We start from the raw sequence: 69875 nt of genomic DNA, 5'->3' as shown, positions 1-69875 counted from the left end.
TGTGTCCCAGCATGGACAATGAGCAGCGTTGTTCAGAAGAGAGGCAGAGGTGGCACCTCAAAGCCCTGGAAATCACCAAGCTGCAGGGAGGATTTATGGAGGTTGTGTTAAAGGGTTTTATTGGGTTTCCTGGGCTTTCCCACGGCAGCTCAATGGGAATACTGACAGTTCTCCCTTGTTACCTTCCCCTAAGGTCACTTCCATATCTACAGCCTGTGCTACACTTACCACCAGGATTGGGTTGCGTGCTAAATTTAGTGAACCTTTTTACAGCTTAGTGTGTGTATGTAAAACCAGATTTATTTTTTTTTTAAGCAGCTTTTAAGGGGTTTAGAGCCTGGCTCAAGGTGTACAACAAAGCCAGGCTTTCTCTGCACAGGTGGCAGTACAGCAGGCCAGGTGTGGGAGGAACAGGTACACTCCTTCTCCTCCCTGGTGTGCTTCAAGCACACGGATCCGGCGAGGTGTGGAGCGCCGTGGGTGGGAGGGGAGGGCTGTGGAGGCACAATTACAACTTGCATAACATGGTCTGCAGTCTGAGGCATGTGAGAAGTGCCAGCAAAGGGGTTGGGTTTCAGAAGTTTTAAAGGCTTGTGAAAATTCTTGGTCGGATGTTTCCATTACGAGCCTGTCTTTTCAGACCCCCACCCTCTATCTCCCAAGTTTCTGCCTTTTTTTTCCGTACTGTTTACGTGCCAAAAGAAGAACTTCTTGGCTTCAGGTCTGGTGTACCTATTTCTAAGTGGATTTCTTAATCCCTGCTCCCCATTACAGGCTACTGGAGTAGTAGTTTGAGTTGTAACTTAAGTTGGAGGCAAGAAAGTTTAGATCTGTGTGGTTGCAGTGAAGTGTTTGTTCAATCCTTGCATGCCAAAGAGTAGCAGATTGTGGGACAGCAAAGCAAAGGGAGTGAGAACCCAGAGAAGTGTGAGAGAAATGACCTCAATTACTTTGAGTTTCTGTTGCTGAGCATTTTTAGGCCTTTTAACAACCTGGCATGTTCTCGAGCTCAGATCAGCACCGTGCTGATCTGTAAAGCTCAGTGTGTTGGGGCAGGGGTGTGTACATGTGTTAGGAGGCCGTTTTTGGGGGAGAGCTCTGGGATGATGGGTTATTGACTTGAACTCAAAACTCTTCAAATATGCATTTTCAGTCCCTTTAGGAAGCTGCTATAAGCCTGGTCCTTATGGTCACAACTGGAAAGGACCAGGAAACCCTTAGAGATGCACTTTGAACACATCTTTTGGGGAAGGTTCTTGTGTGATGTCATCTAACTCCCAATATTGTGCAGTATCTGAGGTTACAGCATGGATTGTGCTGGACTGTCAATTGGATTGTGGAACTGGGACCAGTAAGGAGTGTTGCAGTGTCTGCTGGGCTGCTGCTGCTCAGAGAAGTGGCGACCCTCAGTGTCACTCACCTGGGAAATCAACAGCCACATGAGGAAGGTGGTAAAAGAAAAACCCTTCATCACATGGCCCAGGTGTAGTTCAAGTATTAAGCAAGTTTGTGGAGGAGCTGGAGCCTTTTCCCTGGTGCTGGAGAGGAGCCTGGTCTCCTACTCTGAGTGTTCAAGACAAAATGAAAATATTGCCTTGGGGTGTGCACTAGTTGCTGAATATGTGTGACCTTCTTAAGCTGCCTGCCCAAATCCTAAAGGAGCTGTGTGATGACACCTTGAGATGACTCCAATTGTGTATCGTTTCTTTAGCTGTGAGTACTTTCAGCAGACTGTTCAATGAAGCACAGAGAGGTTAACAAGGTGAAAAGAAAACTTATGGAGAGGAATGTGTGGTGCTGCTGTTCAGGAGCACATATCCTTGGTGTGGAGGATGAAGGGATGGTATCTCTGTGGAGCTGTAGCCAGTGAGGTCCCTGTTTTGGTGCAGGAGGTGTTTTGGATGGATGATGAGGTGAGCTCTTAGTGCAATGTCTCAAAGCAGAGTGGAGAGAGACCTTAACACTTCACCTATCTCAGCAGGCAAAGGACCACAGTTCAGCAGCAATTTCTTAAACTTCATGTTGTGCTTTTTAAATTGAGTTAAAAGTTCCAGCTCATGATGCAGTTTATGCTTTGAAATGAACTGGGGTAACTTGTGTTGTAGGGATTGCTTCTAAAGCCTCTTTTGTTCCTGAACCATTCTGAAACTTTATTTTTAAGAGTATTAACGGCACCATGTTCTCCAGCGTGAGGGATCTGGTTTGGATATAGAGGTGCTGTCTTTGTGCCTGTATGATAACATGCTTTAGGATAAATGCTGAAGGACAGCTTTGCTATGGAGCACTCAAACCTATCTCCTATCTTCTGTGGAAGTCTTGGTGATGGGAGAATTATCATCCTTAAGCTGCTACACATTTGTACTGGAGCAGAAAGTCAAAATATCAGTGTTTGTAGGAAGCCCATCAGCAGCAGAAGCTCCAAATTCAGTCCTGAGCACACCTCTAAACATCCCCTGAGTTCGAAGGGTTTATAAATAGAGCGTGAACAATGCTTTAATCTGGCAAATGATTTTAAATTTAATGCACAGTTGAAATAAAACCCAGCCCTCTTTGGAGGTGTCGTTCCTAATGTGACTATGGATTAAAACTCATTGATTGCTACTAGCAAAAGAGAGGTGGGTGCCTCTTGTATCAGTTAGAACGTGTTCCCTGCAGCCCTGGGCTCTGGTTCATCTCTAGCTCAGTGCAGTGGTGAGCGTGGCCAGGTGCAATAAAACACCGTGCCCCTGCTCTGTGAGGAGGCTGCAGATTCAACATTGCAGCACCGAGCACCTCCTTGGATCGAGGATTGAGAGCATTTTCCCGATGTGCAGCCAAAATGCAATCACGGCCCTTTTTTGCTGCCCATTTGTTCCCATGCCAGCATTGTCCTCTGGCTTCAGCCCCACCCTGCAAGGTGGGAGCAGAGGAAGCTGCTCTGCTGGGCACGGCCCCTGTTCCTTGGGTGTAGCTCAGAGCACTGGAGCTGTACGTGCACAGGGGAAGGGAGGGAGGGTGGCAAGTGATGCCTGCTCAAGCCTGGCTGGATTTTCCAAGGTTTTTATGTCTTTCTGACCCACCACTGTGGTATAGAGTATTAAAAGCAAAACCAGGCGTGCTGGTGCAGTGCTTCCCCAGCTGTGTAGGCTGAGGAGGAGCCTGCAATTCCACCCTAGGAGGCTCATAGCACTCCCTGAATCCTAGTTTGGTAGTTGTGCTGTGCGTGTTGATGCTGACTCTATTTATGATGCCTTTGTCAACGTACAGGAACTCTGACTTCTGTATGTTGAGTCCTCATTCCTCCTGTCTAAACTGAACCTGCCCTTGTTAAGTCTTGGAGTTGAGAACTAACTGCATACCCCTGAGTTTTAAACCCTTGGCGTATTTGAAGATTTTTCATCACTCTGTGAACTTGGATTGTTTAACTAGTGGATGCTTTTTTACCCCCATTTATCATGCTGTACGTGGCGAGAAGGGAGAAAAATCTCCCCTGCTTATTTCTCTCCCTTTCCAGCTGAAGAATTACCGAGACTCAGCCTGATGATGGGGTACAGCAATCTTGTTTCACTTGCTGCTTCCTGATGCTCTCATTTAGCTACGTCTCTGCCACATCTACAGTTATTTTGATGAAGCAATTGCACGTTTTCCCTTTGGAGACAACTGAAATCACTCAACTGCTTGGACGTAATGTGTGCAGTAAATAATATCCTAAAACTCGAGGTAGTGAGAAAAAACCACTTGAAAGCATCTACATTTGATACGACTCACAGTCACTGAAGATTTTTGATTTCCCTGTGTGAGTTAACAACTCTCGTTTAACTTGTTCCCAGCGCAGGTCAATCTCATTTTCCTCTAGGAATTCAGATAGATGAGAGCATCCGTCTGCTGTCGGCTTCTCCTTTTGTCCATTGCTGTTTAACAATAGGATTGTCGAGTCACCCAGAGGTTAACGAAGCTTTTTTTTTTTTTTTTCTGTCAGTGGTCCAGTCTCTTTGTATAACTGTGTCAAACAGCACACTGAACAGAAATAATGGGAAAATCTTGTTGGTGGAATGACCAGGGTTGTCATTTTGTGATATCAGGGTAAAGACCTGCTGAAGCTTCAGGCTTCTGGCTGTGTTACGGGGTGGCTGAGCACAAATCCCTCTGCAAGAACATTAAATATCACTTTTCTCTGTATCTCTTTGCATGCAACAGTGTTGGAGCTCGGGAGGGATCTGAGCGATTACAGTTGGTTTTGTTACGTGTCTTTTGGGGTTTGGCATTGGAAGAAGGGCGAATTGTAGCCCTTAATTATGAAGTGTGGGAACAATTGGAGCTGGACAGGCGGGCAGTGATCCAGCTCCTCTTCCTGAGCGAGCAGTGCTTTTGTGCTGTGCCATCCCGCTGCACAAATGACTGGCGGGCTGGTGCCAGATTGATGGGTTTTGATCCCTTTTAGGAAGGGGTTTGGAAGCTGTAATTTCAGGTTTATCACACCGGTCCTTCAGGCTTCTGCCCTGTTGGTCTGAGCTTCCCATGGGGATTAAAAACCAGCTGTTAGCTCCAGTTGTACTGGGACACCAGTGGCTTGGCTCGTGTGGGTGCAGTGGCAAAGTATCTGCAGGGAAAGACATGAAGGTGCAGTGGTTTGTTGGCAGCTGGGCCCCTTTGCACGTGCAGGGAATTTGAGGAGTTTGGGGGAGTTCAGCTTGGGACGGTGTGGGATGGTTGGAGTTGTACTCTGTGGCAGGTGGGTGAGCTGTGCCTTGTCAGGTGCCACCCCGGACACAGACACTTCTCTTTCCCTGTCTCTTATCAGCCTGTGGATGAGGGCACCCACCAGAGCTGGGATGGGACTTGCAGGGTCGTCTGCCGGTGGCAGAGGGCCAAGAAACTCTCACCTTTTCCCTCCATCACACCTCTCCAGGCTGGATTTTCCCTACAGTTCAGTCAAAGTGCACCTGTTATCACTTAGATATCGCTGTTGGCCCCAGCCATGCCTCCTTTCCAGGCTGTCGTTCCAGCAGAGCTCATGCTGGGAAATGGAAAACACGGAATGCCTCTTTGGGACAGAATTCCACCTTTTTTTTTTTTTTTACCTTTTTATTTTCCCTCCCCAGGAGCTGCTGAGCCTCTTGTGGCGACTGGTGTGCGTATGGCAGTTCGTTCTCCTGTGGGAATGTTAAAAATACCAGCTACAATTTTCCCTTTCCACATACCAAAATATATTAATGTGCTGCTGCCTTGGTTAGTCATTTCCTCTTCTTTTGTTCCTTTCGCAACAGGGTAAAGGACAGGGGCACATACTTCAGTCAAATCTTGTCTGGTTAAGGAGTCTGAAGCTAAATAGATTCTCTTGGGTTAATACCTGTCTTTGTTGGCAGAAGAATTCCATTCCCATCCCTTAAATACACATTTAAAAATAAGTCCGGATAAAGTAATTTTTATGGCGTTCATACTAAGAATATCTTTGCCTGATTTATTTTTACAGTGGAAAGAAATTCTAACATGAACTGGAGTTAATGTTCTTACCATGAATTTAATATATTCTTGCAGGGAGACTTCGGCGATACATCGCTGCGGGAAATTTTCCAAATTCATTTATTTTGAGGTTTCTTGTCCTCCTCCTGTGCCATCACCTCCGTGCACACGTGCTCCCCCTTCCCCGAGTTCCTGTGAGACCTCGTTCAGCGTGGGTGGAAACTTGGTGAAAGCCCCAGTGTGACACTGTTGGGCTGTTCATGGCTCAGTTGCGGGACAGCTTTGGCAGCCTCTGCGCCCTCGGGGTGTGGGGGTACAAAGGTTAATACATTCAGCTCTACAGACCTGCTTAAGTCTCTCTGAGTTACTTGCTCACTCTGCAAGACTGGGTGTTTTTTGCCTCTTGGTTGCTGCTGCTTTGGTGAGAGATTTGGAGGAAAGCTTTAGCCCCAGGCGGTCTGGAGACCCACAGAATAAAGTGGTAGGTTTAAAACTTTCTTGTGTGTCTGGAGAAATTCAAGTGAACAGGCTAGAATGTTGTCCGACCAGTGTGGCTGAGGGCAAAGTTGAGTAGAAATCTGGAGAATCAAGCAGTAAATTAAGATGGGTTTCTTCTTGGGTATGTGCAAACTTCAGAAACACAGCCCATAAACAACATGCCATCCTCTTTAGCAATCTGTCGTGGTTTTCCTGTCCTTCTGGCACCGAGGACATCTGCTTTACCCTGGATTCAGAGCCCAGGACAGCTAGTGCCTGCCCTGGGAGGTGAGGATGGGCAGTGGTGCTGCTACTCCTGCCAGGCACCCTGAGAAAAATCAGCATTGGTGGGGCTGTGGGAGGGGCACAGGGAGGTGATTTTACCTCTCCAGGGATGCAAAGGCATGTAGTAATACACACAGGTCTTTTCCTTGGCCATTTGCAGCTCTTGCATATAAAAACCTGGGTTGTTTTGTTTGAATGAGCATTAGCCTCCCAGTACTGGGATGCCATTCATACTTTCACAGAGTCTGCTAAGGCAAAAAAAAAAAAAGGCTGGACCAAAGGCCTTTTCTTCTTTTGTTTCTGTCTCCTCTTATTTTAAATTTATTGTTTTAAAAGATAAACACAAATGCATAATACAGGAATGTATATTTATGTAGTTATATTTACTGTCTACACTGGGAAAGGGAAAAGGTTTCATTCCAGCTGTTTTCTCTTTGCACATTGCTGTGGAAGTATGAGAGGAATTTGAGCACTGAGAAGCTACTGCTCATACCTGCTTTCCTCAGTCACAGAATCATAGAATGGTTTGGATTGGAAGGGACCTTAAAGACCATCTCTTTCCAACCCCTGCCGTGGGCAGGGACACCTTCCACTATCCCAGGTTGCTCCAAGCCCCGTCCAACCTGGCCTTGAACACTTCCAGGGATCCAGGGGCAGCTTCTCTGGGCAACCTGTGCCAGGGCCTCACCACCCTCACAGGGATGAATTTCCTTCCATGCTTGGAGTTGGAGGTTAGGAGATGAAAGGGCTGTAACAGCCCTGATTTTTCTCAAGAGATGATCTTCAGTATTTCTTTTTTTTACTTGGAATTTTGGGCTCTGCCTCATTTGTGACCAGAGAGTGGTCAAATGCATAATTGCTGTGGGTGCTGTAGGGCTTGTTTTAATTGAGTTAAAGTAATAGAGCACGGCAAGGGTAGGTGCAGAAGTCTCAGAATGAATATACTTATGGTAATGCAACTTACTCCTGCGTCAGAAAAGGATTAAACCCTGTTAGAGTGAGATATCCTGATACCCTCACAGCTGAGACCCTTCACCTGGCTTTGTTTTGGCACAGCTGACTTTGGGAATGATGCTGCATGTGGTTATGCCAGCAAATGGAGCAGGGGATGAGGTGGGTGAGAGGCAGCTTTGTGACCCCAGTGGAGGACGTGCAAACACTTGTGATGGTAATGCCAAAATCCCCAGATCCTAGGAAAGGGTGCTGTGTGAGCTGAAAGAGCCATGGCAAACCCTGGAGCAAACCTAGCCAGGCTCAGCATCAGAGCTGTTGTATCATACCTGCCCCTGGCTTCAGGGAATGGTACCTGCTCTCTCTGAGGCTTTCTGTGGATCTGAGGTGAAGGTTGAACTGTGAATGTGTGTTTGTACAATAGACCACAGCAGCTGTCCCAAGCCCTTTGTAAAGGTGCACAGTGGCTTTAAACTTGTGTAAATGGCTTTTGTGTGTGATAAACCCCGAGCTGCCATGGGGTGTCACAGCAACTTGGCTTGTACAAACCTCTGTTAACTGCCCAGACAGCTGATTGGGATAACAAAACAGGCATGGCCCAGTTCCTCCCTCACATCCAGGTGCTGGGCACAAGCAGACTTGAGGTGTGGTTGTGTGTGTTCAGTGCTCGTGCCTGGCTGACCCAAGAGTCCTGGCTTGGATCTGCTCCTGGCTCGTGCTGCTGGACGGGTTCATGTTGCAGGAGACCCCCTTGATGCTCGAGAACTACACGTGTGGAGCTGCTGCTCAGACTGGTAACCTAAACTCAGCTTTTTGGCCATAAATCTGCTAGATTTATCTCTTGTTTGTAGTATTATTTTGAGAAGGTTCTGTGATGGTTTTTTTTTTTACCTTCCTATTTTGAGAAGTATCACTGCACAGTTCCCTGTGCACAAAAGCGAGTGGTGGTTGAAGAGTAAATGTCAGATCTGGTCTCTGCTTGCATTGGAGGGCAGGGAAAGGGGAAATGCTTGACCCAAAAGCCTGAGCTCGCTGCTCTGGTGTTAAAATGCCTCTCAAATAGTTCATGGTGGTGTGGGCAGGGCATGTCTCTACACGAGCAGGTGAAGGAAGGAGCTGGGGAAGCCTCAGGGACTCCTTGGAAATAGGGATGGGAAGGTGCAGACTTGCTGAGTAATTCCGAGAGTCCTGCCCCAACCCTCTCCTGCTGGAAGAAAGAAACCTTTGATCCTTTCCCGGCACTTTGGAAGAAAGTAAAGATTTTTTATCTTCTGACTTCGGAGATAATAGGGGTGTGTGTGTTAGAAGCTGGTGGTTTTAAGGGAAAACTTGCAGGTTTTGGAGTGTGGTGGAGCCAAGGACATTTTCTGCTGGCCCTGACACATGCCAGCTTTTATCCCAAATAGTATCCCCTCACAAATACTGCAGGAAATGTTTTGGTTTCCTAAGTCTTTCCAGTGCTGAACAATCACAGAATCATTTAGATTGGAAAAGACCTTTATGATCGAGTCCAACCATTCCCCCAGCACTGTCATAACCCATGTCCCCAAATGCCACATCTGTGTGTCTTTTAAATCCCTTCAGAGATGGTGACTCCACCCCTGCCCTGGGCAGCCAGTTCCAATGCCTGACCACCTTTTCAATGAAGAAATTTTTCCTAATATCCAAACTAAACCTCCTCTGGTGCAACTTGAGGCAGTTGCTCTTGTCCTGCCCCTTGTTCCCTGGGAACAGAGCCTGACCCCCACCTGGCTCCCCCCTCTTGTCAGGGAGTTGCAGAGCCAGAAGGTCCCCCCTGAGCTTCCTTTTCTCCAGGCTGAGCCCCCCCAGATCCCTCAGCTGCTCCTGCTCTCCAGACCCTTCCCCTTCTCTGGACACACTCCAGCCCCTCAATGTCTTTCTTGTCGTGAGGGACCCAAAACTGACCCCAGGATTTGAGGTGCCTCAGCAGTGCCTGGCACAGGGGGACAATCACTGCCCTGGTCCCGCTTTCACCCTATTGCTGCTATCAGTGTATTTGTGCCCATGCTTTGGTGAACCCTGTGGGTTGCTGGTGTGAGGAAAAACTGGGTCTGTGCATTTTCAAGGTATTTGGGTGAGCTGCTGGGCAGGAGTGCAGAGCACGGGTCTCCTCGCTCTGTGCCAGCAGCAGGTGTGTGTGCTTTTATCCCTGGATAAACTCAGAGGTTGGTCTTTCCACTTTCACTGCTGCTAATTCCAATTCTGGGCTTTATCCTGCGGCCCAGGTGGTTCCAGGGTGTCAGCTGCTGCTCGGTGAATCCCTGCCCTGCCTTGCCATGTATGAACTTGCCTGAACAGCTGGGCTGTGGTGGGAACAGCAGCAGGTACCTGGGCTCTCACCACTGCTGGTGCCTGGGCAAGACCAGGGGCATCTGCCAGATAGTGGTGGCAGGGTTGTGTAGCCATATTGCACTCCCGGCTTGCTCTCAGCACTGCAGCTCTATTTTATCAGGTGTTGGCTCTAAAGCTGTGTTAAAAAAAAAGACACAACCACAAAACCCTGAAAGTAAAGGCTTTTGTTGAAGCAAAGCTACTCTTTCTGGAATTTAATAAATAGCTTGTCTGTGTTAACTAACATCAAGCAACTGAGAGCAGACAGAGCCCAACAGATGGTACAAACAGCGGCATGTTTGGAATGGAAAATATTTACCTAGAGGGTATTCGGAGCACTGAGCTTGTGCTCTGCAAATGGCTTAATTGTATCAGCGGAACAAAGTGAAGAGCAAGATTTATTGACAAGTCTCCCTGTCAGCGGTTTGGAGGGGGTGTCAGGCGCTGCTGAGCTTCCCTTGAACAGGTCTCTTTCCCGGGGAAGAGTAGATTTAATACCTGAATGGCTCAGCCTGTGTTTGAGTGTCTGCAGCTTTCTCCTGTGGCTGCACAAATCAAGCTGTCAGGGCAAGTATTGAAATGAAAAACTCTGAGCTTGAACTGCTGTTTGTTATGCTTCCCTCCATCCCCCCCCAGTCTTGGGTTTGAGAGGACTTTTATATCTATATTTCTACGCTCTATGTAGGGAAGTAGAGTTCAAAAAGAATACAAACAGGTAGCTTAAATTTTACCTTGAGTGATGTGTGCGGTTCTGTGTGCCATAATCTAAGGTTATAAAGGTATTAAAGAGTGACCAAAGGGCCGTGGAAGTGGTGGTGAAGGTTCTGGAGGGGAAGCCATATGAGGAGAGGCTGCAGAAGATTGAGGGGAGACCTCATCCCAGTCTGCAGCTTCCTCCTCTCTGGTGACCAGTGACAAGACTCGAGGGAACAACTGGAGCTGTGACTGGGGAGGTTTAGGTTGGATATTAGGGAAAGGTTTTTCTCCCAGAGGGTGGTTGGGCACTGAACAGGGTCCCCAGGGCAGTGGTCATGGGGAGGCCCCAAGGCTGCCAGAGCTCAAGGAGCATTTGGACAACGCTCTCAGGCACATGTTGGGATTGTTGGGGTGTCCTGTGCAGGGCCAGGAGTTGGACTCTGATCCTTATGTGTCCTTTCCAACTCAGGGTTTTCCATGACTCCGTTCTATAATTCTCTCTGGTTTTGCCATTGGGATCAAAACTGGCAGGGCCATTTAGTCCTTCAGCTTTATGGTGGTTGCTTCAAGCTTGACTTTAAACTGTGCAATTTTAAAAGTGACCTGTGAGAAGACTGTGTGTGATCTTACTGGAAGTTGTGTGTTTTCCTTATGAAATTGTCAGATGAGATTTATGTGTAGTATCCTATTTTCCTGTGTTAAAAACTGCTCAGGTGCTGGTGTTCTCTGGGCGTCACGTTTTTGGGAAGGCTGAGGAGGACACTGAGTTGTTGCAAGGGCTCCTTCATTCCCAGGTGTCTCACCTGCTGAATTTACCCCAGTGATAACAAACTCTGAGCAAATTTGATGGTCTGAAATCCCTGCCTGCTCCGACAGCTCCAGTTTAATTCTGCCTCTTTGTGTCACATTGCAGCAGCTCTGCTGGTTTTTTGTGTCTTGTCTTGGGGTGTGAAGAACCCATCTTGTTTTTTCAGTGACATTAGTGCTGCTTGAAAAACCAAACTAAACTAACCTAAGCTCTAACTCTGCAGTTTTTTGTATACTATACCAGTCCTGATGATAAATGAAGTGCCCTTAGGTTTTTTTGACAGCCCTCCCCTCTTCCTAGAGCTTGAGCCCAGCAGGGCTTTAGTTACTTGATACTCATGAACAAGTCACAGAGAGCTGGTTGCTCCTGCTGTATGGATGAGGAACAGGCATGGAATGACTAAACATCTTGCTTAATTTTGTATTTTTCCTGTGGCAGAGCTGGGTTTAGTTGCCTTGCCTATCCCAAGTTGCTGGGCATCCTCTCCCAAAGAGCTCTGGGGGAGGATGAGCTCGGGAGTGAAGCTGTTTTCAAGAGGATCCTCTTTGCAGCTGCCTGATAGGGAGCGTGTTCCCAACTGTGTGCAGATTAGGGAGAACAAAAATAGTGTTATCTATTTGAGGAATTTATTAAATACAGATACTGCTCTGGGACTTCTTGCTGTGTTCCTAGTGACTGTTGGATGTGAGGGCTTTTAGTCTGCTTGCCAGCTTGAGAAAATCCCAGGGAAAATATCCCAATTAAAGGAGCTGTTGCCTTAGCTAAATCATATGTGGTATCTCTTAAACTGCTTAGTATTTAAAAAAAAAAAAATCACCTTAGTACCTATATTCCCCCCTTTTAATGTTAGTTTTTCAAAGAGGCACAAATCCCTGAAGATTATGTGCATTTTGGGACCCAGGCATTTATAGAAGCCGTGCTTTTCATGTGCTGGGACTGAGCTACGAGTGACTCATTAGCCAGATGGAGCTATAATTTATTTCTGTCTTCTCAAGTAAGCTAATCCCCTGGACCTAAACCGAATGAATATCCCGCGAAATGTGGTATCTGCACGGGGTGAAACTTGAGATTTAAATGCAAAAAGGTGTGTTAGAAAATCCAGGGCAACATTAACAGGCAGGGGAAGTCAGGTGCAAGCAGTAGTACTGCGCTGGAGTTCAGAAATAGCTGTTTTTCTGTGGCACGGGCTCTGTTTAGGGAACAAAAGTGCAATTCTTTTGTTAAAGGCAGGATGGGAACAGTAGCAGAGTCTGTGCACAGCCTGGGACAGATGAGGCTTGTTCCCCTTTTTCAGAATGACTAAAGAGATGTTGTGAGTTCTTGAATTTATGGATGAGACGGGAGCGTGTCTGCAAGGGGGGAGCCTGGCACGGGCGCTGGGCTCTGAGGAACGTGACCAGCAGCAGGTTAAGAATCAAATGCGAGTGAAAGGTGAGTATTTAACCAAATACCTTGAAATTTGAACGTAGCTGAAGTGCCTGTGCCTCTTGTAGGCAGCAGTGAGGGGGTGTGCAGTGCAATTCCTGGCGGGTGTGCCTTGCCTGGGATTGTGGGTTTGAGTGGGAGCTGGAGCAGCCGCCCCGGGGAGTTCTCTGAGGGAGCTGTGAGTGATAAAAGTCCCACTGCAGCACTTGTAGGGAGAAAAATGCATTTTTTGTGTGAGGGTGTCTCCTCACAGGAGCGGGACGGATGGTAAAACTAAATTCTGAGGAGCAGTTCAGCTGGTATGTGAAGGTATGTTAAAGTTAATGTAGCATTTGCTTTTTCTGGTTTATTAGGATGAGCTTCATCCTCTTTCTTTTTGCATGGCATAGAATACTTCTTTCCCCCTATAGATTGCTTCTGTTTTTTTCCTTTTTAATGTAACACAGGAGTATAAATGGGAATGACAAAACATTTTTAGTAATTGTAGATTGTCGGGGGACAACTGGAAATTGTGTGTGAGCCAAAACACTGCTGATTTACCCCATGGCAAGGATGCCACTTTATAAAGACATTTTGGCAAGGTGTGGATGGTGAAGGATGTTGTCTTGTTGTTCTGTATATGAGCCAGCAGCAGTGGTATCCTCCTAGAGTGAGTTTTAAATACCTTTGCTGAGCTGAGATGGCAAATAAGTGTATGACCATCATAGTGAGAGCTCTTGTTTGCCATTCCTGGGTGTGCTTAATCAATTCTAATTACATCCTGAGACTTTTATTTGGGTTCAGGGTTTGTTTTTTTTTTAAACTTTGCTTCCATGTGAGGAATTGGATTTGTGTATGGACTTCAGAGACGAATCTGCCTGCCTCTGATCAGTGTTTGAGGTGGGAAGGTCCACGTGGCTCATGCTTTGCTTCACCCTGATGAGCAGGAGGAGGGCAGGAGCAGTAACTGGTGAAGCTCTGAACCTCATCATTGCAGTGTCGTGCTCCAGATCCAGCAGATGATCCCATTGCTCCAGTGGAGGGAAGTGCAGGGAGGGGAGAGCAGGGTGGTGGAGGGAGACTCAGCAGAGCTCGCGCTGCTCGTCCAGCTCTGAGATCAGACCTCATCTAGTCTGACATGTGTTCCCCACCCAGACTAGCTGCTGTAATTATGTATTTATGGCTCCTCTTGAAGCAGCTGAAGCTTTTAAATGTGTCCTCTCCTCTCTGGTCTCAGAACAACAACCACTTTCTGTGAAAGTCCTGCCTCTGTGCCCACTGTGCCTCCTGACCCTTGAGTCTGGAACCCCTTCCCAACACGTGTTGTGCTGAGCGTGTGATTTGACCTGAGCATCTCCTGTCAGATGCTGGGAAAAGTGTAGGGACTGATGGCTGCAGGGTGGGATAGTCCTGGCTTGGCAAAGCCATGGGAGGAGTTTATGGCCAGCTGTGTGCTGGTGTTCCCAGCAAGGCAGAGATGGGCTGTGCTGGGCTCGGTGTGGTTGGGTATTGTAACTGTTGCTGTAATGTATTGTAATGATCAACTTAATTACACTTGTGAAAAATCTGCTTAATTACATATTTACTTTGGGGATTAGCCTTTCCCGTAAGCATTCAATATTGACTTTGGCTGAGACAAGTTTTCAAGATCTGCTTCCTTCAAGAGATGACTAATATTAGATCACTTAGTGCAGGGAGCTGGGTTTATCAAGTAGCTGTAATTAATCATTTTGAAAGCCCCAGCTTAGTTTTGAGCATCTGTGCTTTTTCTCCCCAAAAGACAAGCTTTTCCTCCCATCCCTCTGAGCCCTTCTGAAGCTTTCTGTGCTGGATGTAATTTTAGACCCGAGTCTTTTCAGTGAGCAGAAAATAAATACAAAACTGGGAGGAGACTTAATGTTAAGACAACTGATGAATAATTAGTGTATTGAAACGTTATTCTTTTATTTGTATAACCTAATAGCCAAATTAGAGTTCCCAATCCTTGCTTTTTCTGCTGCTCAATGCACTGTACAAATATATTATCACAGTAACTCCTCTCTGTCTAGAATTTCTTATATATATCAGCAATTCCCTCTTGAGCCAGAGCCAGGTTCCACATGGAGCTCTCTCCAGTGTGGCAGGGTGGCAAAGCCAGTTTATGGTAACAGCTTCCAAAACAGTCAGGAATTGAGGTAAAACAGCCTTAAATAAGTGCAGACTAATCCCCTTTTAGCCCAGAAGCAGGGAGAGCCTGTCCTCTCCCTGCACCACACAACTTCTCCATGGACTTTAGTCCCTGTGCCCTGGGTAGGCACAATTATTTTCTTTTCCTAGGCAGCACAGGGAATACTCTGAGCAGCGTGGGTTAAATCCCTTGTCTTTCATTCCCAAGGGACGCTTGAGTTGAAGAGTTGTCTTTTCTTGTGTAGAGGAAAATGTAGTTGAAGCACGTGCTTCCCGTGGTGGTTTTGAAACTGAGGTGGTGAATCAGGAATTGTATTTGCTTAATTAGATTTTGGATTATGTTTGTTTCATTTTTTATTCAATGTCTGGTGCCTTTTTTTTTTCCTTTTTCTTTTTCCTTGGAACAAACAGTCTGAGGAGGATTTGGATTCTACCTGCAAAAATCCAGGTCTGTTCATAGCAATTAGTTTTGAAAAGGGGGAGGGGAAAGTCAGAATGAAGCTAAAAAACCCTAACTTTGGGGTCAAGACAAGCCAGATTTTAACTCTGTGGTTCCTGCTTTAAAACAAAACAAAACAAAAAAACCCTAATGTTTGGTCTGTAAATGTCCTGGAAGTTATGCACTGTTACATGTGCAAAATAAGTAACAGATCTTCCTATTTTCCTATAAATGTATGGAATTTTCATGAGTTTGAAGTTGGGTTTTAGACTTCAAAAAGCAGTTTTTGAAAATACCTGATTCTTTATGATTGACTAAAATTCAGAGCTCTCTCCTTTCTTCCCCTCATTCCACTTCTGAAGCTGTCATAAATCTGGGAACAAAAGGAAGCTGAAACTTAACTTCCACTTGCCGTGATAAAGATCTTAATTCATTATGTTTGATTTATAAAAAACCCCCAACAAAACGGTGTTCTGCATGTACTAGTCCTTATTTCACAGCCTCTGAAAGTGCTGTCTCATGTATTTCCGAAATCAAAAGCTTTATGAAGTTCACACAGGGAAGGAAGAGTGAGGACGAGCAAGGGAAGAGGAGAACTGCTCTCTTCCCAGATCAGCAGTCTGGCAAATTGCAATTCTTCCTATCCAGGTTAACAACTTTGAAGGGAATGGTAAATGATTCCAGAAGTTGTTCCATGGTTGATGTAGTTTGGTAATTTTATTAAAGTCACTTTAAGGCTACACTATAACAATGAGAAATCTTTTATTATTATAATCACTGGAGGAAATGATATCGAGGGAAAACCTACTCAAAACCTAATTTTTTTTTTTCTTTTTCTTTTTTCCCCTCTAGGTTTTTTTTAAGGAATTATAGCTAAGAAAAAGCACAATGGAGTTTTACGAGTCTACCTACTTTATCATCCTCATTCCTAGTGTGGTTATTACAGTCATCTTCCTCTTCTTCTACCTTTTCATGAGAGAGACTTTGTACGACGAGGTCCTGGCGAAACAGAAAAGGGACCTAAAGTTCCAACCCACCAAGGCCGACAAGAAGAAAACCGAGAAGAAGAAGAACAAGAAGAAAGAAGCTCAGAACGGGAACATCCACGAGTCTGACTCTGAGAGTGCCCCTCGGGACTTTAAGCTGTCTGATGCCCTGAGCACAGACGAGGAGCACGTCACCCCCGTTCCCTCGGGCGCCACCGAGGCACCGGCCGGAGTCAGGGAGCGGAAGAAGAAGGAGAAGAAGCACAAGGCCGGTCAGGATGATCACGTAACTAAGGACTCGGAAGGATCCAAGTCTTCAGGCAAGAAAGTAGATCCAGTCCCTGTTACAAAACAGCCCACTCCACCATCTGAACCAACAGCAGCTAAGAAGAAGCCTGGGCAGAAGAAGCAGAAAAATGGAATGGGTATCTGATGTTGCATATGCTTCTTGCACAGAACGCCAAAAACCGTGTTCTGCTTTTTGCAAGGCCACAGAGTGTCTCTCACAACTGTTCTGCCTGATCTCTCCGAGGCAAAGCCCTCTTCTAACCTTTTCCTTTTTTACAAGCTATTACTTTCCCCCCCCCTCGTTTTTCATCTGGCAGCAATGCTCTGATTTTCCTCCTCCCGTCCTTGCTTTCTTCTACTAAAGATGAGGTGAAACAGAGTAGCTCGTATCTCTGCTTTGCTCTGTGGTTTGGCTGCTTTGCTCTCAAGCTGTCAAAACTTTGATTACCTGAAAGAACCTACTAGATGTTTGTTGTGTGCATTCTGAGGTCAAGCTCTGAGAAAAAAAAAAAGAGTCCTAAGAGTGGTTGCTCTGATAAAGGAGGGCATCTAGAGAGCCCTCATAGCAGACTGCAAAATAAATCATTGTTTAAGTGCAGGCTTAATGTACAGAGAGGTGTGTGGTGGCTGATTCATGGAAAGAAGCACTTACAGCTGCTTCCCACCTGCTACACCTCTATAATTGAATGGAACTGATGCTAAAACTGGTCTGGTTGTTGTAACTGAAATACCCAACATAGAACAGACCAAAAACTACTCAGAATCGTTTCTGTCTTGACCGTATCCTCAGCAGCTGCCAGGTCTCGGTGTGGTTGTCTGACTATGAATAGAAGTGAAAAAAGAATAAAAATACCCGGTTCCAGAAATAAGCGAAACCCGAGGTGTTTGCAGATCCCCTTTTGAGGTGCAGGCACAGCAGGTTTGCACAGGGAGTGAGGAAAAAGAGCGACATTGCTGCTCGATGTGGTAGATTTATATTTTTTTTTTTAATTCTTTTTCTGAAAAAATGGAGAGAAAAAGTCCCACCCACCACCAACAGAAGAAGTATCAAATCTTGTTTGTGGGTGTTCTCCAAAAATCTCTGTGGCACAGTTAAGTTGTGGTCTGCAGGCACAGTTCTGAGGGCAGCCACAACTAAGTCTTATCCTTGATTACAGGAGCTGACACCAGAGCCCTGCACTGTGCGTGTCAGCTCTGACAAGAATCTTAATATAGCCCAGGCTGTCCAAAATGATAAAAAAAATTTCTCACTAGAAACTGCTTTTCAAAAGAACAGTTCCCTAATGGGAAACTCTTTATTTTCTGCTTCTCACAGTCCCAGTAGCTATTGGGGGTGTGTGTTTAAAGTGCCCAAGTGGGTTCATGGAGGGGAGAAGTACACTTCTAAATGAGAAACTAATGTGGGTAACACGTGCTATCTGCTCTGTCACAGTAAAATCTGGATTGGATTTGTTAAACTGTTCCTTGCATTGCCGTGTGTTCTGCTTGCAGATGAGATTCCTGTCTGTAAAATCAGTAGGTGCTGTGGCTCCTCACTCTGCTAAACCTTCCTATACCTTTGGGGTTCTCTCCTGATTTGGGAATTGTCTGTGTGTATATGTGGATAACTTCATGTTCTGATTTAAAATATCTGAGTTTCTTTTCCTGGGAGTGGACTTTGGTTATTACAGATTTACTGATTTAAAAATAATGCCAAGAATATACAGAAGACTGTATTGTCTTAATTGTCTCTTACAGATGATCAGGATAGTAAGGCTGATTCTGTTGTGTCTCCTGCCAAAAAGCAAGAACCTGTGCTGCTCCACCAGGAGATAAAGCAAGAAAATGTATCAGGAAAGAAGAAAGTCTCTGCCAAGAAGCAGAAAGTTGATAATGGTGAGAATTCTGTCTGTGGTTTAGTTCAGATAAACTTATCTGTTAAACCTTTTTGCCATCCATACTTTAGTTTCTCTTCCTCTGGAAAATAATTTCATAGAATAATAACTCTTTTAATTTGAAAAAGCAGGAATTCCAGGTAGGAAAGATTGCTGAGCCTGAGATACTATTTAATTTTATCAACATCTGATATCACTCAGCATTGGATAATGCTGTGAACCCCTCTGAGCTCTCTTGGATCCAAACATCCACGCTTGAATGAGGACTAATGTGGAGACTTAAAGTATAAGCTGAGCAGGCTCTTAAGTTGCTCTGAGCAAGGCATGTCTGGAACTGCTGCAATCATCTGCCCCGAACAAGATTGCAGTTTTTTTAGCTGGTTGCTTTGACCACATTCCTCTCTTATTGTCCTTTTGTTGGCTGGCTGGGGCTCCAACACAAACTGTTCGTCTTTGCTGTCAAGGCCTTCACTGTTCGTCATCCCTCGTTCTCTGCCAAGATGCTGTTTCTTGTCTCCTCTTGGCTCAGTGTGTCTCTGTGTTTGTGTTTGTTTTTTTTTTCTTTTTTAAGTTTTTACAATGAGTGCTGTTGTGTCTGTGGCTTTTGGACACAGTGTGACTATGAAGATCTGTGAGGCCACCTTGTTAGCTTCAAAACTCTTCTCTACTGGGACAGCTATGAAGTTGGAGGCTGATGGGCTGCTCCTGGAGTAGACACTGTTGCTCCCTGTTTCCTTTATACTTTGGTCAGGTCATCAGGGGTCTGGATCAGTTTTGGGCCCTGGTCAGACCAGGGTGGGGTTCCAAGCAGTGTAGGGTTCCTGTATAACTGAAAAACTTCCAAATGATTCCTGGAAGAAACCTACTGATGGGGAACCTAGGATGTGACTGTCTTTTGTGGATGTTCTTGTGCTTTTCCCGATGGAAATGGGTGCATTGCATTTTTTTTGAGGGGCCACAAACTTGTCTGTACGTGGCAAAGAAGTGTCAGTACCAGCTCAAGCAGCAGCAAAGCCGAGCTGTCAGTGCTACAGGGGAACAGCTCATGCATTATTTGAACACAAGCTGTTTTCTTTTAAAGCCACCTCTCCAAAATGACAGAGCAAAAATGAGCTGTGGTGGGCATCAGGATCGGCCAAGGCAGCACTGTGGGGATTTCAGGTGTTACTGACACTGCAAAATGTCTCATTAAAGAGGTTTTGAAAGGAGGGGAAGTTAGTAAGGAGAGGAAGGGAAAATGTGAGGATGATAACCGGATTAGATGATGGATATTTCTGCTAGAGGAGAGCTCTCCTCACTTCTGAGCTTGCAGTGTACCTGCAGGTGTTTGCTGGCTGTTTAAGTGCAAAGACTAGCAGGTGGCACAAAAAGGTCCATCTGGCCTATTCTGCTCCTTAACAGCAGCCAGGGTTCAGAAGTGTTTTATAACTGGCTCTCTGGCAGCCAGGAATGCATATTTGTTTTGTACTGATGCCCCAAGCCCTGCATCCCACCCAGTTCCTCCTGTCCCTGCGCTGCTGTGTGGCATCTGTTGTCCATCAGCCCTGCAGCCTGGGCTGGCTGGGTCAGTGAGCTTTCCTGCTGGGATATGGCTCTGTGCACAACTTCTTGGATACTCCAGGCAGTGTGGCTCAGGACTGGGCAAACAGCAGATCCAGCTCTGGCTGTGTCTGTTGTCCCTGGTCTGTCGCTCTTCCTCTCCCTTTTGAGTTCTTTGGACAGAGGCTGCTCCTTATCCAGTGCTGTGTGAATGGAGACCCAGGGTCAGGCAGTACCTCTGGGAACCTCTCTGCATGTTAATGATGCCTGAAGCCTGCTCTGACAGCTGAGATATCTTCATTAGGAGCAGTTGAGTCTGCATGCAAAATAAGCCTGATTGCTGTCCCTGCTCTGTGTCCTGCCTAAGTGGTTGAGTTCACAGGTGATGTAATCCATGTGAAAATGCTGGCAGTGAAGTACCAGCTTTTAACAGAATAGGGACAAAAGACTTTACTCATACTTTAGGGATGCTGGATGATTTCATACACAGCCACAAGTAAACCAGTCTCATTGAGGCTTTGTGCAACTTTCTTATTAAAGTGAAATGAAAGTCAAAATGTAAAGATTCTTCTCTGTTACTTGTTAAAATGCTAAAAGGCAGCTTTGGAAGTAGAAATTAAGCTATTAAATTGCTATGCATTAGAGACCTTTATTTAATGGACTTACCTGAAGAGGTTTAATGAGTTAAGCTGTGAAGGATAACAGAAATGGAGAGTATAACTATTGAGGTTAGAGATGCTTTAATCCAATTCTAATATGTTATGCACCTTTTCTAAAAATGTTGATATTAATTATTACAAAGCTTTAACCCACCCTGTGGACTTTTGATTACAGTTTTGGTGGATGAACCTCTTATTCAACCAACTACTTATATTCCTTTGATGGATAATTCCGACTCTGGCGCTTTGGAAAAGCGAGAAGCGGTTGAAGTAGTAAAACACAACGTGAATGAGGGGATCCAGAAGAGCAGTGGCAAGAAACTGAAGAATGAAACAGATAAAGGTAAGAAACTGATAATTCAGGCATAGCCTGCTTGCAAACCTGAACAGGGTGTGGGGAGGGGGATCATGTTTTATGTGCTGTGAAGAAGGGATTTGAGGAAAACATTTGTGGCTGCAGGATGCTCTTCTTGTGTGTGCTCGTTTCTGCCTTGTCTTTGGCACTGTGGAAAGGGCTTCGTGCCATCTGAATCCTTTGAGCTCTGACTGGGCTTTTGTGTCCCCACAGTGAGCAAATGGGTGATCACAGACCACACAGATGCACGGGAGAGAGTTTTACAGTGGATAGTTCAGGCATTGCTAACAGGGATGGACTCTAACCCAGAGCTTTCAGCACAGGCTGTTGGAGTCTGTGTGAGGCTGGCAGTGCAGCCTGTGTTCTCTGGGGATGTTCACGGACCTGTCTGGGACTGACCCAGTGCAACACAGTTATCTGAAGCAGATTGCCAGTGGAGGTAGTCTGGCAGTTTCCAACAAGACTCAGAATTTTCCCTTCAGTGCAGTTGGAATTGGTTGGGACAGGGGAACTTCCCTCATTCTCCCACAGATGCCTGGAGTGATTAATGAGCATTGTGTCCCACCCTGAAGCTTTAAACAGGCCACTGACCTGCTCAAAGCCTGCCAAACTTACAGAGCCATGAGGTGAGACCCTCGAATTTGTGGGCAGCCAGAGAGAAGCCAAGTGGCCGAGCGATGATTCCCTGCTCGTGTTTGTGTAGGAGGCTGGTTCTCCAATGTTCCTGTCTGGTCACTCACCACACTCTTTGGAACCTCTCTTTTTAGACTTGTCTTCCAAAATGCTCCCTTGAAAGCTTCCTGGTGACCCTTTGTGATATCTAGGTTGGATTCCAATATGCCTGAGGCTCCTCTTGTGCTTCTGCCTCGATGTCTGCACGTTACTGTCCTGCAGCATCAAAGCCTCTCGTGCACCCGTCCCTTCTCATTTCCTTTGCAGGCTGTAACCTTCTCTGTGAACTCCTAATTCTCCTGTGTCAGCTGGGATTTGCCATCCCGATATAGAAATCTTCCCCTGTTCTAATTGTAAGCTCCTTGGATGCAAGGGCAAGGTCTTCCTGTCTTCAGGGAGCACAGGGCTCAGGCTGGTCCTGGCCAAGCTGCTGCAGACTCCCAGCTAACTGGGCTGTGGTCTCAGGATCTTGGCATATTCCTGGTAACAGCATCACTGCTGATGTCAGTGCAGCAGGGATGGGAGCTGCAGTCTATGGCCAAGACTAGGTTGGATTTAGGGCTAGAGGAGAGTGTGCTAGAATTTCTCAGTGTTTCCCTCCCCGTGCTCTGTTGTTCAGTGATTTGGTTTTATACTTGATCTCTTAGTATCGCTACTGCTTTTTTGTTCTTCATTTATATTTCAGACTCTGGAGATGTTTAGGTTCGATGTGTAGCTCGGTTTCAGTGGCATGTTTAGCACCTGTGGTGAGAAACCTGGACCCTTCTCCATGATCCTTGGGACAGTTTCTGAACCAAGCATCATTTCTAAGCTTGTGTTGTTTTTGTTCCTCCCATCCTTTCACATACTTTTGTGCACTGGTGAATATTTCACAGGGATATGGGATGCCTTGGTCTTGTGCTTCCATTTCCTGGAGTCAGGGGGCCACCTAATGACCTACCTACGTGCAGCCTGTTTTTTGAGCAGCGTTTTTTGTTTGTTAGAGCATAGTTCAGTTAAATTGTTCCTTGTTTGTGTCTTTTAAACACTTAGCCATCAAGAGGGATCTTACTGATTTATCTTCCTACTGCTGAATTGCTTCTGCAGCAGTTCCCTCAGTCTAAGTTTGGAAGTTAATATTTTTGTCTTTCATATAATGTAATCAAAAAAAGGGCCAGCTTTTAAATTAATTAACTTGTTGTGTGCTCGTTCAGCCAGGCTGTTCTTTAAATTGAGAGCTCAGCTTGAATTACTGTCAAAATACTCTGGAAGGGACTCTTCAATTTTTCACATTCATGCTATTTTTTTCCTCCAAAATCTGTGTTTTGCTTTGTCTTCTTGCTAGCAGCACTATAAACGTTACCAACTGTCCAAACAAAGTGGTGGGATTTTCTTTTTTTCCCAAAACTATCAGCTGGCAGATTGTTATCGGATTTAAATGGGAGAGATGTTGTTTTTGCTGAATGCTGGTGACCTCTCGCTTCTTGGCATTTCAGGCTGGAATTAAATGTAATGCGTAATGATACCCCATCACATGCTGTTTCGAGGCAAAGTAAATAATTCTGTGTGGAGTCCAAAGTAAATAAACCCTCCCTTCTGTGTTGCAGAGAATGCTGAGGTAAAATTTAAAGACTTTGTAACATCCATGAAGAACATGATCTTCACCGAGGACGAGGCCCGTTGTGTGGTGGAGGTGCTGAAGGAAAAATCCGGTGCAATCCACGACTTCTTGCAAAAGGTGGATGGCTGGGAGTGGGGTGGGAGGGGGAGACAAAACTTTACTAAACACAGAAATTGGAAGAGGTGCTGTCAGCTTAGCTGTTGTCCGTATTCTGTTGTGATTTGTGCGTTCTGCCTTTGGAAGACTCTTTCCAGCTGGTCTGTGCTTGCTTTGCATGCAGAAAGCAGTTGTCAGATGCCTGTGTGCTGCCATCTGCCATCCCAGGGGCTGGCAAGGCAGGCTGAGGGCTCTGACCCTTGTAAAGAGCAGACACGGCCATGGAGAATAAGGAATACAGCAGGAATGCTGCTGCTGCTGACACAGGGAAAGGCTGACACAGGGAAAGGCTATCTAGTGGCTTTCAGGAGCTGATCTTTCCCAACTGCGTAAGTAGGATAAGGGATAGCAGAAATTAGGAGAGAGCTGGTGTGGCTGATCAGCTGATCCTGTGTTTTGCAGGTCTCTTCATCTCAAGTTTACACATTGTTGTGTGACTTCTTTGGATGTTTTTCACAGGATTGTAGGGCAATTCAGATTTGGAAGGGACCTGAGGGGTTTGTAGTCCGACCTCCTTCTCAAAGGAGGAGCAGCTCTGAGGTCAGCCTGCTCAGGGCTTGATCCAGTCTGGTTGAAGCCTTCAGAGGCTGAGACTGCAAAATCCCTTTGTGTCAGCTCAGTAGTTATTTTTAATTCTTGTTTTCCGGACAGAAGAGAATGGTGACCACCAGTATCTTACAAATACCTGCTCCTCCTTCCCATGACCCAGCATGACTCTGTGCCCGTAACATCCTGATTGTCACACTTGAAATCTTGCAATCCTGAATTTTTCTGCAGATGTACCAAAAGAGAAATGCAGAACTAGATATGTGTCAATTAAGTTAATGCAATTCAGGTTGGGAGGGACTTCAGGAGGTCATGCACTCTGCCTGCTCAGAACAGGTCCAACACTGAATTTGGAGCAAGTTGCTCAGGGATTTGTCCAGCTGGGTCTTAAAAACCTCCAAGGACAAACCCCAATAGAGGTACACTTGGAATGGTGTTGCCTGTTCTAGCAGCCAATCTGTTTGCTGTATTTTTTTCTCTTAAAGGAAGGTTTGGTGTTGAAGCTAAACCTTTAGGATAAAAATGAGTTCCTGGGTTTGTGTACAACCAAAAAATGTGGGTCCCTATAGATGGAAATGTAAATAGGTTTCTCTCTGTAGCTCATGCAAGTCACAGGCAGGGTGTTTTGTACTGGATACCTACACAATACCACTAAAGGAGACCTTCCAAATTCAGAGTGCATTTGTGGGACTGACACTTGTTTGCTTCTTCAGTGCTCAGACTTCACTCAGTGAAGTTCAACCTCCTGCTCGAAGCACGACCTGCTCCAAAGTCAGCCCAGGCTCCTCAGGGCTTTATCCAGGCTTGAAACCTTCAAGGACTGAGACTGCACAACCCCCTCTGGGCAACCATCAGACTTCACTGAGTGAATTCTGAGCACAAACATGTAGAAATTGTGCCCGTCACTGCAGCTATTTCAGTTTTTAGGACCAGTACACCAGCGGCGGGACCATGGGGATTGTTCTTCTGGGTCCATTCCCTGTTGTGTCTGTGTCAGTGTGCCAGCAGAAGTGTAATTAGCTGGAGCCTCTCCTGGGAAGTGGAAGGAGACACCAGATCAGTGTTTCTTTTTTCCTTTGTGGTGAGATATTTCAAGACATTAGACTTGTTGGATTATACCTGCACTGAGTGTGGGCTGGACCGGGTGATCTTGGAAGTCCCTTCCAACTTCAATTATTGAATGATTGAGCATCTCCGTGCCTTTTCCCATTATTTCTCTTAATGGCTGTTCTTTGTTTTCCCCACTACCACACAGCAGCTCTCTTCCAATGGCCTTAAGAGCCCATTTATTCTCTTAATTGGTTTCTGTGTACTTGAAAATGCATTTCCCTGTCTGATGGAGTGGGTGCTGCAGGATCCCAGGATCCATTAGCGGTGGGATTGGGTACTGGTGGTACCACCTACTGTGCAGATGGAGGATTTGGGAGCAGGAGGGGGTGTTTCCTCCTCTCGAGTTTGCTCTGCTGCCAGTACTTGTGGCATGTGTGGTCATTTTTATGTCCTCCTGCTGCAGGCCAGCAAGGCTGAGTCGGCTGCAGCTCTCCATCAGCTCCAGGACAAAGAGAAGATGCTCAATGCCATGAAGGAGGAGGCAGCTGTTGCAAAGGAGCAGTGCAAGCAGCTCTCCCAGGTAAATATGAAGAGTTTCATGTGTGTAGAGAGGAGCAGGGGCTTGTAGGACGAGCAGCCAGCAAATGCTGGCTTACTGAGCTTAGCCTAAGTTGAAAGGTGGAATTGTTATGCTGAGAAAGCTGCCAAGATGCTATGTTTGGTTTTATGATGTTATAATGTATTTATGCAGAATTATTTCCCAGTAGTTTTTCCAGAGAGTTCGTTTACTGAGACTTTTAAGCTGAGCCTATTTTTCTTTTCAAATGGATCCTTTAAAAACACTTCCTTCACGAGTATGAGACTGCTTTGTGGATGCAAATATTAAATGTCTTTCCTGCACTGCTGTTTTAATTTGGGCCATACTCTAGCATTCACATGCTTGTGTGCTCCTAGGCACAACAATCACGAGTTTTCTTCAAGAGGGAAGGTACAGAAAGTGTAGACTGCCTGCTTTAGCCCCTGGAGGTGCAGCTCTGATTGCTTTGGACTTACAGGGATGCTGATGCATTGCTGTCAAGACCAGTTTATGAAAAGTAACCTCTTTATGAAGGTTTCAGAGGAAAGCAGTTGCAGTAGAACAAATTATTAGGCAGATATGGGCTGAATTGGAGTGTTTTGGGATGAGGATTCTGATGTTCTGGCTGGTTTGGAAGCATGCAGGTATTAGGCTCGGGAAGGTCGTGTTATGGGACAAAACTTGGGAGCAGAAAACTGGATGGCTAAAGGTGGGAGCAGAGTGGGCACAGGACCTGGGAGTTGGGAGCTTTGGGAGGTGGGAGGGGAAGAAGGGAGTGGGTATTGTGTTAGCTCCTGGCAAGGAGGGGGGTGGATTTGTCAGTGGGATCAAGTGGTTTGGGATAGTCAGTGTGTAATCAGAGGGAGGGAGAGCTTGTAATGTGTTTGGAGGCAAAAAAAACAACTGGCTCAGGACTGCAGAATCAAAGGGGAGAGGTATCTGCTGTTGAAGAAGGAAAGGGAATGGATGAAGGAGCCTGGGTGTGGGAAAAGCTGAGGTGGTTGGGGGAAAAAACATCTGTAATGTGATGCTTGTGAAGGTAAGGTGGGAGCTGCAGAGAAGTAGGGGTCATCAGGGAGGTTTTTCCATCTGGACTGGGGAAGGAAGAAGCTGGGAGAAAATGGGTGAAAACAAAGTTGCTGCAGTGCTGAAGTATCGGGATAAAAAAGGGATAAAGCTCAGCTTGACTGATAAAAGCTCTTATCTTCTAAATTCATGTGTTTCTCTGAAAATGCTGTCGAAAGCTGAAGGGAGACTTTGAGGTGCAGGGATGTTCCTGCAGGGGTGTTGATAAAGATGATAACTGGAGAGGATAAATGGGAGCAAGAGGTGCCTGACCTTGGAGGTATTTGGCAAAACACAAAGTAGGTGAAAGTTAATCTTCCCAGGATCTCTGGTGCTGCCCTAACATGTAACTGGGTTAGAGAGGGCTGCAGCTGGATGGTGGGATTGGTGGAGGGATAGAGGAAGCTGCAGTGTGCCCTGGTGCCCTTCTTTTAGTTGCATCGTAGCACAGGAAGAGATAACATGGAAAAAAAAGATTTGTCATAAGTGACTTAAGACTTTTTAAATGTGATTTAAATTCCTAAATGCCTCCGTGAACATGGGCTTAGGAACTTGTGTGGCTTATTTCATTCAGGGGGCACAGTTAGTGAGTTGGATCTAAGAGAGAGAATAGCCTTTATTTAAATTTAAAATGTGGGAAAAGCTGTAATTACTCTGAAGAGGTGGAGGGTATTCAGGCTAATAATTTAGAGCACTTAAATTATGTGTCAAGGCTCCCTGGCACAGTGAGGAGCTGTGTAAGGAGCTGGGCTGTGGGGCAGGAGACACCTGAAGCTCAGATGGTACAAAGTCCTCGTTGTGTGGTGGGAGCTGCTGAAAGCTGCACTTAATGCTTTTTGCTTACTAAAGCAAGTGCATTTATGCTGCAGAGGAGCAGCTCTATGGATTTCTCAGGTGTCTGGCTTAAGTTACTGACTAATAAATGATTAAATAGCAATGTGTATTTTCATTTCAAAGCTGTAATACGGTGTCATGCTGGTGGGATTCAGGGCTTCTCTGGCTTTTGTAGAGCACTAATAGCCCATCTCTCACAAAGCTGTTGGCTTTGCAACCTGCTACAAAGCAGTTATTCTGCTCTGAATTGCTCTGTTTGGCCGTGATGCTTTACCTGTGTTGTTCCATTTTGCTAAATTTGGGATGAAAATCTAAGCTCTGCCCTCTGTGTAATCCATGGGTTTAGTTGTTAGACCTCTGTGATTGGGCAAAATGATGGAAATAGGACTCTACCTCTTCTGAGACAACAGAAGATCAGTGTTTAAATTGGCAGGCTTTTTAATAAATGTGAGATTATGCTGATCCTAAATATTCATAAAGATGCAGAAAATTTGGTCGAGTTTAATGCTGTAATTTCTCCAAGTGAAGAGCGATGCTGACTTTGGCTTGATGCACGCTTGCTATATTTTTAGTTATCTTAAAACACTGATTATTAGGCTTTAGAAAGGAGCAGTAGATGACTTCTTTCCCTTTTCCCTGTCCCTTCCCACCCAAGGAGCTGGTTGCAGAGAAGGAGAGGAACAGTTTGCTCACGGCGAAAATGCGAGAGCGCATCAACACGCTGGAGAAGGAGCACAACACTTTCCAGAGCAAAATACATGTGAGCTACCAAGAATCTCAGCAGATGAAGATCAAGGTGAGTGCTTTACCAAAGCTGTTGGAGCTGTTCAAGCACAAGCAAATCAATGCTGAGAGATTGCTGCCTTAGCCAGGGTGCAAAACTTTGTGGCAGTTTCCTGACTCAAAGACGAGGTGTTCTCACGGGTGACTTTGGTGGTCTGTGAAATGCTGTCCAGGCAGCCAGTCTCTGGTGTAGTTACTTTTCCTTCGTAGTGTTCTGCTGAAATGTTATTCAATTAAAGTGTAAAATCTAATTGAAATACTCAGCTTAAGAGAGCCACTAATGCTGATGATCATTTACCAGCGGATAAATCTCTTTAAAATTATACTATAGAGTGACAACATGGCATAATATACATGAAATACCAATGCCTGGGGGAGTGCTTTGCTGAAAATATTTGAAGAGCAGACACTTGTAATTTTTTTAAAGACCCTTGTTACTGTCTACTGTAGTTGCATTATAATGGAGTGACCTTATAATGAAGGGTTTGTTTCATCAGATTAGAAAGTTTAACTTAGACTTTTCAAAGAAGAATGGCCCTTTTTATACCAACTTGCCCGCTTAGATTTCATTCTAGTACTTTTTTTCCTGTGTGAATGTCACAACATCAAGCCCAGCACATGAACTTTCCAGCTTTAATGCTGTATCTTCTGTCTCAGCACTTTAAGGAGCAGCATCTCCGCAGTTTTGGAGCAGAACTGTGTTCTCCTGAGCAGAGACAACTTCCTTGGAAACTGTACAGACAATTGGATAATGAAAGGGTCTTGCTGCTGGCTGGGGAAGGGGAGAGAGATCCCAGCACGACTGGGAGGTCTTTGCAGACGCTGCTGTCCCAGGCAGAGCTGGAGAAAGGATGAGCAGAGTGCTCTGGTCCTGCTCCCTCTGCTGATGTGCTGCAGCATGGCAGAGAACCTGGAGATAGTCAGAGCTTCCAATTACGTGGGATTTGTGCCCCTGATTCTGCTGGGATCTTGTTGGTTTTAAAAAAAAAAATAGGGAGGGAAAAGAACCCCTCAATAAACATCCAAGGCCCAGCTTGTTATATTTGTTGGTGCAGAGCTGGAGGTGGATGCCCTGCAGGGGACTGCTGTGGCTGTTACACAAACATTTATTTGGATTTTTTTATATCTAAAACCCTCATTGATGAGTCAGCTATTTGATAAAACTGGGTCTTGGAATGGTGTCAGACACATGTACAAACTGGCACTAGTAGAGGAAGAAAGTGTTGTAGCTATATGTGCTTGAGGATTTTCAGAGCTGTTCTCTGCATATGCAGAGTCCATTTTTTCCCTTTGAATCCTGTGTTTTGATTTTTTTGGCACTGTTCTGAACCTTGGGTTATCAGGGCTTCTTTCTGCCTCAGTTTGGAACCGTGCTGAAAATTCAATCAGCATATATTATTGCCTGAATAAAGGATCTATTTCATAATCTTGACTTAAGGATATTAGATGAGGACTAGCCTTTTGTGATTTTCATTTTATAACCCATGTATTGTTAGTTATTTTATACTTTTTCTGCTTTGTTTAAAGGCTTTATAAGCTTCTAATAATTCACAGCATGTTTATTTCCCTTTGGAGAAGTTATGTATGAATATCTGAAGTTATACAGTTGAGCAATCATTATTCCAAGTATCACTTATGTAGTCTTTTTAAACAATAAAAAGGTTGCCTTGATAAATAGGTTGTTACACTGATATAAAAGGAAACCTGTGCTTTTATTTGAGCAGGAGGGTCTGAGTAGCACAGTTTAATTTAAGAGTTGGTGCGTGAGGAAGCAATAAAGCTGCCTTTCTCCCAAAAATCCCCTTAATTTTATTTACTGAAACTATTGTGCTATCTACTGCTACAAGCTGCTGGGCTGTTTTTTATTGCTCCTCAGTCTAATCTTTTATGGAATTGATCTTTCTCTCCCCATCAGTTCCAGCAACTGCGTGAGCAGATGGAGGCAGAAATAAGCCACCTGAAGCAGGAAAATGGGATCCTGAGAGATGCTGTCAGTACTTCCACCAACCAAATGGAGAGCAAGTATGTGAGCAGCTACTCAGAGCTCTGTGTGTTTGAGCCTTCCCTGAGGAGTTGTTCCGGCTTCTGCTTCTTTTGTTTTGTTTCCATCTCCTGTCTCTGAATTAGTGGTTAAGCTGGGAACACATATTTTCAGCTGGGCTAGTTGTGTTTGCATTGAGCCAAGGCTTTCACAACAGACAATTTATTTTATCAACTTGAAGCCTGAGCTTTTATGCAGCTTTAACAGAAAGAAGTGCAGCAGTGCTGAGGCACAGTTGGTGTTTTTGGCAAGGGGTGTGTGTGTCCTTTCCCCTGGGGCTTTAGGAGAGGTGCTGATTCTGGGAGAACAGGAGCACTGAACTTCTAAATCAGTATTGATACCCTGCAGTTAATGATACCACTGGGGTGGCACTTGGATTTATCTGCTGGTGGTGCAAACGTTTGGAGAAACAAAAAAGGCATCTCAAGGTTTTGCCTTTTGTGAGTTGTGACTCAAAATGCCCCTGAGCTGGCAGAGAGGATTGTGTGTATTGTGCTAAAAGCTGAGCACCCTGGCAAGGTGTACAGAAAGCAAAGCTGACACATTATATGCTCTCAGGTATTTGATTTGTTACTGTTGGAGACCAGAATGTCAAAACCACTGTCAGGAGTTGTAAAAGGCTCCATATCTTCCTTTTCTGGCTGTGCTGCTGTTTCAGTATGTTCCTTTCTGTTAACAGCTCCTGCACTGCCTGGAGCAGCTCAGCAGAGGTGTGTTCTGAGCAGGTCGATATCACAAGTGCTCAGAGAAGGGTGTGGTACCCTGATTTCAGGTGTCCTGTGCTTTTAAATGAAGCATCTCTATCTCTTAGGCAGTTATATTGAAAAAGCCTTAATCAGGCAAACTTAAGATAAAAATAAAATGCTTTTTATTTGCTTAGACATAAAGGGGAGCCTTTTAAAATCCTTCCCTTGGGCTGTACAAATGCATCTTCTCTCCCTACGTGAGTGAGTGCCTCAGACACCTTCATCAGTTAATAGTCAGGTCAAGGCCGGGAGGCAACAAATGGTCTGAAGGAATGTGTGCAGTTAGTGGTCCAGGAGGAATAGTTTTGAGCAAGTCTGAGATCAATAATCCTTCATGGGAAGAGGAAAGGAATGTGAATTTCTATGCAAGACCTTTCCTTATGCTGAGCCTCTTTAGTTTACATCAGCCTGCCCAAATCATGCCAATCAGCTTGCAAACCTTTCAAAGGGAACTGATGCTTGTGGCTTATTGCTGACCTTTTGTTTCTGACTCTGTGCTGTGCCAATGGCCGAGAGTACCTGACGCTCATCCCTTCCCTAGAATAAAACAGTTCGGGGGGGGAGAAAAAAACAAAACCCCAAACCCACCCAATACAGCCCTTTGGCTGCAAATAGGGGACTTGGTGTTGATATCTGAGTAGCTGCTGTTGTGGCCAGTGCTTCTTGTGGAAAAAAAACCAAACAACCAAACCTGTGAAAATGTTTGTTTTCAGGCAGTCGGCCGAGCTGAACAAGCTGCGCCAGGACTACGCGAGGCTGATGAACGAGCTGGGGGAGAAGAGCAGCAAGTTGCAGCAAGAGGAGCTCCAGAAGAAGAATGCAGAGCAGGCAGTGGCTCAGCTAAAGGTGACTGGGGTTTTCTCTCCCTGTCAGATTGTGCTCAAGGCTCTAGTAAGCAAGTTCTGAATCAGTGGGATGCGAAGCCTGTGGGAATTGCTTTGGCTGTTCCCATTTCAGATGGGCTGAGCCAGCCTGTGGCTTTATTTAATGTTTTTATTCAGTACAATGGGCTATGAGTGATTACAGACCTCCCTGTGAAGTGAAACTTACCTTCCAGGTAAATGTGTTTAAAAAGCTAAAGTGGAGATGTTGAACTTTGTACAATTCCAGCAAGATTTGATATTTCAGAGTCATTCATCCCGACGGCATTGTCCTTGTGTGATTTTATTTGAAGCCACGTGTATGTTTAAATTTTTAAATAAATATACTTTTTAAAGAGTTAAAATGTAAATGGATTCGGTTCCAGATGCATCTCTTTCCTTTTCTTTGGAAGCAAAGGTCTTTTGTATTTTTTTGTTGCAGAAGAGAAACTGGTGTGTTCAGGTGACAGTGCCAATCCAGAGCTCATAACTTCTTTAATATTTGTAATTAAGTCTTACATGCCAGAAGCTCTCCCTGCCTTTTGCCCTGGCAGGTGAGAGTTGGTATGAAAAATTGAGATGTGTTTTAATTACTGGATGCAGATTTATGTGTTGTATGGCTGCTCTGGCTTCTGGTGTTAATTCTGAACTATCAGGGCAAAGATGCTGCATTTTCATATTACAGAAGCCATTCTGTTGAGAGCCTGTAATGAAATCCTGTTCACAATTTGCCTTTCAAATTAATAGGCTAAACTAGTCTAGGAGGAGGATTACAGAGCACTCTGTCTCTCTGATGTGCCCTAATGGAAACAAGAAACAATTTCACTTCATTGCCATATGTTTTGGGAATGGCACTGAGGGGATGCACTCTGAATGGTTCAAAAATAAATTAAAGGTTAGACTCCTTTACATTGACTCTCTTTTTAATATGAAGGTCCAGCAGCAGGAAGCAGAGAGAAGATGGGAAGAAATCCAGGCTTATCTCAGGAAAAGAACAGCAGAACACGAAGCAGCACAACAAGGCACGTACCACAAAATTCCTAAATAATGCTTGCTGCAGTGAATTGGCTGTTGCCATTTGTAAAAAAGAAGGCATTATTGAGTAAATGGCTTAAATAAAACTCAGGTGAAGTTGGTACTGCTTCAGCCCGCAGGGGAAATAGTGTGTTGTGATCCCAGTTAGTCGGAGCGCTGATGAGGGAGCTGAACCTTGGCTTGCCGCAACAAGGCTTCTAATCAGCCTCCCTGTTTACAGTGAAAATGATTTCCCCCAAAGTTTAAATATCGACTTCTGAATTAAAATCCTGACATTTCTGCTACAGATGTGCAGAATAAGCTTGTGGCCAAAGACAATGAAATCCAGAGCTTGCACAGTAAACTTACTGATACAATGGTGTCAAAACAGCAGCTGGAGCAGAGGATGTTGCAGTTATTGGAGGCTGAGCAAAAGAGAGCTTCTGAGGAGGACTCCATGCAAATGCAAGTGCAGGTAGTATTGCTCAAATATTTTAAGGGTTTGGGGTTTTTTTCCTCTCACTTTGTGACTGTGGAAGTACAGAAATATCCTTGAAATGCTGCTTTTAGTAAAACTTTCCCACTGAATAAAGGATGAGAAAACTGTGCCAGTCCACTTGTGAAGTGTGACCCTGTGTGTGGTGCTGTGAGGAGGTCTGGGGCCATTTCACACCTGAGAAGTGCTCTGGGCAAGTCAGGAAAATGAGCTGACCCAATTTTCCAAGCTGTGAAATGGTGCCATGGCGTGGGGAACACCCTGGGAGAGCAGCCCTGCACCTTTGATGTTCGTGTGAGCTCTTCTGGGGTGATCTCCCTCCTCCCTGGCATCAGGTGGTGAGAGGCAGTGTGGACATAACTCTTGAGGGATTCAGGAAAACCAAATGGATTATGGTGGGGCAGGGAATATTCCTCTCTTGATACACAGCAGGTCCTTGTGCTTCCACTCAAACTGGTTGATCTTAGTGGGGAGATAAAACCAGCATCTTGTAAAAGTGTCTGACATGTAAATGCTGAACTGTTCCTACTAACACAATCAAGGCTAAAAGCTAATCCTAGCAAAAGTTGACCAGCTGCAGATCTCAGCCTGCTTTTCTTTCTGTGCTCTCTTACAAGGAGCTGATAGAGCAGAATGATGCTTTGAATGCTCAGCTTCAGAAGTTTCATTCACAAATGGCAGCCCAGGTACAGCATGTTCTCAGACTTTCTTTTGTAGTCATGAATTGTGAACTTTCATTAAAAGTAAGACCTTTTTTTGTAGCTGGATATGAGATGTAATGCTGAAGCAAGGACTTGTTAGCATCCTCTGTTCTAATGTTTCTCAAAGTGGTGTAAAACTTTAAGCTTCTTTCTTTTTTGGGGAAAATCCACTTATTTTCTCCTATAGTGGCTTTTATTTATAACCAAAGGGTGTAGTACCTTTTTCAATGTTTGTTTTCTCTAGCTTTGCATGTGTAAAATTCTGTCTTGTGGTTCTTTTGGTCTTTTTGCAGTCTTGTGAACCACCTGATTGTGCTTTTTCCCTTCAGAGAATCATTGTCTTATGGTAGCTCCTGTATAAAGTTGTTTGTTCATTTCTGTGCAGAAAAAAAAAAAAATCACACCAAAACCCCACCAAACCTGCACAATGCCCTTTCTCAGTTATTTTAATCTTTAAAATTTTTGTTTAACTAGTTTGAGAAATTATTTCTGTTGTAAACACTGTGTAAAGCCTCAGGGTCGCTGGTGTTGCTTCCATGTAGAGGGTAGGTCAAAGAAATCAGCTCAGAAAGGCTTTGTGGGCACAAGTGGAGACTGTTCCTATGCAGTTGGGTGCTGCCTTCTTTTAATCATGGATGTGCTTGATGGAATTTGATTAAATTCCATGACAGACTGAAAATCTGGATTTGCTTGAAGTGCTTTAACCCTTTGGGTGTGGAGAGAGTAGTGAAGGAAGAGATACTCTGGATTTACAGCGTCTTCCTGACCTGCTCCTCTCATCCTTAGTTCTTTAGAGGCTTTGGAAATTAATCCCTAGGGAAATTTTACTTTTTAGCTCTGGGTTGCACAAGGAGAGCTGTTGGAAGAGGTGTGTGCTTTCCCCGTGTAGCCCCACTGGTCATGAAAATTCAGAGATGTTTTTCCACCATGAACAGTGGGTGTAAAAAAAGCCCTATGGAGAGGTGAGGTTGGACTGGATCCCACTCTGGATATCAGGGTTGATGAAACTCTTCTGGTCATTAAAGACACCTCTGGGACTGGACTTGTTCCCTTTGATATTGTTTTCCTCTGATGCTGTTCTCCATGGTATGATGTGGATAAGGCAGTACAGGGATTGCTATGGGGTCCCATGGGCACAAGCTCTGTGAGATCCAGGATTTTGGGGGAGGGAAAGACTGGAAAAGGAGAACCAATTGTATCTGAAGCACAATTGTCCATGAAGTTCTGCCACAGCTGCTCCCAAACTGGATGTGAAACAGTCTGGCAGCGTGGTGGGTCTCTCCTGCCCTGTTGTGTGTGACAGCGAAGGAATAGGCTTTTTCCAGGGAGAAAAAACACCACTTGCTGGTTTTGTGTTGCTATTGCTGTTCCTAACACAAGTCCTGATACACTGTGCAGGGTTTTCTTTTTTTAAATTTGAGTGGTTTGTCAGCAGAATGTCCCATAAAGTGCTTAATTCCTGGGAGACAGTTGAACCCCGTGCCTTGTTTGAATCTGGTGAAGGGGAAATAACACAGGTCCTTTCTCCCTTCATGCTGCCTTAGGCCAAAGGGAAGAATGGACATTAGTATGGGCTGGTATTCCTTCAATGTTCCTTAGCCAGGCAATAGCTGGAAGCATCCTGTGCCAATTTAAAATAACTAGACAAATGCTATTCCTGGCTCACTGTAAATGGGGATTCTTTGACTGGCTTTACTTTCAGCTCTTTCTTTTTTTTTTTTTCCCCTTTTACAGACTTCAGCTTCAGTCCTGGCAGAAGAACTCCACAAAGTGTGAGCATTCATTTCCTCTGGGATTTGGGAGGTGTTCCTGGCTTTCAGTGCCTGCCACCTTCCCTCCACGCACGTGCAGGAGGGACTGGGGAAGGAATTGTTGCTGTCTGTGCTTTTAACTTCTCACCACGAGTTTGACTTGGGAGCTGGGAAAACTGCTTCCTACGGATTTCCCTTCCGTGTCTGGCCTCAGGTTTGGAGGCTGTTGTAGGTAGCTCTGTGTGCAACATCTCTCTTGTTTTCTCTCTGCTTGTGTGCAGGGTCAGTGCAGGGTGCAGGAATGTTATTATTTGGGCTGTATGTGGCTGTGCCAGGAGGATTTCTCCCTTTGGGAGATGGGGTAGTTGTGTTTCAGAGCTAGGGAATGTCTCGTAAATTTTTTTGGCAAGCAGACAACATTTAAAATGGAAAAGTTTTTGGACCCAAAATGTACAGTCAGCAGGATTTAGAGTAGGGGCTGGATTTAAGGGCCAGCACGTATTTCGTGTTTAGCCTGATGTTTCCTGTACCATTTTCATCCAGATCTTTTTGTACTGATCTGTCATCATTTCTCGTTTGTGCAGGATTGCAGAGAAGGACAAACAGATCAAGCAGATGGAGGACTCATTAGGCAATGAACATGCCAACCTGACCAGCAAGGAGGAAGAGCTCAAGGTATAATAAAAGCATGTGTAAATGCCAGCTGATACAGGGGGAGTGTTGGCTGCCTGTACAAAAGGAAGCCCCCAAGGCTGCTGCCTTTGACTCTAGAAACAGCCCCTTCAGCTACAAGTCTGCTCATTTGGCTCCTCCAGGCCAGTGCTAGATGCTGGGAAAGCTGTTGATATGGAAGCTCCAGGATTTTCCTTCAAAAAGTATCCTGAAATGCTTTGCCCTGGAGAATGAACTTACCTGAAATACTGTCTGTATATGAACTGCAAATATATTTCTTCTTCTCCTTCCTTCAGGTCTTACAGAACATGAACCTGTCCCTGAAAGCAGAGGTCCAGAAGTTACAGGCTCTGACTAATGAACAGGTGAAATAGTTTTTTCATTAAATATTTAATTCTACTCCCTTCCCACTGCCTATTCTGCCATAAATGCAAATGCAGATCTGTTGGCTTTAAGCAAGCTGTGCTTAAGCACATTAATGGTGTGAGGCTTCCGGATCGGGCTAATACCTGATTCCCTGGAGTTCTTACAGCTGGTGGGAGGCCTAATTCTTACCCCTCCTTCACCAGCAAAATCTTTTACTTGGATATCCAAGTCACTGAAGCAATTTGCTTGGTTGGTTTAGATTTTTTAGGCCCACAGAGTGCAGGACACTCCACAGGAGTGAACACAACTGTCCGTGAATGTGCAGTCCTGGCGTTTGCATACAAGGGCCATCAACATCCCCCCCAAAAAACCCCCAAAAGCGCACAACCCCCCTGCCTCACCACAGAGATCTCATTAGAGCCAAACAAAATGCTGTCCCTCTGTTATTGCTACATGGCCCTGTTTATTACAGAGGTGGAAATGAAGTGTTTAATTAGAGATAATCCCAGTCGTCAAATGAATCTCTTCGAGATCTTCTTGCCTTTGCATAATTACATCTTGCCTGGTGTAGATTGGTGTTGTAAAAGTGCATGAAGACAAGCTTACCCCTTTCACTCTTGATTTCAGTCATGTGCTGAGAGGCCAAATGACTTGTTCTAGCTTTTTAATATTGAGGAATGAAAGGTTGATTGAATCATGTGATGTATCCTAAGTCTGTGTTAATCCTCTTTATATCTAGGCTGCTGCTGCACATGAGCTGGAAAGGATGCAGAAAAGGTAAATAGCTCTGGGATTTGATAAACAATGTTTATCAGTCTTTTTATGTTCTTTTTGAATGGTGCTTTTTGTAAGACTTGGATTGGGAAACGTATTTAACTGTTCTGCTGTGTCTCAGCATTCACATTAAAGATGACAAAATAAGAAGTCTTGAAGATCAGCTTCGAGAAGAACTTGCCCAGATTTCAAACACAAAAGAAGAATTCAAGGTAAGGTAAAGAATAGTTACTGTTGTGCTTATTTACAGTAAATTTTCCAGACTTTGGAGGTTGTGAAGCAACTGCAGAACGGTGAAATAAAGCTGACTTTTGTGTGTTAAGGTAAATTACAATATTGTGTTTGCAAGGGAAGAGCAATGTGAGATGTCACAGTAGTAGCAGCTGACTGTGCAGCAGACCAAGAGGTGGGGTAGCACATGTTAAATGCAGTGTCTGCAGTTGTGAGGAGTGAGGGCTTTGAAATCTGCAGGAGGAGGTTGTACAGTAAAAGCTATTGTGATTTTTCCAGCATTACACCTTCTAATATGACTTTCAAGGCCTTGGTGTGAGCTTTTGTTGCTTAGATTACCACGCCAAGTCTCTGTTTTCTGTCAGGGTGGGTGTAAAATTGCTTATTTTCCTTCTGCCTTTTTCCAGATTGTTTCTCACAAGGCTGCAGCTAAACTGCTGAAGCTTTTGTTCTGACATTGGGGTCTGCACAGCAAAGCTGCTGCTTGTTTCTAGATGGTGTGTGCAGAGAGCAGTTTAACCCCTCCTTGCCCTCTGCCACCTTGACCTTTTTCCTCTGAGCTTGGGCTGTTAGAAACAGCCCTGCTTCCTGAGAAGGGTGATGACTCTGTCTTTTTTAAGTCCTTCAAAGCCCAGGGTGGGTGCTGCTGCTCTTCTGATTTTGCTGGTGTGAGGTCAGTCACTCTGAATCTCACAAGGTCGGGTTAGTAAGGTGTTTTTAGTGAGGAACAGAGCAGGTGGGTAGTGGCAGAGGCAGGATGCTTTTGTAGGAGAAGCCTCTGGAGTCTCCTGCAGCTCTTTGAAGCAGGTAGTAAACTGGATTCATGTATTAAAGTGGCACTTTCAAAGAGGTTTTGATGAGAGTCCCTTGCAAGGCTCAGTAGTTTCTCTAAGCTGTCAGAGAATAGGAGGGAAGAAGTTTACTCAATTAATTGAACAGGAAACAAAGTACAATTTCAGTTGATTTTTGGAATAAAGCTGTTGACTGAATCTTCAGGGAAGTGTGTGCTGGGTAACTGGTGCATAAACAGTGTGGGAAGAGATGGCAGGCTGGAGTAAGTGGGCATGTCTCAAGTTAGTGACACTCTCAGGGCTTTCAGCGTGGTGGAATGCTATAAAATAGCAAGTGAAGTGGTGAAAATGTGTAAGAGGAGGAATAACATGAGCATCCTTTAGTGTGGTGGTTTCTGTAGTAACTGTTACCCAGGGAAAAGGCCTTAGAGGTGTTGTGAATGGGTATGTGCTGAAATCAATTCAGTGCTAAGCAGTGGCAAAAATCACCTGGAGGCAATTCTAGCACTTCTTGGGGAAGTGAATAGAGAGAACTGAATGCAGAAGATCATCATCATGATAGTGCAGAAAGCTATAGTGTGCTCTCAGCACGATTATTATGTGCACTGCTGGTCTCTTCTTCCTCCTGTCTTTCTTCCCAAACACAAATGAGACCAGTACTGTACTAAATGCTTCCACCTAAGGAAGGGCTGCTGTTTCCCATGCACATGAAAGTGGGAAAACCAGAGCAATGCTTTTAATCCTCACTGTTGCTGTCCCTTCCTGCTCATGTTTTCTCAGTAAGGCTGAAGCACAGAGCACGTGCCCTGCTTTTTACTTTTGTAAGGCGCCGAGCAAGTCTTTAAAAAAAAGACTTTGTAAAGCAAAAAGCAATAATAGAGGAGGATTTTAAAATACATGTGAGGAATCCAGACAGACTGCCTGTCTGTTAAAGGCTGCTGTGCCTGTTGCATGGAGCAGGAATGCTGGAGGAGAGGCCAAATGTGGTGGGGCTGTTTGTGTTCCCCATTCAGCTCTTCCCAGCCTGCAGTGGGACCCAAGTGTGGGAGCTGTGCAAACCTCTGCTGCTGGATTGGCAATTCCTTACTGTGCTTTAAGGCAGCTGAAGGGAACTGGAGAGGGAATCTTGGACCATTTGCTTCAGCAGATGAGTGTTTTGGAAGAGGCAGCTATCAAATCTTGACACGATGGTGATGCTGCTTGAGGAGGAAAATGCATTTTTTTTTTTCCCCTGAGCTTCTCGCACTTGTTACTGTCTGATTCTCTGCCAGGGAATAAAGATGGTAACAGCTGAATTTCTCATGGGAACATAAGGACAATACTTTCGTCCTTAATACAGAAAAGCAAGAAAGAAGAGGAAAGGACTCTTTGTAGTCTTGTAGCTTCCAAAGAGCTCTCTGTAATGACTTCTGTGCTGTTTAATTACCTCACTGCCATTATGGAAATGCTGCAGTTAGGCTTTGCAGTTCTGAAGTGATAAAATGTCTGAATTTTCTTCCAGGTTCTCAAGGATCAAAACACAACTCTGCAAGCTGAGGTTCAGAAGCTGCAGACTCTCCTGTCTGAGCAGGTATAGCCAGTGTTTGCTGAGGTTATATCAAATATCTTCCAGTCTTTTAATTTCTTCAGTAGTTTTTTTCTTAACCTGGTTGTAGGCTGAACTGGTTGGTGTCAAAACTGATGCTTTTTAGGCATTTTCTCTTCCATGGAGGGTTCAAGTAAGGCAGTTGTGACTGTCTTCTAGACCTAGTCAAGGGTGTCCAAACAAAACATGGATTTTCTTTTTCCCTCTTCTGGAGACTCCTGGTTTAACACAAGCAAGAGCTTATTTGTTCAACCACTCTGTTTTGTCAACAATTTTCCAGAATAAAAAAACCCAACTCTTCCAAAGGAGAGGGGGTTTTTTTCCAGGCTGTGGAGAGACCAGAGCCAGATTTTTACCCTGCTTGATTTCTTCCATCCTGGACTGAATTCTCAAGCCACTAATAGCAAAGAACAGACCCATGGAATGGGAAAACTCTTTACATTGTGATGTCTTTCTCCTCCTGTTCTGTATTTTTGCCCATGGCTGCAGCCAGTCTGGTGCTCACAGGATGCTGCAGGTCAAAGCTGTGGAGTTGCTGAGCTCCATCTCCTTTGGGAGCATTGCCTGGGAACACCTTGTGACCACCTCTGACTTTGTACCATTGAGAAAACTCCCTGAAACACTGGAAAAAGACTTGCAGGGCAGGAAACTTATTTCCTTTTCTGGGTTGGTGTCTGCTGGCCAGGAGCTCCCTGTCTGGAGCAGCTCCCTTTTTTCTGGTGGAGAACCAGATTTGCAGCCGTGTTCCCCTGGGTCTGGCTGATCTCGTGTCCTGTCTGGAAGACTGGGGCTGATTTTTTTCCTGGAAGCTGATTTATATTTCCCATCTGGTCTCTCACAATGTGGTGGTGTTGAGAAATCATAAATGTTCTGCTGAGTGAGCCTCAGGTAGAGCTTGTGATTCCAATAAAAGCTCAAAAAAGGGAAGTTTTTCAGGTACTGTGGATTAGATGCTGCAAGTCCATAAAATCATCCAGGCATTTGGGCTGGATCTGTCCCTTCTCTGATATATTGATAACTTTCCAGCCTCAATATTAGAGACACATGTGCCATGAGGACATTCTCCTCCTACTTTATTTTGCTTTCTGTATTAGTGTTGTAACCAAGCTTCTGGTTATTTGTTTTTTTAAATACCAAAGCATTATTTATCCAATGAATGATGACCCTATTGTGTTGTATTTCTTTCAGACAAACAAAGACTTGATAGAGCAGATGGAAAAAAGGTAAGAAACTTTTTTCTTTTAAATCAGAGGCTAAAATAAAGATTTTATTTGGCAGTAAGGTTACTGTTGGTAGCTAAACTTCCTTCAAAGGTTGACTCTTTCTCCTAATACTCACTCTTGCTTTCTCAGCATGAGAGAGAAGGATGATAAAATCAAGACAGTTGAAGAGCTGCTTGAGGCAGGACTCATACAGGTGGCTAATAAAGAGGAGGAGCTGAAGGTAAAATCTCTTGTATTGTCTCTTGAGGGGGAAGTAGAGATTAAGTGCTCTTGTGCAAAGTGTGTGTTGGAGTGCTCATAGTGCAGCCTGAGATAATTCCTTTTGAATAGGAAAAGCATCTTGTGGAGACAAGGTTAAAACGTTTTTTTGTAAGATAGACTAAGCATTAGCATTGCTGCCCTTAGAATAAGTGCTTCTCTCTGCTTAATCTAGAGCAGATTTTGCTAGGATGCAATCCCGGTGTCCTTTGGAATAATGGGAATACATCTCCAGAGCTGTACATTTGGCTTAATCTCCAACAAAGGATATCTTGTAAAAACTTGGCATTAAGGGATTCTTGCATCTTTTTTCTTACTTGATAATCTGGAGGGTTAAATGGATTATAAAGTAGTGACATTTTTTGGGTGAGGATAAAGTTATTTCCTTCCTCTTTGTTTATAAAGAAGGTACCAATGAGAAGCCTGGAAAGCCAGAACAAAAATCCCTGTGTGTTTTCAGCTGGCTTTTGCTGGAAAGTTGTGTCCTGTCTACCTGGACAAAGCCAAGGCAATGTTCCCTTTCTTAATGTCCATAAATTCCAGGTGCATTGCTGACACCCCTGTGCTGGGGAGGGGTTGCAAAACTGTCAGGTTACTGAACAGCCAAAGATGTGAGCATGTCACAGGATAGTCTGAGTTGGAAAAGACCTTTTAAGGTCAAGTCCAACCCTTCCCCCAGCACTGCCAAGCCCACCACTAACCCATGTCCCCAAGTGCCACATCCACACAGCTTTTAAATCCCTCCAGGGATAATGGTATTTTACAAATTCATCTAAAATGTCTTAATTATTTGTTTGAAATAATATTCTATAATTTTTTTAACAATGCTAATGGCAATGTTAGAGGTATGTGAATTTTTAAGCTTGTAGTGTGTTTCTGTGCAGGGGCATCTTTGACTCCTTGTGTATTTTGGACATTATTACTGACTCCAGAGTAAGATCTAGACTGTTAAAGCCCATGGTCTTATAGTTTTCATTGTTTGAATCCTGATATCATATAAATACATTGAAAGTAATGGGCTGTCCCAAAGATGTGAGGAATGGCAGTGGCCTATAACATGATTTCTCACATTTGCTATACCTGGGCTTTAACTTCCTATACATTGAAATCCACTCCAAGTTATCCATGATGAATAATTAGTCCATTGAATACTTTGGCTCCAACAGCTGCTGGGGGGGGGGAGGTGTCTCTCTCAGAATTTCAAAGTCTTTCACTTATTCTAAAAGAAATTACTTTTCTGTCAAGCTTAACACTTTTTCCCCCACCAAATGAGTCTTTCATTATCTGTGTGTCTGCTTTCAAAGGCACTGAGAACGGAAAATTCATCCTTGAGAAAAGAACTTCAAAGTCTGCAAATTCAGCAATCGGAGCAGGTAGTACTTTTCATCTAAAACTTTTATTACACCTAAACTAAATCTGAAAGAATCTTGCTGTGGTTGCAAAAGTCAAGGGAAAAAGGTGGAGATGCCTTTGAAGCCTGTTGGCAAAGCATCCTGTTTTCTTCCAGCGCTGGTCTGGAAGCTCACACTTCTGTCAGATATTTCCTGTGCAGAAGTGTAAGAAGCGGGGCTGATGTAAAGGATCCAGAGTTGGCCACGCACTGAAATGTCTGTGGATTGGTTTTTCCAGAAGCCCAGAGCACCAGGTGTGGCTGGGAGGCAGCTTGTACTGCCCCAGCTTCCTGGTGTGTGTTGGAGCTTTCCAACGTTAATCCTCACTCTGCAGGTGTGACTTACCCCCTTCTCTTTATGTCTCTGATCAGTGACAGTGTCACAGCATTGTCATTTTTGATGTTCTAATCAGAAAGTGCCTTTCCTTGACATCCAGCTCTACTGGGACAGCTCAGGAGGGCACTTAGTTTCTAGAAAAATCACTTAGGGAAAAGGGGAAGCACAGTGACCCTGAAGAGATGTACAGTAGTGCCAGTATTAAAGGTTAACTGATCAAATGCTGGTCTTGAACCTCACCTTCTCCTGGTAAAGATGGGGTGGGTTTGCTTTTGTTTTCCTGGAACTTGCAGCAGACTTGGTATTACTGGTTTGCCAGAAACTGGAGACTGACAGCTGATTTTCTTAGGAGATAAATAAAATCATTAGGCTGCTACATAGTTTACTCAGTGTCAGGGTGCTCCAGCTCTCTACTCCTCACCCCTCAACACTTGCAGATTGTTTTGCTATCTTCTGTTTTTTCTAAGTTGAAGCTCTGTTTTGAACAGGTTTCCTTCCAATCCCTGGTGGAGGAACTCCAGAAAGTGTAAGTTGCTGCACAGATTTAATTTCTGATTGTTACTTCTCTCTGCCTTTATCCCATGACTACAAGTAAATGACTTCCCTGAAATTATTTGCTTTTAGCTGGGTGAAGTGTGTGTGTGTGGCAGGAAGCATTTTCGCTTTAGAGGCACATCATGTCAGATCAATACCTTCTGCAAATCCAGTTGCTTCTCTGCTCAGCAATTAATTTCATAAGCCTGGCTTGGACTAGGTGAGGAATTGCACTGATTTGTCAGATACTCATTTTTGTTCAGTAGGCATTTTAAAAGGAGTGAGCTTGTTTGCTCTGTGTGTGCTGTAAGTTGATAAATACTTTGCTGGAAAGTCCAGTGAAGGCTGATTTTAAGTGTGTGTCATTCCAGGGAGTGTTGATACCTTAACTTGCATTTTTAGACTAATAGTATCTACTTAGCATGTGAATTACTGGTTATATAAAGCCAGCTTGTTCTGATTATTCCCAGTCTTATTCTTCCTATTTGTTCCTCCTGCCTGGTCCCACTGTGTATCCCAGAGGCTGGTGATGTGATGGGATAACAACCAAAGCTTGTGTGTTTGCTGGAGTAGCACCTTTTTTTCAGCTAATGTTGTCCCTCTACTCTCTTTAAGGATCCATGAGAAGGATGGAAAGATAAAATCAGTGGAAGAACTCCTCCAAGCCGAAGTCCTAAAAGTAGCAAGCAAGGAGAAGACTGTTCAGGTATCTCTCTGCAATCCCTGCCTTGGTTCCTGTGTGGATGCCACTGACTCCCATTCCTTTGTTACTGCATGGCACTTGTAGAGCGATGAACTTGTAGCATCCATTCTTGTGGCGTTTTTGTGTTTCCATTGTCCAACCCTGTCTGTTTTGTCATTGAAAAGGCTTTGACACAGGAAATAGAGGCTCTGAAAGAAGAAGTAGGAAATTCCCAGCTTGAGATGGAGAAACAGGTAAAACACCTTAGTGGCAGCAGTGTGAACCAGCCTTGCCTTGGATGCGCTGCTCACTCATTTCTGTTCTAGTGTGTTTTGTTTCACTGCTCAATGTCACTGGATAGGGGAACATTTTAGTGGTAGAGCTACACTATTCTTGGATATAAAGCCATAAATATGTAGTGTAACTAGTGCTGTCCTTCAGAAACCAGGTACCTCTGGATGCCTGAGCTTTTTGGACTGTTAGTGTGGAATTCGGCAAGAATTGCTGTAGCTTCAGGCACTGCAACATTTGCTCTGGCTGGGCACAGTGCATACTGTCCCTGCAGTAAACATGGAAACCTGGGACATTTTTGGGGGCTGACAGCTTGGAAACTTTAAGTTCTGAAGTTGCATCTCCTGTTGTTGGCCTTTCTGTATTGCTGGAACAAAAACTACGGGCCCAAAATAGTATCTGGTTTCCAGGTAAACCCGAGACTGTTTTCTTCCCAGTGCCCTAAGAGAGTTGGTCTTGGCACAGTAAGTTTTACTCCAGCTATCAGGAATGCAGGAGTCTTGGCTTTTTTGGCATGATTGCTGTCTAGCATCCAGAACAAAGGAAGCCCACGTTTCCTTAGGGAGCCCATTCTGCAGGCAGCTCAATCCATCGTGCTGTCAGGAAGTTTGCTTGTTTGTGTGGGTTGTGTTTTTGGTCTGCACTTTTTTTTTTTTCCCCAGCCTTTCTAGCTACATTCCAACATGTCACCCCCCTTTTCTTCTTCCCTTAGTGTTAAAGTTTTGTCCTTTTTAGGCAAAACTTCACAGAGTGTGTTTCCGTCTTGGGCTTTTCCTCCAAAGCAAATTTCCAGGAACTGAGGGAGTTATTTTTGTGGGTTTCCTTCCCCTGGAACTGACACAGAGCTCAGAAAAAAAGGGCAGTTTGTAGTTAATGTCTCTGGAAAGCTCCAAATGAGGGATGCTTGCTCCAAAGGTGGTATATTTGTGCACCTTTTGGTCTTTTGCAGGCAGAATAGAGATTTTTGGGAATGTCTGAAACTCCTGCCGTGTTGTGGTAGAGGATCTACCACAGATAACAGCATCTACACAGATAACTACTGTCAATCTTTCATACAGAATTCAAAAGAAACATTCCCACTAAATCTTGTGTCTTCAACCCATGTTCAGCCTTAAATGGGAATTTAAAGGCGTGCTGACATTGCAGAGAGCATCCAAAAATCAATTCCTTGTGCAAAGACCTCAGTGATCAGGGATGATCCCTCTGGTTTGAGCTGCAGTTGCCAGTGAGGTGGTTGTCATCATCAGTGTCTGCTTCTTCCTGTGTGTTCTGTGGTGGAAACATGGGCCTGCTTGTGTTCCCATTTGCACCATTTCCTTTGCTGCTCTGGAAGCCACATTTTAGATGTGGAGAATGTAAATAGTGAAGACACTTGGCTTCTCATAATTAAAAAAGACAAACAAGGGAGTGTTTATGCTTATATAGCTGCAACAAATAGTGCCTATTTTATGAATGTCTGGGTTTTTTTCCCCATGTTTCTCCCTAGAGCAGTTTTTAGCATTTATTTTGTCTTTTCCACGTGCCTTGAACTGAAGTACTGATTATTTTCTTTAGGTGTCCATTACATCACAAGTCAAAGAACTTCAGACTCTGTAAGTACAGTTGTTAATGTCTGATCTGCCCTGTGCACCCCTTACTTCTCTGGTCTATTTTAAGTTAAAATGTTCTTTCCTGCTGTCTGTGCTCCACGAGGAGTGATCCAGGCTGTTAACACTGGTCTTAGATGTGTGTCCTTATTAGAAATACCTGGTCCTGCCTGAGACAGCAAACAGGAAGTGCTGCCTGGCTTTGTGAGCCCCATTTTAGCTGCAAGGGATTGAATTCAAGTCAGGATGGAGGGGTGTAGGCAAGGCATAGTGGAAAACTGTCTTTGGTAATATCTGTGCTGTAGCTGGGTGGGTAAGGGATCAGTCAGTCCCTTGTGTCCCCAGCTGGGGAGGGGGAAGGAAGTATTTTTAGATGAGGAGGGCACACGTGTGTGATATCCCTGCAAATATGTGTCAGCTCTCACTTAATGAGCAGTTCCACTGATCAAGGGCATCTCCTGCTAACCCAGGCTCTGAGGTGGAGGTGTTCACACATTGATTTTTAGCAGGTGAATCGTGTTTGTGCCTTTGATCAGAGATGCTGCTTTTGTTTGTGTGCTGGAAAGCATGGGATGGTTTATTTTCGGGTGGATAAAAGAGCAAGGGTTTATGCTGTGTGTCTCTGTGTGTTTAATGGTACAGGCTGAAGGGGAAGGAAAAGCAGGTGAAAACCATGGAGGCCTTATTGGAAGAGAAGGAGAAAGAGATTGTTAAGAAAGGAGAATGTCTGCAGGTAAGCCTTCTTTGGTATTCTGGAGGGAAATAAGTTCTGTTGCAGCACTTCTGGCTGTGAAAAAGATAAATTTACATTTCTAAACTTGCGTTTTTTTTGTCCAAAGGGTCAGAAGGATACAATTGCACAATTAACCGTTAAAGTTCAGGAGTTAGAACAACAGAACCTGCAACAGCTCCAACAGGTACAGCCTGCAGGGTGGATGTGGTTTGGGAATGCTCCTTGGTTGAACAGGAAAACTTTTTTCTCCTCTACCTCTCAAAAAGGGTTTGCATTGCCTTCAACCTACAGAGCTGTTTTAAATCCTACTTGACTAAGGTGGTAGTCTGCTTTGCAGAGATCCCACTAGTTCAGCTGTGTTCATCCAAAACAGGTTTTACATGGATAACAAGTTCTGAGAGCTTTTCTTTAGCTGGGCTGATACTGAGTGTAACGAGGAGCTTTGGTGGTCTGAAAGCTTTGAAGCTCCCAGACAGAATCAGAGCCTTGTCCTGGGCACCTCCTTGCCAGACTGAAGCAGGTCTGGAGGCCTCTAGTAATGGAAGAACTCTTGCTGTGACTGAATGTAACAGCTCCTCTTAAAGTGGTCAGGCTTTGCTGTGATCCCTTCCTGCCTTTATCTGGGGCTGGAATATTTTGGCTTTTGATTTCCTGCACTGGACTTGAGAACAGGCAACTGGGACAACCTCGATGGAAGAATTTTCCCAGTAAGGTGGTATTCTAACTCAATTTGGGTTTTTGTTGATGGTAAAAGGGGAGAAAATGAGTTGCACTTTTATTTCGGGTGAAAGTCTAGACAGGCATTTATCCCAGGGGAAATATGGAATGGAGAGCAATTGGCTGGTGTGAATTTTGGGATGCTTGGTGTAAGCTCTGCTTCTGAAATCCATTATGTGTTTAGCTATTCTTGGATCAATGTCTGATCCAAAACTCCTGGTATTTCTTTGGCAAGTGTGTTGCAAGTTGTGTGTTGCTTCTGCTCATGCAAAGAGCTGCTGTTAATTTGAAAACTGTGCCATCAAAATGAGATTGGGAATTACTTTTTACAGGTACCAGCTGCATCCCAAATCCAGGACCTGCAGAGCATGTGAGTATGAATAGTAGCAGTTCCTCAACTGTCTGCTGAGAATATGCATTCGGTGCTGGCATTTATCTTAAATTGGAATGTATGAATTGGTCTCAGGAATTTCATGGGCTTTGCTAAAATAAGCTCTTAGTGCTGATGGCTGCTCAGTGTCTGGTGTCCCTGCCCATCCTGCCTGAGCAGTGCTGCTCACACTCTCTGGGAATGTTCACTCAGGGCTCTATTAACCAGTGAAACTTCTTGTGTCTAGTGATAATTTCTCCTTCTGTTTAGCATTTTTAAGAGTGTGGACTGAAGTGCCTGTGGCTCAGCTGGCGGAAGCAGTGAACAGATCCAGTCTGCCATTTCCAGGCTGAGATGCAATAGCCAATTCTCCAGCTCCTGTTTTATGGGGAAAGGCTGCCAGGCTTTCTGTTTTGACTCTGCTTTGTCTGGCTGCTCCCAAGTCAGAGGAAGGTCGTGTGAGACTGTGCCAAAAAGGGCTCTGTCTTTAATGCAGCTCTTGTGATGTGCTGCCCTCCCAGCAGAGCTCTGGTAGAGCCAGGATGTGGTACCTGAGGCAGCCTCACCTTTAGGAGACTGTCCCTGGCACCTTCAGAGCCACCTGGCTTGCAGGGATTGCTCAGGTGATCACTTCCTTGGGTTGGAGGTGTGGTGCAATGGTTTCTTCTCCATGTGTGTGTGCTCTCCTTTTGGCTGATTATTATATGTAGCATACAAAATTTATTTATCTTCTGCTGCAAAAACTGTCCCAGTTAGCGTCTGTCTATTTTTAGCATAAATTCTTACTTTAACCTTTTTTTCCCTTACTTTAATCTTTTTTTTTTCTTGCTTTCTAAACCATCTCTTCAGGTTGAAAGGGGAAGAAGAACAAATGAAGAAGTTGAAAGCTGTGGTGGAAGAAAAAGAGAGAGAAATTGCAAATCAAGTAAAACAGTTGCAGGTAAAGTTTTGATAACATCTTTGAGGAGTGTATGTATCGTGAGTGTGTATCTGTATTTATGCATGAGTATATATAACCTTTTTTCTTTCAACAGGAGGTGCAAAAAGAAAATGAATCTTTTAAAGCTCAAATACAAGAATTAAAGCAGGAGAACTGCAAACAGGTACAGCTTCCAATTGCACTGTTTGAATGAAGTTGAAGGGAGTGATGATATCTTGTAGGATGGTGTGGAAAAACCAGTAGTTGTGTTGACCATGGAAATCCAGGGACAGCTTCAGGACTGGGTTGCACTTAAGCCAGTTTTTCTGGCTGTTGCATATCTGTTCCTGTTTCCCTTTATCATGTGGATTTACAGCCTTGTGTTCTTTCTTATTCCTGCATTCTCATCTACCTTTCCACCCGGTCTTTCCACGCTGTATCCCAGCCAGGCTCCTGGCCAAGGGAAGCTGTGCAGGATTCCCTGAAAGGCCCAGAGTGCAGCTGTGTGGTGTTGCAGCAGTGCCTGATTAACAAGGCAGATCATGGTCTCTGCTGCTGCTCCGCTCCTAACACGTTTCTGATCTCTTTGTAGGCATCTCTGGCTGTCCAGAGTGAGGAGCTTCTCCAAGTGTGAGTACTGCCAAAAGTTGAATGCAATGATTCATTTCACTTATTGCTCAGGAAACTTAGAAGGTGAAATAAATGCCAAATGTACAATATCAGAGTGTGAGAAGTGGGCAGTAAGGAAAAATAAAAAGTTTGCTATCTAATAAAACTTGAACGTGGAGATTCTGCTCACGGTGACAATCCTGCAGTCTCCTGCAGACAGACAGTGCTGGCAGTGTGTTGTGCCCACCACGGAAGTGAGCCATGATTGATTTAATTTTGGATGCGTGCCAGCTCAGCTGTATGGCTGAAAAGTTAAATGTTGGTGTTTCAAGCAAAAGTGACAGGCTTTTTTTCTTGGAACTTCAGCTCAGTAGAGGGGTTTTCGTATAATAAAGTCATCCGGTGGAAATCTCTTCCCAGGGAAGATCTCGGGGGTAAAAGTGTGTTATAACGTGGAGTTGAAGCACACTAAATAACCATGTGGAAGCTAATGCCATACTGCCTTACATTGTGCTAAGCAAATTGCCACTGTCATGCATTTTTGGCTGGCAGAATTATTTGTCTTTTAAGTTAAATGACTTATAAATTGTGGACTAGGTGCTTGAAAGGGAATGCTCTTATCCAGCAGGCCTGTTCTGTGGTGCTGTACTAGCGTGGGCTGGCTGACTTATCCTCAGCTAATGCTCTGCCTTTCTGTGGCCCTGATAAATGTGTGCAGATGCCTGTTGTAGGCAAACAACAGCTTCACAATGGGCTTTGCTCTGGCAGCCCGTGGTTCACAGAGCAGTGGGAAGCAAGCGATGCTGCCAAGTCAGCGAGAGCAGCTTTTCAAAGAGAGTGTGTTGCTGGAAGGGAGGGCAAGGCAGTGTATGGGAAAGGGTGTCAGTGCTTCACTGGAAATTTCTTCAGTGTCTCCTGACTTGTTTATGGTTCTCTTTGTCAATTCAGGGTTGCAGGCAAAGAGAAGGAAATCGCCAGCCTCCAAAACGAGCTCGCCTCTCAGAGAAACGCCTTTGAGCAGCAGAGGAAAAAGAACAACGTAAGGAAGTTCTTCCCCCACCGCCCCAGAAAACCCCCCAAACTCCCAAAACAGCCAAACCTGTGTGCACAGCACTCCCTGATGCCTGGGGCATTCTGCAGGGAGTGTTTGACAGTTGTCTGCTGTATTGTGCCCCCTGGACACTCCTTTCCTCTTGGGAGTGACTGGGCGTACCTTACTTCACTGGTTTAGAGTTTGTCACCTCCCTGACAATTTGCTGATTGGATGAGAGGAAGGAGACTTGCTAGGGAACACATCCTGCAGCAGGTTCTTAGATTTGGATTCAAGCCTTAAAAGCCCTGTTGAGAAACACATCCTTTGCCAAGGGAAGAGGAGGGAGTTTGGGGAGGGAGAGTGGGAGGATGAAAGGTGCTGTGCTCTGAGTTATGGTCCTTGTGCATGGACATGGGAGGAGGCATTACCTTCAGGGTGCTCAGATCTGGCTCTTCCCAGTCCTGATTGACTAATCCTGACCTTTCTAAGTGGGTGAAGGACCGTGAGCCTTCCTTCACAGCAGCTGCTGATGGTGCAGTTCTGGTTGTTTGTGGGTGGAATTAAAGCTTGTATCTTCCATCACAGAGCTGTGAAGTTACTTCCTTGTAATACATTACCTGTGCAGAGCAAGAGTGTTATCTTTTAAGTTACTTGGAAGAAAGTTGTTAAAATGCAGGGGGTTTATCTTGCCTATCCCTCCTTGATTGCCTGTAAAATCCAATGGATACCATGCAGTAAGCTTTATTGCTTAATAGAGGGACAGTATAAGGAAGATGCACAAGGAAAATATTGAGCTTTAGAGCAAGGAGTGCTGCCTAAGAGCTGAAATAAAACAGAGGGAAAGTGGCTGATTAGTCTCAGAAGACAGATGAGCTGGAAAGGTAGAACATATGCACGTGTGTTTCCTGGGGAATCGCAAGGTCTGAGTACCCTTTGTGATGCAGGCAGAAATCTGACTGCTGCTAAAGGGCAGACCATGCTTGCAGGTCTCAGCTTTTGCTCAGTTTTATCCAATATTGTGTTTATATCCTGTAGAATAGCGGGGCAAATACGAGTGGTGAAGTGAAGCTGGTGTAGGTACGTGCTAGGATTTGAATGCCAAAACCAATACAGAACAGCCCTTTGCTGAAGGAGATTGCTCTGAGGGTTGGAAAAATTTTAATCCTCCCTGCAAGGCCCACCATCCTTCCTAGATATGAGCTGTGAGGCTGCTCTTAGAAGAGCTCTGGGCCTCCTCGCTGAGCTTGCATGTTGACGCCTTGTGGAGTACACGTTTGATGACCTCGCCAAGAAAGACTCAGGAGCGCGGCACCGTGGTCTCTCCACGTGGATCTGGGGCGTGCTCGCCGCTGCTGAAATCCCAAAAACCTCCCCAGGAAGGCTGGTGAGCAGCAAACCAGTTCTCTGTGGGTGCAGTGGAGAGACCTGCGTGGGGTAAACGCTGCCAAACGAGGCCCCGAGCTTTGCGTTTCTGAAACCGGCCCCGGCGCAGTAGGTTTGGGCTGAGGCCCGAGGTCAGGTTGCAGGATGAGGGCCATAAATGTGCACACACCTCCATGTCTCCTGGGGTCCATGCTGGGTTCTGCACCGCGACATGCCTAACACTCTGTTGTGTAATCTGTGGTTTGGTGTCTGTGTTCCTCACTACTTTTGAAAACTTCCCTCTTTCTTCTTACAAGTGCAGTCAAAGTGTGGGGTCGCTGTAGTGATACAGCTCTGCAGTAACACTTGGATCAGTTTTGGACACGGGGGCAGGTTGGGCAGAAATTGGCATTTTTACCCCCCCCTCTTTTCATTGAGACTCTTTGAACATCACACTTGGTTTTTTGCTAGTGTATGTCATATTCCCCAGCAAAATCATCTTGCAGTAACCAGCATTTAAATGCAAATGGTGGAATGTAATGCGAAATATATCTCTGAAGTAAAAAGGAAAACAGTTTGAATATTGGCTGAACTGAAATCATTCTTTCTAAAAATGATTAGGACCTTCGGGAGAAAAACTGGGAAGCAATGGAAGCATTGGCATCAACTGAAAAATTGCTGCAGGACAAAGTGAACAAGACTGCCAAGGTTGTAATGTTGACTGCTAGAAATGATGCGTTAAGCTAGAAGCAGATCTGCAGCTGGTTTTTTAAGTGAAATGGAGACATTTAACTTTTACTGCAGTTTAAGTATAATCTCTTCTGAGCGATCATTCATATACTCTCACCTCTGCTTCTTCCTGTTGTCTTTAGGTTTATTTATTTTTTTTTTAATTGTTAGTTTGTGGGCATGCTGACCTTTGATTTCCGTTTGCATAATTGTTAGAGCTGTCGTGAATCGTTTTTTGATTTGTGGGGAGCTCTGGAATAAAAGCTGTGCTGGTGAGCAACCTGCTTTCTTCTACTGGGCTTTGGCTGTGCTTGAACAAATCTATTGGACCTGTGAAGGACCAGGACTAAATTATTATTATTATTTAAAAACCTGGGAGCTTCTCAGGAAAACGGTGTGACCACAGCTGTGAATTTGCTCCTTGAAGGCATGTGAACCTCGACAGGGACCATGGGACCAGTGCTCAAAACGATACAGGGTGTGAATCGCTCTGAAAGGAGCTTGTGTTTGCTGTGAGCCTGATTCAGTGTTAATTGCCACTGTGCAGAATTAAAGAAAAAAAAAGGCATCAAACTAACTTCAGGAACACAAGTCAGGTAGCTAGAAGCAGAGGAGCTCTGATTTGGGGTTGTGTGTTTGTGTTTTGGAGGCGTCTCCGCTCTTCGCTGGCCCTGCGGTCAGGGAGGTTTGTACCTGCTTTTGCTGTGTGCTAATGCTTGCCTGCTTTCTCTTGCAGTTGGAAGACCTCACCAAACAGCCACTTGCCACTTCTTGGTGGTTCCTAAATTGCTGCCAACTAACACACTTAGCACAACTTCACAACCTAATGTCTCGTTTCTGTCTCTGAATCTCAGCCTGCTCACACCACCGACCTCAGAGCAGCAAGGCAGTAACAGTGATGTCACAGGAAAAAAAAACAAGTATCAGTGAAGGATTTTGGCTGAAAGCTGCTTTCTGTGAAGGGTTTCAGGCTTTCTACATTTAAATTTAAATGGGAGCCTGAGTGTCATGGGGCTAAATTAACCCAATCTGCCACAAGCACAGCAAGCATATGTCCTGTGGCTGCTCTGCTTTAAATGTTAAATACATGGAAGGATGGATCTGTGTTGCCCTTGGCTCTGGGTATTTATATTGGCAGAGCAATAACAAAGAAAACCTGGAGATTGTCACACAGCTCTAATAATTATTTCCCATTGCATCCAGGGTTGGGAAAGGAGGATGTAAGGGTCTTCCTCTTGAGTACTTAATGTTTAGAAGTCTTACTTTCTTGGCCTGGTTCAAATGTGCATTAACACAAAGTTTCCTTTAGATTTTAATTCTCTGATTTTGATGTGGTGACGTTAACTTAAGGTGATTTTTTTTTCCTCACCTAAAATTGTTTAAAAAGCACAGATTTAAAAAAAAAAATCGTTGACTGACCAAACTACTTGTTTTTGAGCTCGCTCAAGTTGAGTGGCAGGGTTGGTGTGATCTATGGATGCAGTTACTCAGCACAGTGTAGCTTGTGTTGTGAACAAGTGACTGATGGTGTGATTTCTGTACAACCAGGCTAGATTGGAGGAGAACATAAGAAAATAAAAGCTTAAGCGAGAACAAATGTGAAGGCCAAATTCTGAAGCAATTTATTGTCCATTTTTGAACCAATTTACTGGCAATTTTAGAGACTATAGCGCCTTTCTCACTTATAAAAGGACTTTCTGGGTTAAGTAAGTTACTGTAGGCATAGAAGAGTCTATTGCCAGGTCTGTGGAGTGTTTTTTCCCCCATTTCATGTGAGCCCTTCTCTTGGTTTAGGAGAAGCAGCAGCATTTGGAAGCTGCCGAGATGGAGACACGCGAACTCCTCCAGAAGCTGTTCCCTAAAGTCTCTCTACCTTCTAACGTGGTAAGAGAAGTGACTCCTCTTAACCTTCTGCTGGGAACCAGGGAGCTCTGGTCCTGCTGTGCTGGGCAGTCTGGAGTGTTTCTTCACAGTCCCCTCTGTCCCAAGGTTTTTGCAGTGGGACAAGAGTGTCTTGCTGGCGATGCCTTGTATTTCCCACCAGCAGAGAGGCAAAGCTGCAAATTGTTGTTTCAAGACAAGTGTTAAAAAAGAAATTGTCGTTATCTTGTGTTTTCTTATTGACTCAATATCCAATTTACCTGTCTGTGTCATCTTGCAACTGAGACAGTAAATTTTGAGGGGTGAATAAGGTCTGCTGTGTGTTTGCTCACTGTCTGACACAATGGGGATCCATCTTCCCCCCCCCTTTCTGGGGGAGATGTGCTACCTCAGTGACAGCTAACACAGTTTAGGAGGGTTTATTTTGTTCCCAAGCACTGATTTCCAGTTTTATATCCTTGGTGGCTGTCAGTTGTTTGCAGGGAAAGTGCACTGGGTTCATGTGGTTCAGGTGGGGTGAGTAATGTGAAGTGAGGCTGGGAAAAAATGGGGTTTGCATTCCATTTATAACGTCTAGAGGTTTTGAATATTCATATTTAAAATTGTTCCCAAATGTGCTAAACTTAGTCTCCTGATGAGCCAGTCTTTAAAAAGACTGTTTCTGTAAGGTTATAAAACAGCCTTCCTAGAATTACGCAGCGTCTGCTTTAATTGCTCAGGGATTTTGGAGAAGATTCCCTTAAATCTTCAAATACTTCTTGTGGAGCCCTGACACTTGCAGGGAGTCCTCTGTCACCCAACTGTATTTCAGCACATCCAAACCCCTGTGAACTCTGTGTGTGTCTCATAACCTCGTGCTCCTGGATTGCTGCCCACCAGCTCCTCTCAGCTGTGTGTGGCACTGGCTGAACAACAACTGTGTGTGAGCTCTGGGGACTCAGAGGACTGAAACACTGCTTCCTGAGCCTGCAGTTGGGAGGCAAATTGTCCTGAAGGTAGTTTTTATTGAGGTTATTCTCAGCTTTAACTGAATGGTTTCCCAACAGAGCCACAGTGAATGGATATGTGGGTTTGAAAAGATGGCTAAAGAATACCTGAGAGAGGCTTCAGGATCTGAAGATGTCAAGGTAGGCACAAGGTGGACAACTTGTGTGTGGCATAATGTGTTCTTCCAGAGTAAATCTTACAAATTGTCAAGCTCAAATTCTCAAACAAGTCACAAGAAAATTGCTTTGTAGAATCCTAGAATCATTTGGGTTGGAAGGAACCTTGAGGATCATCCAGTTGCAACCCCCCTGCTTTGGACAGGGATGTCACTCACCAGACCAGGTTGCTCCAAGTCCCATCTAACCTGTCCTTGAACACTTCCAGGGATGGGGCAGCCACAGCTTCCCTGGGCAGCCTGTAGGTGTTTGCAAGTTGTAAATCAGAAATGTATTTGCATCTTTGAAAAGTGCCTCGTGGAGTTGGGAGTTCATGAAATTCAAAATCCCTCTTCCCTTTTTCAAGTGATGGGCATTTTTTTGGTAACTTGTGAAGTTTGTGCTTTGAGTGTTGAGAGTTGTAGGTGAACACTGCACTTGCTCTTGTCTTAGCATGGGTTGGGAACACAGACCTGCCCATGGATGACACCAGCTTTTGGAAATAAGATGAATAGAACTGAAATCCATCCACTGAGATGTGACTCCTGTGGTCCCTTTTTTTCCTTTGCCCAGGCTATGGAGCAGAAGTTGAAGGAGGCTGAGGAAATGCACATCCTGCTGCAGCTGGAGTGTGAGAAATACAAATCTGTTCTGGCAGAGACGGTGAGTTGGATGCCTGGTCACCTGTGGGGTGTTTCAAGCTGCCTTTCTTCTGCTCTGAGCTTTCAAATCCCTCTCTCTTCTTAGGAGGGGATTTTACAAAGGCTACAGAGGAGTGTGGAAGAGGAAGAAAGCAAATGGAAGATAAAAGTTGAAGAATCACAGAAGGAACTTAAACAGGTATTTCTGAAGATTTTTTTTTCCCTTTTTCTTTTTTTTTTTTACAGCAGCCAGGCAGGTTCTGCTTGAAGTCACAGAGGGTGTTTGAGCTCTGTGAAGGCAGGTGTAGAACAGCCCTGGCTGCCTGGTTTGATGTGCTTGTGACCAGGGAATGAAAAAGGTGAAGCCTGCAACAAGTATAATAGGAGTGATTCCTCACATCAGTGAGGTGCTCTGATACTTTACATGAAGCTAAGACTGATTTTTAGTTTTTAAAGGAACGTATTTCCATTAAATGGACCTGCAAAATGGGGGATTTGTCGATATCTCTAGATTTGTGTGGCTGTTTCTGTTGCCATCTTTAGAGAGGCAAGAACAATTAAACAGCACAGGTGTAAGGTCTGTGGCCATTATGAAAAGCCTGTGTCACAGTCCTGTCATCACAGAATGGTTTGGGTTGGAAGGGACCTTAAAGACCATCTTGTTCCAACTCCCTTCTATGGGCAGAGACACCTTCCACTAGACCAGGTTGCTCCAAACCCCATCCAACCTGGCCTTGAACACTTCCAGGGATGGGGAGTCATTTGCAGGTGATGCAGGAGGCAGCCAAATGGCAAGTAGTAAAATTAATACTGATGAGATGGGAAGCCAAAGGTTGAGAAATGTACATGTGTCCTGTTAGTGTGCCCAGGAATATGTTTTTCTGATCCTAATAACTTGGACAGACAGCTTCCGTTGAGCACCTGGATTTTTTCCCAAGTCTATTTGTGAATAGATATGGACTCTTTGAGCTAAAATTGAAGTATCACAGGATCATAACACTTTTTTGGAAGCTGTTAAAATACTGCTCAATCCATTATGGTCAACTAATTACTCTTGAAATTGCCTACAAAGCTTTCCTTTTAGGAAGGCTCTGTTAGCAAAAGTGGGAAGAAAAAAGCTTTTTTAGGTCTCTTTCCCAGTTTACAATTAAAGTAGGTCAAACTGCTTTTTTTTTTTTGAAAAATAATTTCTAAAGTATTTCTGCTTAGTAAATTTGAGTGCCAGAGTGTGAGCCTGGAGCAAACAGATGATTTATAAACATCTTGTTTGAGGGACTTATAGAGGATGTCAGATCTTGAACTAGAGATGTGCTACCATCTGCTGCACTTACACAGCCCCTAATAAGGCTAAAAATGCTGGGTTTGGGTAAATGATGGACTCTATTCCCTGCCTAGGAAGGATATTTCCTTTACCATGGCTAATGGCCAACTGGCTTAGTCTTTATATTCCAAATATTTCAGTCATTTAGGCTCTAAATATGTCAAAGAACTTCTTAGGTTGGGAGAAGGTAGAAGAGGTGTTCTAACATAGACTCGGATATATTAAATTATTTGAGCATCTTATTTTATTCAGCCACTGATTTAATCCTCAGTATTTTTAGAAAGTAGGAGCAATCTCGTATGTATAAGGAGAGTTTGTCTTAGACCAACCCTACTAAATATCTTTATTTTTCCTGAAAACTGCAGATGAAAACTTCAGTCACTTCTTTGGAGCACGAGGTGGAGAGGTTAAAGGAAGAAATCAAAGAAGTTGAAACTGTACGTGCAGGTGTTTGTTTTTTTTTTCTTGTCTTTGAAGATTTATGTTATTTAAACACGATTTAGGCTTGTGCTGTAAATCTGAACTTTCTGGGCTTCTCTCCTGCAAGCAGCACAGTCTGTGCTGCAGTTTAATCTGAGCCTTTTGGGCAGTGTTTTTAAAAAGCAGGGAAGCTGAGTACTGGAAATTGTGCTGTTTTTTACTTCTGTACTCACCCACTGGGGCCCTTTCTTGTGAAGCTGAGCAGTTCACTGCTTGTTGACAATCTTGGGCTTGATTCTTTTTCTTTTTATCTTTTTTTTTTTTCCCTAAGTGTAACAGTTTAAATCTGCACTGTGCAATCACTGCATTTGAAATGCTCTCTAAATGTCACGGAATATTTGATAGAAATTTACAGCTAATTACAAATCAAGCAAATGACACTGCGAGAAAGCATTGGAAACATCTGTTTTAACTCTGTTTTTCTGTTTCCAGCTTAAAAAAGAGAGAGAACATTTGGAAAGTGAACTAGAAAAGGCAGAAATAGAACGATCTACTTATGTTTCAGAAGTCAGAGAGGTAAACTTAATTGTCCAAGCTGGTTTTTTGTTTTTTCTTTTATTTCTTTTGGTTCCCAGTTGGCTGGCAAACTAACCCAGTGCTTAGCCCCTGTGGCTGAGGAGTTTGTACGCTTGTGACCTTAGGGTAGAGCGGCACACTAACAACTGAGCAGAAGAGAAGGGGGCATCCTAAGGAGACAAATCCTAAAAACTCTAAACTTCATTTCAGCTCAAAGATCTCTTGACTGAATTGCAGAAAAAACTTGATGATTCATATTCTGAAGCAGTAAGACAGAATGAAGAGTTAAATTTGGTAAGAAGCTTGTTCTCCGTTGGGCACAAACCAGGCTCCCAGCATACGTATGAAGCGGAGACTTATTTCAAATCCTGTCTGTTCTGCTAACCTCTTCAGCTTGATATTTTTGTCCATTGAAATCATTTATGTAGTCTGACTTTTACAATTTGTCTCTCTTCTCTGCTCCTAACAATAGCATGTCTGGTTCTTAAGACTTTTTTCCCAAAGTCTGTAAGACTTTTGTTCCTGAAACTTCTTGAGAAGATTTGCAGTGTAGGCCTGTGCAACAGCAAATGTAATGGCCTTGGAGCAAAAAAAGTGGTGCTCTCTTAACTTGAGCATTATTCTCTCATGTTTTTTTTTTTTCCCAAAGCTTTTGAGGATGCAACTGTGGTATCTGTGTTCTGACTGCACAGAGCATTTTCCATCCTGCTCTGTATGTACAGAAATTGGCCAAACCCAATGTTAGATTAATTCAGAGTACCCAGCCATTCAGCTGCTGACATCCTGCTGTGGCTGAATAGCTGTGCTGGCTTGGTGCTTGCATGTGAAACAGCGTGTTTGGCTAGAAATGCTTCCAGCCAATAATGCTCCTATACCAGCTTTCTCAAGAAGGACTTGGATTAACCAAGGATAGACCCAAGGATGCATGGTTTTCCAGTCTGAGCCCTTCCCCTTCTCCCTTGTTTCACTCATGTGGTTTTTAAGGCTGCAGGAGCAGTCAGATCTTTCCTCTGCTTGTGTTTGAACAGTTTTTTCTTGCTTTTTGAGCCAGAATTGGGGAAGGTTGTCGCTGTCACCATGTCTGTGGGTTTTAGAGTGGGTGGTGGGAGAACCTGTCACCACAGGTGGAGCTGATCCCACCAGGGTGCTGCCACTGATGTGACTGGGTTAAAATAGGGTTTATTTAGGAAAAAAACCACCACCACAGCAACAATCTGCTTAAGTGAACAGTCTTCTTGCCTCAGCAACCAGAGCCTCTCCTTTTGAAAGCAAGGGAAATGGGAATTGAATGCATATCTTGGAGTTAATCAGTAGACGCCAACCTCTTGAGTGTAAGAGGCAACAATTTATTATGTCTGTACACAACAAAAGCTTGAAAAGCTGAGCTCCCTGCTAGGGCAGCTCGAGTGCAATCTGATGGGGCTGTGAGGAGGTGGTGAACAACTACCTGCATGCAAATGGCTCAGGAATGCTGTCCAGTGGGTGTGAGTGGTTTTTGCAGGAGGCTGAGGAATAGAAATGATGGGATTTCAGAATAGGTTTCCCTCTGCTTATAGGGTGAGCAAGGAGATAAGCTCAAACTGCAGAGGAGCTCAACAGTGCTTCTCCAAAATGTAGAAAGCCAGCATTCATCAGTCCAGGGTGCTCCAAAGGGGGAAACCTTCCAAGGGTGAGACAAATATAATGTGCAGGTTTGGAATTAGTGAGAATTCAGGGCTCTGAGTAGCCTTTTGTTCCCTTCTTTAATCTCCTGCTGGCACCCAAGAAGATTGACAGCAGGAATAGTGAACATTAGCACAGCTCACTTCAGAGGCACAAATCCAACAAAATTGGCACTCGAGCTCCTTGTTAACGCTCCTGTTCGAGGCTCAAGCCTCAAGTGCTGTGGCTGGTTCTGTGTGCTGTGTTGTAGTGCAATCAGAATATCCTTTAAAAAATGTTTATCCTTTGGAAGGCTGCAGTTTAAGGGCAGCCAGTGCGGAGTATTCATCCCTCTTGACTGAAATAGCTTCACTTTTTTGGATTGAATCTAAACACAATCGACAACTTAATATCCCCCTGTCAGTGATTCATGCCTTGATGTGACGTTAACAGATTGGTTAAGTCAACATAGTTGTAGTAAGTGGTGCTTTATTAAGATGACAAGTAGAGCTTTTTAGTTTATTCAGCAGTAAAGAGACTGTTTAGCCTGAACTAGGAAGATGACAATCTACATTTTTTGCATGTTTGCTGTGAATTAAGTTGGAGTCTGGGCTGACTTCTGTGATAAGGGTGCTAGAGAGGCTTATGCACTGTCAGGGTTGCTAATGCTCCTCCTGGCAATGCAGTTTAAAAGTTGAAACCACTCCTAACGAAGCCGATGCCAACCGTGTCTTTTCTTCTGTAGTTTCTGTTCTTTCCGTTTACCTTCACAGATGGAGTCTCTCTTCCCTGACTGTCCTTGTAAACCTCATCATACATGTCCACTAATCCAGTGTGTGCAGTAATTGTCAGTAATCTTACTCCCTTTGCAGTCCATGTGCACTGGCTTAATCCATGGGACAGACAGATGAAATCTCTATGTGTGTGTGTGAGGGGAAACTGAGTTTCTTTGTTACTGTTTTGCAGCTGAAAACGCAGCTAAACGAAACACTATCAAAACTCAAAGTTGATCAAAACGAGAGACAGAAGGTGGCTGGTGACTTGCCCAAGGTAAGCAGAGACCCTTAACAGTTGCAGATAGAAATTTTATCAAAAACTCTCAAGACTTGTAGTTTTGCCGTGCTGGAAAAGGTGATTTGAGCAGCTTGAGGGAACTGCCTGCCTGGTGGGGTGTCTTGCCCCGCTGTGACTGTGGGTGTAAGAGCTCATGCAAGATACCTGCACGTCTGTAGAAATGATAAAACTGCAACCAACAGCTCTGTTTAATTATCCTTCCTGAAAGACTCCCTTGTTCGTGATAATTTTATGCCAGTGGGAACAAGTGGTGATTTGGGGCTGACAAAAAATTCTTTATTTAAGAGAAACCCAGCCTAACAAAAAGCTCATCCCACAGCCCTCCACCCACAGCACAGCCTGAGGCTTTTAAATCCAGTTTCAAATGGCAGAGGGTTACAAGTTGGTTTACAAGCCATCAACCCATTGACATGTGGTTACATGCCAACTATAACCCAAGAGACTCCAGATCTTAAAAGTTAGTTCTGTGCAAGTGTGATCAGACAAGCAGGTGGGTTTCCTCTGCTCTTCCTCAATGACTACTCTTACAAGATGGATTGGAGTGGACAACCTTTAAGCATGAGAGGTCTCAGTGCTGTCTGTCACCCCAGAAACAAAGCTCTCATGGAAAGTTGATAAATGGAGACAAGAATAGCCTGTGGAGTGGCTGGGCTCTGGCTCCAGCTTTGGAACACCTTGTTTCCTTCAGCATAGTATGGAAATTGGGATGAGTTCTTGCAAAACTGGAGTGGGAAATACTGTTGGTGGGGCATGCCTTGTCTTGGAGCGGGGATAGGTGATCACAAAAGCACTGCCAGGAGGTGAGAAGCTACAGGAAACCTGCTCTAATAAGGAATTTAAAATTTTGCTCAGGACAAATTACGTTGGGTGTTGACATATGAAGTGAGCTGTGCTGGTGTTCATGGTATATTCTACATAAATACACATCTATGATTAGGATTTTTGAGACCTGCCTGCACTCCTACTCTTGCAAAAAAATTTTTGCTGCACAATTTTTACCTAATAACTTGACATGAGACTCTTAAAGCTTCCCTGTAGAATTGCTCTCAGATGCAGGCAGGCTGACATGCAACATGCTGATTGTAAGGAGACATGTCAGTCTTGGCAAATGTGTTGGTCCCTTGAGCAAATCTGGCATAAAACAGATTTCCTCCTGAACAGTGATTTCCTGTGTCTCTGGTGCTCTCAGGGAGATGAGGGGGTTGCTTTTCAGGCTTTGCTAATTGTTATGCCTTCCCTGTTTTTTTTCCTTTCTTCTTTTCTTTTTTTAACTTTTTTTTTCTTCCCTTTACAGGCCCAGGAGTCTTTGGCAGCTCTTGAGAGAGAAATTGGAAAAGTTTTTGGGGATGCCAATGTTATTGAAAACAGCGACGTTTGCACAGAGTCGGTGAGTGTTTCTTTGAGCCTCTGCTCAGGGGCAGCACAAATCCTGTGCAAAGTGGGAACTTTGGGAAGTGAGGTCCAGCAAAGGAACAGGTTATGTGCTGCTGGTGGGGAAATTAGGGCTTGATGAAGCTTCCAGTACTTTCCAGGGTGGTGTCCTAGAGCTGTATCCTAAGGATGCATTGGGAGTTCTGCTGTCATCTGGATTGTGACCCCTTTCCCGTGGCTCAAATCTGTGAGGAGGAAGAGGAGAGATTCTCTACGTAAAATCTGGGCTTTTGATGGGTTCTTGATTTAGTGTGGGCAACAGTGGGAAGATCCCCAGACTTGTCCCTCCAAGAAGGGAAGGGGGAAGCTAAAAATAAATCTAAATAAGCTAAATGAGCTTAAAATACTCACTGTTGGGTTGGCCCTTGCTGACATCTGTAACACCAGAGAGAGGCAGTTCTGCATGACCCATAACACCAAGACAGAGGTTGTCTCTTGCCAGAACATGGTTCCTTCTGGCCAGAATTCAACTTCAGCTGGTCCTGGCTCCTGGGAATTCATGTTGACCTCGATGTGGTCCAGCAGGAAAATCTTGCTTTCCTGAGCTTCAGGAAGGAGCAGACCTGAGCTCTGCCTCGTGCTGTGGGTGGGTGACTCTCCAGACTGCTGGTGCTCCTGTATCCTCCAGCAGTGGCAGTGCAGTTTTAGGGTGTGGAATTTGGTGGATTCTCTCTGGGGTGGCCTGTTTTCATGCTTGGATGATTAGTATATTGATCCTAAAAAGGCACCACCTGTAGAGGTGATGGAGCTGTGGCTTTTTCACTGGCATTCTCCATCTCTGGAAACAAGAGCTTTCACACCAGCTTCAAAATAGCTTCGGAACAGCTTTCCAGGAGGCACTTGGGAAGGGGAAGGCTAAAGCAGATGCTCTCCCAGCACGTTTTACACAGCTAAGTGGTATCAGTGGAACTCATTACCCATTTCCTTCTGATGGATAGAGTGGAAGGAGACGCTGTCGTCTGAGGGGGAGAGGAGCGTTTGCTGATAGGACAAATAATTTATATCGACTCCTTTTAGCTGCTGAAAGTAAGTGGCTTCATCAGCTGCAGGAGGAAGCTCTGGGTCCTCTGAGGAATGCTGTGGGAAAGCCTTTGTAGTCATTAGCAGGAATGAAATGGCTTTTCCAGAGTAATCAGCTGATGCTGATGGACTTTTGTGTCGGCTCACAGTGTTCAAGACAGAGTCGCAACTGGGCCTGTGAGGCCTCGGATGTCCCAACCCTGTGAGCTGGTTCCCAGGAGGATGGTAGGTCTGCTGAGCCCTTCAGCAGAAGATGTGGGGATTTTGGTGACAATCAGGTGCTCTGTGTCCAGCAGGCTGGAGAGAATCCTTCCTCAAACCAATCCCAGCTCTGCTGTGCCTTTATGGCTTATCCATGTGGTACATGGGAACAGCGATGCCATCAGCCATGGCATGTGTGGCTGGTGACTCTGGTGAGCCCTCCTGGGCCAGATGTCATTAGATGTGCCCTGTGGTGCCCCAGATGTGCTCGTTTGACTTAATTGCTTTAGCCTTAACTCACGTAGCCCCTCTGGCTCTCACATTGCTTCTCTTCCTTCTCTTCGGCTCTTGTGGGCACGTCGTGGAACCCAGGTTTTCTGCCAGAATATCCATGGCTTTATTCTGAAGAGGAGTGTGGAAAAACAGTCCTAACAAACCTATAATTAAGCCTTCATTAGTAAAAATACATTAATTACCTAAGCAGCGCTCTTGACAGGTAGCCATTGGCAGAGGCTGAAATTAGAACATTTACTTTATCTTTTCTCCAAGCTTTTTTGCTGCCTTTTTTTTTTTTTTTTTTGAGGGGGGGAAGAAAGGAAACTGTCTCCCCAGAAGCCTAAAAACCCAGCTGAAAATAGCTCTGAGATCAAAAAAGAAAGTCTTCCAGCCACTTCCACCTAGCAACAGTGCCTCTTTTTTTATGAAGGACCTGAAAACACATGCTCGAAAATGAGCATATTTGTTCCTTCTGGGTACTGGAAGCAGCCCACAAAATTGAGAAATGATACTTGCATAAACCCTCAAACACACTCAGAGTGTTTTCTTTAGACTCCTTTTCTTTCAATTTAAAAATAGACCATTTGGGTTTTCTAATCAGCTGCTTTGTCACTTATGGGACCAGCTGATGACTAAAGGGGGCCTTTTAGTGTGCTTTAAGGAAGTCATTTAAATTCAGCAGCTTGCTTAGGCACTGAGCTTATTTTGAGGCTTGTATGAATTCCAACATGCTTTTTCCCCCCAAATCTCAGTGTAAAACATTCCATCATTGGAAACTGGAAATGCCATATGTGTGCAACAGTGGAGGGGAATCTGTCCAGACGGTTCAGCACTTGTTTTGGCTACTGAGTCTGTGATCACAGGGCCTTTCCCACTGCTGTCCTTTTTCTCTCTTCATCCTCATATCCCAAAAAGGTGGAATCATAGAATCCCAGAATGGTTTGGGTTGGAAGGGACTGTAAAGCTCATCTAGTTCCAAACCCCCTGTCATGGGCAGGGACACCTTCCATGATCCAAGGTTGCTCCAAGCCCCATCCAAACTGGCCTTGAACACTTCCAGGGAAGGAACATCCAACCTGTGCCAGTGTCTCGTGACCCTCACAGGGAATGATTTCTTCCATATATTTAACCTAAATTTCTCCTCTTTCCCTTGAGTCATGGCAAGCAGGGGCCTGCATTAGGCAGCTATGCACTCCTGTGTTAGCAGGAGCTTCAGTGTAACTGTGGTGAGCCCAAATCCACTGGGAGCTACTCAGGATTGGCCCCAGGAGGGTTGGGGATGTGTTCTATAATTCATGAGTAAACAACTGCCTGAGATTAGTGAGATCACAAAAGAAGTGAGAGGGAGTAAGGCAGAGAAAAGCTCTTCCCAGAAATGGGGCTGAGAGTGGACTGAGAGGCTCCTTCGTTCCCCGTGGTTCCAGTGCTAATGCACAGTCACCCTCATCCCTGGCAATGTTGGTCAGTGCTGGATTCATTTGTCTGCTGGGCTGCTAATTGCCTTTGCCTTTCTGCTCCCATCAGTCTGGATGAGATCACTAAGCCAAGTCTCAGCCTCAGCAGGCCTGATCTTCTACTTCAATAAAAGTAAAACAGGCTAAGGCTACCCTAACACAGATCCCAGTGATTTTTTTACAGTAGGAGATGTTTACCAGTTGTACTCAGTAAGAGCTTTGCTGTGGATTGTTTTGTTCCTGTGTCTGAGCCTGGAGTCATTTCTGTAACGGTGCAGGTGCTTGAGTTTGATTTACTGCTCACTCTGCATTTCCAGCCAAATGGGAGCAGGGAAAATGGCTCTCTCTGAACTCCCTCTAATTTCCCTGGAACTCTGGGGAGAGATTTGCAACCACATAATGCATCAGTCTCATTCTGGTGGTAGCACTGGCTCAGTCAGAGCGGGGTTGGCCGATGCCGAGCGCCTGGAAACGCCTCTGTGCTCCTGCTGGGAACTGGGTACCTCTGCATTGCTGACACCAAGGCAGAGCTGCTTATTTTGAGCTGTTAAATTTCCAGGAAAAGCTCTCCTGCAGGTTATCTGCATGTCTGTGCTCTGAGCTGAGTGAGGAGCAAGCAAGGTGTGTTTTGGATGTGGAGTGCTCGTTGCATCTCTGGAGGAGTTAATCAATAAAGATAATAAAACAGGGATTACACAGCACTGTTGGCTCCAGCAAGGCTGACAGGCAGGGAGGCAGGAGGGGAAGAGTCCATCTTGAGTTGTGATACTTCCTGATTAATAAACTGTTGAACTCCTGGAAAAATAAAAAAGGGATTTATTTTTGTTTAAAAGCACAAGCTCAGCACTTTCATTTCAGCACAGGAAACCAGCTTTTCGGCTCGTGGTAGCTTTCCTTTTTCCTTTTCTGTTTTGGCTGGTGCTTAGACTGCTTTGTTAAGCCCTCATCCAAGTCATTGGCAAGTGGGCATTTCCCAGGGGCTCAGAGCAGGGGATGAATCCATGGGATAGCTGGTGGGCAGCAGCCCATGTCCTGAGCCTGAGCAGGAGCTGTGTGGGTGGGGAAGGGTGTGTGTCTCCAGCTGCTCCACACGGTGTTCCACAGCTGGAGCTGCCTCGTGCTTGGGTATTACATACTGCTGAGGACTCCATCCCACAAATCCTCAATCAGAACCCCTCCTTGGTGGTCCAGGAGCCTTGTTGTTCCAGCTGTGGGGTCAGAAGTTATCCCTCCCCCTGGGTTTACCCCAGCCTGTGTTACAAACCACGTGGTCCCATCTGTGGGGGGGGTTCAGCCAGGCTTGTGGGGATGTGGGGTAATAACCTCCGAGGCTGGGTCAGCTGTGGATACAAGCACAATTCCTGGAAGCAGTAAATGAAGTCCTGGACAGGCAGGGTGGGAGCTGGAGGTCAGCAATGCTCTCACTGACGTTCTCTGCATGCAGGTAATTCCCTGGAACAGGAAAGGGCTTCTTGACTTTGAACCATGTTGTCATTAAACGTGGCCATAACCCTCTGACTTACAAGAATTGTTCCCATCTGCACAACGAGTTTGTAATTTTATACAGAGGATCTAATTCTAGGCTTTCGTGGTAATTAGATTGTAAATGAGTTTTTAATGATTTCTTTTTTTTCCCCCTTCTTCCAGGAATTGACTGATAAAAGACTAAATGTGGCAGTGAATCTTAACCAGGATGTAGGTCATCTCAAGAAGCTGCTCGTGTCAATAAGCCAAATGCTGTCAAAGGGATGAGAACACTACCAGAGAGCAGGTGGGTGCAGCCAGCTGAACTGGTGGGTGGCTGGTGGGAAGGCCACTGGTCTGTGGTGGTGGGACCTTGTTCAAATTTAACAAGTCTGGTGTCAAAATATGAAGCTTTTTAGAATAATATCGCGGAATCGTTGGATTATTGAGGTTGGAAAAGCCCTGTAAGACCATCGAGTCCAACCTCTAAACCAGCACTGCCAAGGCCACCACTAAACCATATCATACCAAGTGCCACATTCACACATCTTTTAAATCCCTCCAGGAATGGTGATTCCAGCACTACCCTGCTGTTCCAAAGCCTGACCCTGACAATGCTTTCAGTGAAAATTTTTTTTCCTCGTATCTAATTTAAATTCTATGTGCAAATCATAAAAAGCTTCTGGTAGGCCCTGGATTTGTTCCTCCATGGATCCACACCTCAGTTAGCTGAGACTAATCTTGTATCCCCCTCCCTTTTGCCACCTGCTGCTTCATGCAGCAAGTCACCCGAAGTTTTGTGCTCCCAGAGTCTGTGCCTTGTTTTCCTTCATCCCAGCAAACTGTCGACACTTCCATGCTCTGATTGCCTTGGGATGGAGGATATTAAAAGTGACCCACTGGGCTTTCACTGGGCTACCAGCACTGGCTTGCAGTGGTCAGGGGAATATGAGTATCCTGAAGCATCAATCTGGCATGAACTCTTCATCCAATTACAGGCACATGGACAAGGCTTTTATTTTCAAATACAGCCAGTTTGGAAACATGGGCCATTGTGGTTGGCTGCATCATGCTGGTAAACTTCTTAAATGTCAATGTTGGATAAACTCCACCCTAAGCTTTCTCAGGCAGCTTGTGCAGGTTGTGGTCCAGGTCTTAATGTGAAGTGTTTGGGTTGAGAGGGAGCAAGGCCTTGGCACTGAATGAGCTGCTACAAGGAGTGTCAGAGCTCCCTCTCACCTGCTGAGGATGGGGACTTGTTTTATTCCTGATTTAGGTATTTTTTATGCTCCTGCCGCTGTGTCAGCACCGACAGCAGAGCTGGTCTTGAGGGTGATGGGGTTCAGGGTGGGATGAGCCTGGTCTTGTAGGACTCCTTATAGGATGGGCTTGGTGCAGGTGGGAGGAAGAGGCTTCCTGCACCTTGACTCTGCTCTGGGAGGCTGTTCTTGCTCAGCCTCCACCATCCTGGCTTGTTCCTCTGAGACTGGTTGTTGGCCAATGCCAACAAAATGCTGTCAAGGTGTGGATTTGTGTGGAAACTGCTCCTCTGACATGGTGTTTTTGCTTCTCTTGCAGAGTGAAGTCACGGGGGAATCGTTAATTTGAGGATAGCAGAAGGCATTGTATTATATTTTGCCAAATTAAAGCCTTATTTATGTTTTCACCCTTTCTACTTCGTCAGAAACACTGAACAGAGTTTTGTCTTTTCTAATCCTTGTTAGACTACTGATTTAAAGAAAAAAACCCAACTCTGTAGACACCTCCAGAGTTTAGTTTTATAATAAAAACAAACCTGTTTGGATAATTAGACCTTTACATTCCTGGAGAGACAGTAAACACATAATCTTTTGTCTTATTTTGCTCAATAAAACTTGTTCAGAAAACTCCAACATGGTAAAGTCACCAGTGGGATATGACATTTTAATACTGATGTTGTACACTGTTTTACTTAATTACATTTTTGGGATTAGCTGCCTCTGACTTCAACCTCAAGTAAACACTCCTTTTTTTTTTTTTTTGGTTGCTAATGTAATCAGTTTTTGTAATGGTGTCAGCAAATAAAGGGATGCTATTATTCAAGGTGTTCCTGCTCTCTTCTTTTAAGTGAATGTGGATGACTCAGGTGGGGTTTCCACCTCTCCCCTCCCCGAAATGAGCATCAGGCTGCACCCAATGTACTTTGTTTTTGGGCATAGGAGGAGGCACCAGCTTGAGAAGAGGCAAACTGGGGAGCTTGCCAACTGCAGAGCAAGTTTTTGCTTTAAAAAAAAAAAGGTACTGAGGTTTTAAAAAATGCAAGAAATCCCCAGCAAACCATCATGCAAAGTGTGGTTCTGTTGTGTTATCTTTGGGAAAAATCAGGGAGTACAAGGGAGATAAATAGTCAGAAACACTGGATTTTGTGGCAAATCCATGTGCAGAGTATCTCCATTTGCCCTGAATCTGCCTCCTGGATGGGAGTCTGTGGTGGAAGGAGTTTTGGGAAGGGGGTTTGGGTGCTTTCTTACCTTGTTGTTTGTTGGGAA

At 44.6% G+C, this 69875-nt stretch overlaps 1 protein-coding gene across 9 annotated transcripts; it reads left to right on the top strand.

Annotated features, from left to right (window-relative positions):
* The first annotated feature begins 12324 nt into the window (after positions 1–12324).
* On the top strand, positions 12325–69370 carry KTN1 (kinectin 1). Of its 9 annotated transcripts, none has more exons than XM_027704014.1 (45): positions 12325–12442; positions 14993–15036; positions 15874–16431; positions 18032–18169; positions 20542–20709; positions 22980–23110; positions 25209–25325; positions 27877–28017; positions 29920–30026; positions 31505–31637; positions 32586–32673; positions 32974–33140; positions 33779–33847; positions 35597–35634; positions 36198–36288; positions 36582–36650; positions 37391–37428; positions 37547–37637; positions 39949–40017; positions 41221–41255; positions 41385–41475; positions 42818–42886; positions 43729–43766; positions 44390–44480; positions 44642–44710; positions 46302–46339; positions 46976–47066; positions 47173–47250; positions 48116–48153; positions 49003–49093; positions 49188–49256; positions 49665–49702; positions 50630–50720; positions 52698–52784; positions 54600–54689; positions 55733–55813; positions 56402–56491; positions 56576–56668; positions 58156–58227; positions 58703–58786; positions 58997–59080; positions 61394–61477; positions 62796–62888; positions 67531–67654; positions 68926–69370. In XM_027704014.1, the coding sequence occupies exons 3-44, from the start codon at positions 15909–15911 to the stop codon at positions 67633–67635; spliced, it is 4068 nt and encodes a 1355-aa protein (XP_027559815.1). In that variant the 5' UTR covers positions 12325–12442; positions 14993–15036; positions 15874–15908; the 3' UTR covers positions 67636–67654; positions 68926–69370. The 9 variants fall into 9 exon arrangements, with proteins under 9 accessions (XP_027559815.1, XP_027559823.1, XP_027559818.1 ...); XM_027704020.1 differs by having other exon boundaries at positions 12329–12442; positions 15874–16326; XM_027704017.1 differs by lacking the exon at positions 44642–44710 and having other exon boundaries at positions 12328–12442.
* The last annotated feature ends 505 nt before the right edge of the window (positions 69371–69875 follow it).

The sequence above is a fragment of the Neopelma chrysocephalum genome, unplaced genomic scaffold, assembly GCF_003984885.1.
Source record: "Neopelma chrysocephalum unplaced genomic scaffold, ASM398488v2 Primary Assembly neopelma1_253, whole genome shotgun sequence".
Lineage (NCBI taxonomy): Eukaryota > Metazoa > Chordata > Aves > Passeriformes > Pipridae > Neopelma > Neopelma chrysocephalum.
This window is presented reverse-complemented; position numbering and strand designations above follow the sequence as displayed.

Bases quoted from the DNA above. Each gene is read 5' to 3' on its own strand.
- KTN1 (XM_027704014.1), top strand. From the start codon at position 15,909: ATGGAGTTTTACGAGTCTACCTACTTTATCATCCTCATTCCTAGTGTG. The intron at 49,094-49,187 runs GTAAAGTTTTGA...TTCTTTCAACAG, and splicing joins ATCAAGTAAAACAGTTGCAG to GAGGTGCAAAAAGAAAATGA. The intron at 49,257-49,664 runs GTACAGCTTCCA...ATCTCTTTGTAG, and splicing joins AGCAGGAGAACTGCAAACAG to GCATCTCTGGCTGTCCAGAG.